Genomic DNA, 72,089 nt, shown 5'->3' with positions numbered 1-72,089 from the left:
TACCGCAAAAAAAAAAAAAAAAAAAAAAAAAAAGTCTACAAATAATAAACGCTGGAGAGGGTGTGGAGAAAAAGGAATCCTCCTACACTGTTGGTGGGAATGTAAATTGGTGCAGCCACTGTGGAGAACAATATGGAGGTTCCTTAAAAAGCTAAAAATAGAGTTGCCATATGATCCAGCAATCCCACTCCTGGTCATGCATCTGGAGAAAACTCTAATTCGAAACACACCCCACTGTGCATAGCAGCACTATTTACAACAGTCAAGATGTGGAAGCAACGTAAGTGTCCATCAACATAAGAATGGATAAAGAAGATGTGATATATATATACAATGGAATACTACTCACTTACATATATTATGCAATACTAGTCAGCCATAAAAAAAATGAAATGATGCATTTGCATTATTTCCACATGAATGGACCTAGAGATTATCATACTAAGTGAAGTAAGCCAAATATATGATATCACATTATGTGGAATCTAAAATGTAAATGATACAAATGAACTTATTTACAAAACAGAGACAGACTCATAGACATAGAAAACAAATGTATGGTTACCAAAGGGGAAAGGGGGTGGGGGAAGGAACAAAATAGGAGTTTGGGATAACAGATACACACTACTATATATAAAATAAATAACAACAAGGTCCTACTGTGTAGCACAGGGAACTATATTCAATACCTTGTAATAACCTATAATGGCAAAGAATCCGAAAAAGAATATAAACATATATATATAACTGAATCACTTTGCTGTACACCAGAAACTAGCACAACATTGTAAATCAACTACTATACTTCAGTTTAAAAAAATGTGTCCTTGGGACTTCCCTGGTGGTCCAGTGGTTAAGACCCCATGCTTCCACTGCAGGGGGTGCGGGTTCAATCCCTGGTCAGGGAACTAAGATCTCGTATGCTCCCGTGTGGCGTGGCAAAAAAAAAAAAATAAATAAATTTAAAAATTTAAAAATGAGTCCTTAAAGACGAGGGGAGGAAGCATTTGTAGAGGGGAAAAGTAATTAACAGGACAAATGCTGCTGGTCGATCAGAGAGGACTGAAAATTGACCATGATATTTACCACAAGGAAGTCATTGATTACCTTGATTCAGGCAATCTCAGTGAAGTGATGAAGTGGAAGTCTGACTTTAATGGTTTGAATAGAGAACGGGAGAAGAGAAAAGGAACACAGAACACACATAACTCTTTTAAGGAATTTTTCTGTAAAAGGGAACAGAGAAATAGAACAGTAGATGGAAGGAGATGTGTTTTTAAACCAACTCCATGGAGGCATATTTTATATACAATATAATATAAAATAAAATGCTTACATTTTAAGTATACTCTTCTATGAGTTTTGACAAATATACACAAACTAGTTATCTCCACTACAATGAACATATCGGATATTTGCGTCACCTCAGAAAGTTCCTTCACACTTCCTGCTGTCAGCACTTCCTCATCCTCAAACCCAGGCAACCACTGATCAGATTTTTATCACCATTGATTTTGCGTCCATTCTAGACTTAATATCCTGGAATCATACAATATGCAATCTTTTGTGTTTGGCTTCTTTCTCTTCTTTCTCCATTGTGTTTATCAGCAAATCATTCTTTTTTTTATTGCTGACTTGTATTCTATTGATGGACATAACACGATTCGGTTATCTATTTACTTGCTGATGGGATATTGGAGTTGTTTATAAATTATATAAAAATATATACTTATAATGTATATATGAGTATAGTATATACAGAAGCAAAAAAAATTGTAACTATGTGTGGTGATGGATGTTAACTAGACTTATTGTGGTGGTCATTTTGCAATACATACAAATATAGAATCATTGTTATACACTTGGATGTTAATTTCTTCACATTTTTATAATACAAAGACATTTTATTGAATTCTGCACATGTGCAGAAATTGTAAACATGTAAACATTTATATATAATATGTATACTTTTATAAAAATAATATATATCATTTATGTGTATATAATTCATTGTATCATTTATACATAAATAATTTTTACATACTTGTATTTATATATATTATACACTTAATCTTGTCTGGATTAAATCAGCTTCTTTATGTGAGAAAAACCTTTTCTAACCAACAATTAGATGTCAATGAATATAATGTTAGCATACACAAAATAATTAATATTTATTTATAATCTGTTAGATCCTATGATGACAACAAAATAAAATCTGATAGCATACAAGAGATTTTTTCCTTTGCTCCCATCCAAATACATCAGGTTATCTTTTCTTTTTTCTACAAAGGCTCATATTGACTGAGCAAGCCAAAGTAGAAAAACTGCTGTAATGAGAGGAAAACGAAGTGCATTGAATCTAAGGATTATATAGGGATGGAAAGAGTATGAGAATTTTAAGTGAGAAAAGCTAGGTTGAGTTCTTGACCCACCACTTCTTAACTATGCGTCCTTGGGCAAGATACTCAACCACTCCCCCAAATCCCAGTTTCTCATCTGTAAAATAAAAGCAATAACAGAAATAACATTCAGGGAGCACATGTTAGGTGCCAAGCTAGCGCTTCATGTGCATTACTCCATTTACTCTTCACATCAACCCTTTCAGGTGGGTACTGTTATATTCTCAATCTGCAAATGAGGAAGCTGAGGCTTGAGAAGTTAAATAATTTGTCCAAGATCTCACAGCGAGTAAGCGATGAGGCAGAGATTCAAAGTTTGATTCCAGAGCCCACAATCTTAACTATTACACTATACTACCTTACCATAATAATATAATGTGATAATCAAACTAGTTAATGTATGTTAAAACGCTTAAGTTACTTGGCACGTGTTATTTTCACCTCATTAGAGGGGGTATCATTAATCAATAGAGAGCATCAAGATATAAAGAAATGAGCACTGAGATTGTTAATCAGGGGCCCTGGGATTGTCCGTAAATCAGAGCCGTGGTTGTGGCAACACCGCTTAACACTTCCAGCCTCAGTTTGATTAATCTGTAAAAATGATTATGTAACATTTAGCTCTTTCTAGCTAGAAAATTATGTCACTTTGTCATTTTATGACTTTCTGGACCTAGCTTTCTCTCATCTGATGGTTCTAAGTTTTCTTCTCAGAGACTTTGTTGCGTTTTCCTCCCTTGTTCACACCTCCTGAATGCCTTGAGTTCATATACAAGACTTTCAAAACGTATAACATGCTTAGAAATATTTGTGAACAATGGAATGACAAATCTTTTTTTTTCCTTTGGAAAGTTTTGCTTATTTTGTTTTGTTTTGAGAAGGTAATGCATTTTCACTGTCCAAAAGTCAAAACCCTATCACAAGTCATACACTGAGGAGTTTTGCTCCCCACCCTGACCCTGTCTACCCTTTTTCCCCTGCCTCCATTTCTTACTTTCTGATTCATCGTTCCAGTGATTATCTATCTATGGAAGTTCAAGCAATATGAGTATAAATATTCCTATTTTCTCCCCCTTTTACACAAAAAATGATACATTATATTGAGTGTTCCACACTTTGCCTTTTTCTCTTAACAATGTACCTTGGAAGCTACCTTACATCAGTACACACAAAGATCTTCCTTTACTTTATTAATTTTTTTAGTTGTGTATTATTCAATTGTGGGACAATACCATCATTTATTTAGCTAATCTCCTAATGAAGGACACTTGAAGGGCATTTCTAATATTTGCTATTACAGACTATGCTGCAAATGAATAAAACTGTACACATATCATTTCATATTATACACAGCTGTATCTGTAGGACAAATTCCCAGAAGTGGAATTCCTGGGTTTTAGAGTAAATGAGTTTGTAACTTTTATAAATATTATCATATTGCCCTGCATAGAAGTCAGACCATTTTACGCACCAGCTAGGAATATATCAGGGTGTCTACTTCCCCACAGATTTGCCAACATCGTGCTGTCAAACATTGGATTTTTAAGAAATCTGACAGGGAAAATGGTATGCAGAGTGAGTTTAATTTGCATGAAGATGTAGCTTTTAAAAAAGAGTTGGAACCATGGTGGGGTGGGGATGGTGGTGTGATTGGGCAATTGGGATTGACGTGTATACGCTGATATGTATAAAATTGATGACTAATAAGAACCTGCAGTATAAAAAAACAAACAAACAAACAACTAATACTAAACTTCCTTTGGGTTATTTGTATGGAAATATGTTAATATAAATGTTTCAGACATCACATGAAATTTCTGGTATAATGTTATAAGTCATAATTCTAGTTATTACTTTAAAATGTATACCTCAGAAATAACTAAATTTCCTTGTCAATTGCTATGAACTTTCATAAAATCTTTAACCGTGGTCATTTTTAAGTCTTTTGTCATTTACAGACAGTTCTGGGTGTACTCTGATGCTTTTGCAAATATGTTCCTATAAAAGTGTTTCATCTTCAAGGAATTCATGGAAAAGACTCTGACAAGTACAGGTTTCAGGTAACTGACTATACTGCTGAACTGAATGGATAAGCATTTTCAGAACTCTAATGGAAAACTGATGAACTCATAAAAGTGCTAACAAAAGATCAAATTGAAAAAAAAATAATTACATGGGACTGAGTGAACTGATGAGGATGATTATAATTTTTGTGACTTTCTGTTTGAATAAAAAAAAAGATAAGTACTAGAGATGTAATGTACAACATGATAAATATAATTAACAGTTCTGTATGTTATATATGAAAGTTAAGAGAGTAAACCCTAAGAGTTCTTATCACAAAAAAAAGAGATAAATACTAGAGATGTAATGTACAACATGATAAATATAATTAACAGTTCTGTATGTTATATATGAAAGTTAAGAGAGTAAACCCTAAGAGTTCTTATCACAAAAAAAAAAAAAAAAGAGTTGGGAAGTTGAAATGCTGGCCAAAATTCAAGGTAAATTTTGGTAGAAAGGGATTCTTCAAAGCAGACCCTAAGTCTAAAGCTTTGCAGCAGACTAATACGTAAAACTGACTTTGGAACAAAACAAAAATATTTTTCAGTAACTCAAAGATTTATGTCAAGGAAGTTCATAGAAATTTGGCAACTGCTCTGTAGTTACTCAATCTTAATCCAGAAAGATCAAATGCTGCATTCCTGCAGACTGGCCTTGAGCTCTCCCGCAGCCCTGTTAACTGAATTTTATTTATTGTTGGGTTCTAGTATGGCCTGCATATTAGTAACTCCAAATTAATAACTGCATATTAATAAACTCCAAAGGCAAAATAATACACATATAATGTCTTGAACAGATATCATAGAGCAAAAATGGCACAAATGATGAAAAATAGAACTGGAGGAAATCCCTTTTGTTATTGAGTCATTCTCTCCCTCTCCTTCCCCCTTCCTCTCTCTTTCTCTCTCTCTCTCTCTCTCTCTCTCTCTCTCACACACACACACACACACACACACACACACACACACAATCCCAGCAGAAGCATTTCTTTCAGAATCAAAGAAACAGAAATGTGTAGATTCTGTTCTACTTTTCCCCTTGACTCCAAGGGAGGAAAGGAATAAATCCATTTTGGGGGGTAGAATGTAATGTAAAATATGTAGTGTTTCTGCTATGTTTGTATGTTATAGAAACTACTGTACTGAAGGTCATCTAGTATCATTTCTTTTGGTAACACTTCACACCTCATTTAATTTAACTACAAATTATGCCTCATATTATTCATCAAAATAAAATGGTAATAATGCTGATAGCCACCTCATAGGATTTTTGGTGAAGATTTAAAAAGTCTAACATGTAAAGTGAGTGCTTGGCACAGAGTTAAGCATTCAGTAAATATTAGCTGTTATCATATTTACTTTTTGTTAGTAAGAAATTTCATGTGACCGTAGAATCTCTGGACATGGTATCCATGGAAGGCATAATATGCATTGCTTTTATATATTTAGGAAAGTCTTGAAAACTTAATGCACAGTGGTCAAAATCGACACAGAAAGTGAGAGTGATGATGGAAAGAGTCCTGCAATGGTTAGTGTTAATGCTAAACTTGTTTGATTTTTAAACTCACGTGTGAGAGGCAAAATAATGGCCCACACAGATGTTCATGCCCTAATACTTGGAACCCATGAAAATGTTCACTTATATGTCAAAAGAGTTTTTGCAGATGTTATTTTGGATAGGACCCTTGAAAATGATTATCCTGTATCATCCAGATGGGCCCAAACTAATCATGAGTCCTTAAAAGAGAGAACCTGCTGTGGTCAGAGGGAGAGATACGATGATGGAAAAAGGGTCAGAGAGAAGTGATGTGAGATCTCACCCAGCAGACCAGCTGTTGTTGGCTCTAAAAAATAGAAGTGAGCTAATGGAACACAGGAGGCCCCTAAAACTGGGAAAGGCAAGGAAGCAGACTCTCTCCTTGAGCATCCAGAAAGGAACAAGGCCCTGCCCACACCTTGATTTTAGCCCAGTGAGTCCCAGTTTGGCTCCATCCTATAGAACTGTGAGATAGTCAATTTGTTACAGCAGCAAAAGAGAACTAATAAACTGTCTACTGAAAAAACTGCACAACATGAGAGCTGTGAGTTTCAGTTTTATTTGGGGGCTTACTGAGGACTATAGCCCAGGAGACGCCTCTCAGATAGCTCTGAGGAACTGCTCCAGAGAGGCTGGGGGTGGGGAGGTCAGTAGATAGATACGGGGATTTGGAGAAGGGGTATGTGCAATCAAGCACACATCTTGGTAGAAGGTTACTGTTAGTCATGAGGAACAGGTCTCTCAGTTAATGATTTTAGTGTTTTTCTAAGTATGGGAAGATGCAAGAATCTGGGTTCCTGGAATTTTCTCCTGAAAGTATCTAACTATCTGAGGGCCTGTTCTGCCAGTTTTCCCAGAGCACAGAGGGCCTCATCGCTGATCTTCACCCTGAGTTCTTTCCAGGGTGTGCGGCAAGTCAGTGAGTGCAGAGGCTAATGACTCAATTCTTGTAGAAATGGGTGGCGAGTGACATCCCTTAGTTGGCAACACCAAGGTAGCAATCTTTTGCAAGGACATAGAACTTAGGTACATTTATTACATGTTTTGTACTAAAAAAAGTTTAAATGAAACATGCCATGAATAAGTAAACAGCACCAAAACTATATATTCCGCTGGCTTGAACTGTAGATGAATTAGGTACACAATATGCCAGTTTGCTATTCTACAACATTTGAGATGGCTTAGCCCAGGCCTGAGGCTGAAGACTTTTGAGGTGTTGGCAATAAAGTCGAATCACTGGTATTTCAGGGCAATGTTGAATCCATCTCTGTTGAGACATTCAGACATACATTTATAAACACACTGGGTGGTTTTATCATGCTTGGTGAAATTACATCTTTTGGAAACTCTTTTGGCAAGAAATAGTTTGGCCCACATTTCAGAAATTTAAAATATGGCATACCCTACATTTCTAAAATTGTAGAATTGAAGGACTTTCAGATCATTTTGTGTGACAAAACTTAATGAAAATAAGTTAACATTGTGCAGTTCACCTTTTACAATAACAATAGTGTGAATGAAGACTACTGATGTTTGTTACTGACTTGCAGTGCAATATGGTCTTGAAAAAAAATATTGAAATATCAGAATTTTATAAATATCTCCAGGGTAACTTACAAATAAATCCATTTGGAAAGTTTCTATCTTCTGATGTACTTACACTGTAGAACAAAAATATGTAAAAGACACATTCTAACATTTCAACTATATTGTGTTCTCTATATCATTTTTTTGAAACTTACTGACACTTTATTACCTAGTACATTGTCAAGTTTATAAGTGCTCTCTCTGAACTTATCAGAAAATTGGATTACTTAAGTACAGGTCACTACATGTCTGAAATTTATTATATTCTTTTTTTTTTTTTTTGCGGTACGTGGGCCTCTCACTGTTGGGGCCTCCCCCGTTGCCAAGCACAGGCTCCGGACGTGCAGGTCCAGCAGCCATGGCTCACGGGCGCAGCTGCTCCGCGGCATGTGGGATCTTCCCGGACCGGGGCACGAACCCGTGTCCCCTACATTGGCAGGTGGACTCTCAACCACTGCGCCACCAGGAAAGCCCCTGAAATTTATTATATTCTTATTGATAGTTTGATCTATTACTGAAAGAGGTATGTTAAAAGAGTCTCCAATATGATTGCATATTTTTCCATTTCCATGAAATTCTGTTTTATAAATAATATGTATATATATATATATATATATATATATATATATATATATATATATATACACACATCACATATACATAGGCTATGTTATGTTTGGAGTCACAAGATATTTCAGGTTAATTTAAATGTTTAGCATTAGATAGTGGTCCCATTTATATTTTATAATGCAATTATCCCCTGAAAGTCCACTTAATCAAACAGCAATACAGCAAATTAACTTTCTTTGAATTATTTTTACCTAGTATTTGTTTTTCTATTCTTTTGTCTTCAACCTTTTTGTTTTCATGATTTTGATGAGTCTCTTCTAAATGTGGTAGAGTCAGAATTTTTGCTTCCTAAATGAAAGTCTGCCTTTTATATTGGTGTATTTAATCCTTTTGATATATTGGACTTTATTTTCAAGATTTCATTTTACTCTTTTAAAACACGTGCCTTTTAAATGCTTTCCCCCTCCTTTTATTCATTCTTTTGGAGCTTAAATGATGTACTTGTCAGGATAGAGGCCAAAGTGCAAGGATAACAAAAAGACTTTAAAATAAGTACCTTAAAGAGCGTAAATGTTGACTTCTCTCTCATGGAACATTTCAGAAGTGGGCCAGGATGGGGGTAGGGGTGGGGGAGGCGCTGCCACATCAACATAGGTAGGCAACTCTACTACCTGAGGTCCTTCAGGTATTCAGGCTGGTAGGTTGGTTCTGTCACTCTGCTATCTTTAATGCTTAATTTCAATTTTTTTTGCATCTCATGTGATCACTCTGGTTGTTGCCATTTTCTAGCCTGTGGAAAAGGAAAATAGAGAAGGCTTCCTTATAAAAACTTTATCTGTTTTCACACATCACTTCCACTTGCAAACAACTAGCAAAAACTGTAATAGGGACACAACTAGCTGACAATGAAGCTGAGAAATGTGGCCTCTGGCTGGTAACTCATGTGCTCAGCTAAGATTCAGGGTACTCTGTTCCTAAAAGGAACAAAGGGAAAAAGGATTCTGCCAATAACACTTTGGCTCATTACTCCTTTCCTGCTTTATATGATATATTCATCCAGTAATAGAAATAGTTCTATCTTGCTTTTATTTTTATCCTTTGATGAGATCATAGTTACTGTTACAATCAAGTGTTATTTAGATTTACCCATACGGTTGCTAATTTTTTTGCTTATCATTTCTCCTTGCCCCTTAGTCCTTCCTTTTGGGTTCAATTTTTCTATTCTTGAAGAACATTGTATTGTCTATTGCTGCATAACAAATTGCTCTAATATGTAATGGATTGAAACACCTATTATCTCACAGTTTCTGGATGCCAGAATCTGGTGCGGCTTTGCTGTGACCTCTGCTTCAGGGTCTCTCCCAGGCTGCAATCAACGTGTCAATGGGGGATATGGTCATCTGAAGGCTCAACTGAGGAGGTATCTGTTTCTATCTTACTCAATTGTTTGTTGACAGGATTCAGTTCTTCGAGGGTGGGCAATTGGACTAAGGTCTTGGTTCCTTGCTGGCTGTTTGCCAGAGGCCACCCTCTGTTCTTTGCCCTGTGAGCCTCTCCAACGTGGCAGCTTCTTCATCATGTCATATAAGCATAAGGGCAATAGAGGAAGAAAGCCGCCAGCAAGACAGAAGTCACAGTCTTTTATAACCTAATACCGGAAGTGACTTCCCATCACTTTTGCTGTATTTATTTGTTAGAAGCAAATCACTCAGTCCAGCCCACGCTCAAGAGGAGTGGATTTTACCTAGGCATGAATCCCAACAGGTGGGGATCAGTGGGAGCCAGGTCAGAAGCTGCCTGCTACAAACATCTTCTTTATGAGTTCTTTTAGTAAGAGTCTTAGGGCAATAGCTCTATCAATTGTTGTTGACTTAAAAATGTCTTTATTTCAGCCTCATCTATTTCTTCTGGGACTTCAAATAGAAGTATGTCAGACCCCTTGATATTGTAACACAGGCCAATGCTGCCATGTTCTTTTTTTTCTCCCCCAGTCTTTTTTATCTTTGGATGTCATTTTGGGAGTTTACATTGCTGTGTTTTCAGGCTCACTGATCTTTGCTTGTGCAATGTTATTGATTTCTAACCTTTGTACATTTAGACATTTCAAAACACACTTCCAGATGGCTCACCATCAAAGGATAAACAGAGTAGAAATTTGAAAATATTTAAACTAAACAATAAAGAAAGTATTTTGTTTCAAACTCTGTATGCAGCCAAACATAGAACTTAGGAAATTTTAAATAGAGGACTTTAAATACTTCTTTAAAAAACAAAATTGAAAATTAGTGAGATTGTATCTAGATCAGGAAGTTAGGAAAAGAACAAACAAGTAAATCTAAGGAACTTAGAATGAAGGAAATTATAAATATAAATGAATAAATAAAATTAGAAAACAAAGATACAGGTGAGATCAATGCCAAAATTGTTATTTGAAAAGCCTAATAAAATCAACTTTTGGCAGAATTATTCAAAAAATATAGGGAGATGACCCAGAAAATAATACGTGAAATATAAAAAACAGTATACCTATAGATATATCAGAGGTTTTTTTTAAAGATAAGTAAATAATAGGAAAATTTTATGCTAATAAGTATTGCAAATTAGGTAAAATACACCATTTGCTAGAGATTTATAACTTTCTAAACCAGCTTTTGAATAAATAGAAAACACGAATAAACCTGTAAGTATGACAGATAAATAAAGGGAGGCAATCAAGCATTTATTCCGCTTTTCCTATACAGGCTCTATTTCAGGATATCTGAATAGAAGATGAGGGCAAGTCTGTCTTTGCAGAAGTGGCCTAGGTAATCAATGAAGAAGGATTGGTAGAATTAGAACACCAGCATTTTGCATGCCCAAGTGAACTGTTCATCAGGAGTGGCTAAGATCACAAAAAGAGACAACCAACTATTAACATTTGAGGGGCATGTTTAAAAGTTTAGAAGTACCTAAAAAGTAAATTTAACAAAGAAATGGGACCTAAAACTGAGCAAGCCACTTGGTTCAAGTTCTTATTTGCATATAATGATTTAATTGTAACCAATGACAGAGGGATTTAATGATTTAATTATAAGCAATGACAGAGGGATTTATAGTGTTGTAAGGTTCACAAAAGTTGTGTTATGTCAGAGAATGGTTCTTGCAAGAGCTGAACTGAGTCCTGGAGGCTGGTTACACTTTAGCCAGGTGCAGGCAGAGGAGTACATAACATAATGCAGGGGAGAAAGGCATGAGGCAGGACGAATGGGTGGTGGAAAGAGCTTGAGGGACATGTGGGTCCAGCTGAGCAGTTTCTTTTATTTTACTAATAAATGGTCATTTCAATGGCGATGGAATATCACATAATGATGATAGAATGTCATTCAAGGATTTCATCCAGAAAGTGAAAATAAAGGAAACCTTATTTGAAATGGAGTTGGGAATCCCTGAAGGGGGAGCTCTCACACACCACCATTCATTGCCCTTTGCAGACTCCATCAGGAAGGAGCATACCTTTCACTCCCTAACAGGAAGTAGCTTACTTTACACACCTCAGCAGGAGAAAAGATGATTTTTCTCCTTGCCCAGCCAATGGGAAACCACTACACTTCAGCCAATGAAAAGCTGCCACCACCCTGAATTCTCATTGGCCTCCAATGAACTTTTGTTCAAAACAGCCCCTCCCAACTTCCTCCTCTCCTCTATAAAAGCAAGCCCCTTTTCTCTATTCTCTGACCTTGCCTGTAGTATGCCATAGCTTGCACGTCCTGAGTTGCAATTCCTCTTCTATTCCTGAATAAACTCATTTTGCTAGTTGAATAACTGGCTATTTTATTTTAAGGCTGACAAAAGTAACTTGATCATATCAATATTTTAATAGGATTGGCCTACTGGCAATATGAAGCATACTTTAGAGCAAGATAAGATTGGAGGAAGGAAGGTCAATTAAAACAAAGATAGCAATTTATTTAAATATCAGTGATTTAATTTAAGTTAGAAAACCCACCAATATCATCAGCCATATTAATAAATCACCTGGGAGTGGAATGAGTAATTTCTTAGAGTGAATATATGTATATATATATATAATTAAATATAATAAAAATAATAAAATGGTCATTTCTTGTGCTTATGTTCTGGACTTGGGACCAGGAAGACCTAGACTTAAATTTTGAATTCACAATTTAATAGCAGTATAATTCTAAGAAAGTCACAACCACTGTGCACCTCAGTAGGTTCATCTTTAAAATAAGATGGCAGGGATTGTTTTGTTCACTGCTGTGTCTCCAGCACTAGCATAGTGATTTAAACACTGCTAATGTCAATAAATATTTACTGATTAAAGGCATGTCTACTCTACAGAGTTGCTGTGCTAATGAAATGAGATAAAAATTGTGAAAGTTTCTAGAACAAATAACTCTAAAATTTATATGGAATCACAAAAGTCCCAGAATTGTCAAAGCAATCCTGAGGAAAAAAGAACAAAACTGGAGGCATAACCCTTCCAGACCTCACACTATACTACAAAGCTACAGTAATCAAAACATCATGGTATTGGCTCAAAACAGACATATAGATCAATGGAAGAGAATAGACACCTGGAAATAAACCCACATACCTTTGGTCAATTAATCTATGACAAAGGAAGCAAGAATATACAATGCAGAAAAGACAATCTTTTCAATAAGTGTTGGGAAAGTGGGACAGCTACATGTAAATCAATGAAATTAAAACACTTGGTCACACCATACACAAAAATAAACTCAAAATGGATTAAAGACCTAAATGTAAGGCCAGACACTATCAAACTCTTAGAGGAAAACATAGGCAGAACACTCTATGACATAAATCACAGCAAGATCCTTTTTGACCCACCTCCTAGAGAAATGGAAATAAAAACAAAAATAAACAAATGGGACCTAATGAAACTCAAAAGCTTTTGCACAGCAAAGGAAACCATAAACAAGACCAAAAGACAACCCTAAGAATGGGAGAAAATATTTGCAAATGAAGCAACTGACAAAGGATTAATCTCCAAAATTTACAAGCAGCTCATGCAGCTCAATATCAAGAAAACAAATAACCCAATCCAAAAATGGGCAGAAGACCTAAATAGACATTTCTCCAAAGAAGATATACAGATTGCCAACAAACACATGAAAGAATACTCAACATCATTAATCATAAGAGAAATGCAAATCAAAAGTACAATGAGATATCATCTCCCACCGGTCAGAATGGCCATCATCAAAAAATCTAGAAACAATAAATGCTGGAGAGGGTGTGGAGAAAAGGGAACCCTTCTACACTGTTGGTGGGAATGTAAATTGGTGCAGCCAGTATGGAAAACAGTATGGAGGTTCCTTAAAAAACTAAAAATAGAGCTACCATATGACCCAGCAATCCGCTCCTGAGTGTATATCCAGAAAAGATGAAAACTCGAATTCAAAAATATACATGTACCCCAATGTTCATAGCAGCACTATTTACAACAGCCAAGACACAGTAACAACCAAAGTGCCCATCAACAGACAACTGGTTTAAGAAGATGTGGTTATCATATATACAATAGAATATTACTCAGCCATAAAAAAGAATGAAATATTGCCATCTGTGGCAACATGGATGGACCTAGAGATTATTATACTCAGTGAAGTAAGTCAGACAGAGAAAGACAAGTATTACATGATATCACTTATATGTGGAATTTAAAAAGTAATACCAATTAATCTATATACAAAACAGAAACAGACTCACAGACATAGAAAAAAACTTATGGTTACCAAAGGGGAAAGGGAGGGTGGGAGGGATAAATTAGGAGTATGGAATTAACAGATACAAACTACTATACATAAAATCGATAAGCAAAAAGGATTTACTGTGTAGCAAAAGGAACTATATTCAATATCTTGTAATAACATATAATGGAAAATAATCTGAAAATATATATATAACTGAATCACTTTGCTGTATACCTGAAACAATCACAATTTTGTAAATCAAATATACTTTAATTTTAAAAAATTGTGAAAGTTCCTAACACAGTTCTTAACAAAGATACTATTAAATGGCTGCTTTGTGCCAGGAACTATGCCAGCTGCTGGGGATACGAAGATGAATAAGACAGCCTTCCTACTCTTGGGAGCTTCAGTCTAAAGGAGCTACACAAAGTATTTGTGATGGAGCACAAGGTACTGCGAAGCTCAGAGTAGGTGCTCTATAAACATGGAACCTAAATTTTATAACAGTTTACAAAGCACTTTCATGAACACTATCCTATTTGAAACAATGGGTACCATAAATTTTACAAGAATAAACAAAGGTCTTAGGCATTCAGCAGAGGGAGGGATGATCTTTTGTGATGAGTAAGCATGACTTCATGGGAAAGATGGAATTTTAGTTGAGTTTCATAATACAGATGGATTTTGACAGGAGTGAAAGATGGAAGGGTGGGAGTTTCATAAGACAGAGAAATACGCAAGCAAAAGCTTGTCCTCCGTAATTCCATATCACCTTTTTATCTGTGTTCACAAACCATATGTTTATAAATTCCCTCTGGAATACTGCCGAATCTTGATATCTGTAATTTTTGGAATCTACCCTTACTGGTCTTTGAAAATCTGGAAAACCTTTTTTTATTCATCTTTAATTTTCATGCACGTGATTCATGAATTCTGGTGATTACTAATGGAAATTACATGACAGTATTCACTTATTCACAAATACTTATTGAAACCTTGATAAGCTCAAGGCCTTGTCCCTGGCAGTGCGGGGCCTACTAAGATGAACTATGTATACAAGCAACTACCCCACAAAGCAGAGAGCTGTAAGTGCCCTAACGGAGCTGAAGCTGGATTTACACTAAGAGGGCTGAGAGGAGAGGGATCATCTGCAGCGGGTTTTTTTGGTTTGTTTTTTTTATCCAGTTCTCCTCCTACAAGTCATTCATCTGACTTTGGAGATTTGACCTTATAAAAAAAAGATTAACTGTTCTTTTACAACCTCCTCTTCTGGCTTACTTGCAGGGTTTGCTGTGACCGGTTCAACTCGAACGTCTTTCTCTTTACCAGAAGACTGAGGCAATTTAGGAGCCGAATGACTGCCGACTCTCTGCCCTCAGGTTCAGAACTCACCATACATTGTCTCGAGGGACTTTACTCAGGCCTGTACTTTCTTGTTCTGAATATTCTTTAAAGTATCTTTTATTGTGTTTAGCATATTTGCAATATCCAGCTGACTTTAGCCTTTGAAGAGTAGCCTTAGGCAGGAAGGCCCAGGAAAAGTTACGGCTCTTTGTGACGCACTATCCCATCCTGCCTGTCAGTTTTTCTAACCCTCAGGATGGCCCTGAAGGATGGAACATCTTATCCATGTAAAACTGTTATGGAGGTTCTGACCCTCTAAAAGAAAAATTTATCCAAGGTCTCAGAGCTCAGAAGTGGTAGACCTTGGATTTGAACATCGCTATTTCTGACCTTAAAGCCCATGCTTTTCCCACCACAACCTATTAACTGTGATAAAGTGTATTTTAAAATTAATCTTCCAGGTTTTTAAAAATTCTTTAAAAAAATCTCAGTTCACCAGTTTCCTGTTCAGGCTCATGGATTTCAGGTGCTCAACGAGCATCTATTTGCCATTCAAAGCCTAGGATCATTATCTGCCTTCTTCGGTATCCTCGTTTATTCATTACCGTGATCATTTGTAACTTTATAGTCATAGTTATTCTCCTGGGTGTCTGCCTATTGGCTTTCTGAAATTTCCCACTGTCCTTGTTGACAATGGCTAGAATTCCCTTTTATCATAGTTTTTGAACTCCAAGATGACAATCTCCCATTTTTTTTTTTTTCTTAATGGGCAGGAGGAGGAGGGAAGCGCAGGACAAAAGAAAGTGGTTTAGTTAACTGGGGATTGTTTTACTGTATCTTTCCGTCAGACGTTCAGCTATCTTGTAAAATTTATTGTTCCTGCTTGGCAACTCCAGAAGGTAACAAAGCAGCAAGGTCATCAATACAAAACCTGGTCAGTAGGTGAACAACAAGGCGCGTAGCCCCGCCTCTATAACCACGCCCGGGAGGCGGGGCCGCCCTCGCGGCCCGCGGGACTTATAGGTCAGCCGGAAGGGGCGTGAGGCCTTGGCGGTGCACTGAACAGGCGCTGGCCGGGACCCCGGGCGTCAGGCAGGCGCAGCGTCAGCCCGCCCCCAGTCTTGGAGCCTCCCTCTCGTGGCGGCTGCAGTGCGGCCTGCGTCGTCTCCCGTAGTTATCCGACCGGCTATGGCCGCTCGTCTCCTGCGTGTCGCCTCCGCCGCCCTCGGCGACACAGCCGGCCGGTGGCTGCTCCTCGCCGGACCCCGCGCGGGAGCCGGCGGTCTCCAGGGGAGCCGGGGGCAGGGCGGGAGCGCCAGGCCGGGCCTGGGCGGCGGCGCAGCTGCGGCGACGCGGACGCTGAGCGTGTCGGCGCGCGCGCGGAGCAGGTGAGGCGCAGGGGGCGCGTGGGCGTTGGGTCCCTGGCAGAACTGCCGCGCTCCTTCCGCCCGCTTTCCGGTTCCGTCTGCTTCCCCCGGCGACGGCGTGCGGGCCACACGCCCGGCCCCGCCCGCCTCTTGCTCCGCCTTCTCCGTGTCACCGGCAGGTCGCTTGGTGTGGTCACGGCCTCCTTTACTTACCGCTGCCAAGTTGCCTTTCAGATCCACTGACGCCTGGCGGGGAATGGAGGCCCGGGACCCCCGATCTCCTTGTCCCAGTGCCTCCTGTGCCCTCAGGAAAACCGGGCACTTTGCTGCCGCTGGTTCTCCGTGCGGTTTGGCGAGGATCTAACCTTTGCTATGCTCGAAACCGCGGTGACCTTCGTAAGATGCGCCCCGTTCGTGTCCTGGCCTGCAGTTTCTTATCGTGCCTTCCTCCTGCTAGGTCAGGACGTTCTGTCTCCAAGTCCGTGTCCATTTAGGATACACCCGCTCTGTCCCCGAGCTTCCCTGTTTGCTCTCTTGTGGTTGCTGTTGGGGTAAAAGCCCCAGCGTTGGACTGGCAAGGCAGGGTTTTAAACTGGGCTTTGACACTTATTGTCCAGTTTGTCTAACGTCAGTGGAGGATAATAATCGTGTCGGCTTCACAGGATTATTTGCAGAACAAATGAGAGCATACAGGTAATGCAGGGAGTCTTGTGTCTGGCCAGTATTGAGGACTCAGTAGATCCCACCTGTTAGCATCAGCTGCCTCCTAGGCTCACAGCGTTGTGTTTTGTATTAAGTGTCGAAAGAGGTGAGAGAAAATTTGCCCAAAATATGTTGCAGTCTTATATTCTTGGGCAGATTCGTTTCTCAAAGACAGAATCCCCTTAGATATAATAGAACATTTCCTCATAATTTCAGAGTATAGCACTGTGTTGGCGCCTTATATAATGCAGGTCTCGGAACAGCTCTTTGACTCCCTTGCTGTTGTGTAGTAGCAAGAAGGAGCTGCAGGGAGAAAGGGCTGGATTTGTATTCCTCTCTAGTTTCTTTTTCATGAGGTTCCTGAGAATAGGGTGGAGGAGTTACTCATCTTTTCTCCTGTAATCCCATAATATAGTGGGTGCTCAATACATTTTTGTTGCATGAACTGTGAGGGAGATAATTGGGAAGGCAAGCAGGGGTTATTTGTCCCTGTTTCCGTTACACTTTCCTGTCTTTGACCTTTCTCTGCCTGGATGCCTTGTTTTCTGCATTGTATGCTTTCTTGAAAATTTGTGTATAAATTGGGACATATGTTGAACATATTTGTGTAACTAGTATTTAAAGGAACATGATTGCTTTTGTAAATGGGAATTATATCCCCCAAACTTACTGTTTGAATTGGTACATCAAGTTGTCTTAAAGGGAAGCACATCTGTCTGCTCCCTTATAAACCTGCTTTCCCCCTCATTGGCACAGTTTCCATTGGTGCCCTGTGCTTCCTATCACAGACTTTGGAGCTACAACTAGGTTTTCTGACTCTTATTATCTAAGACTTATGCTATCCAATATGGTCACTACTAACCACATGTAGTCATTTAAGATAATTAAAGTTAAATAAAATTAAAGAATCATTTTCCCAGTTCCACTGGCCACATTTCAAGTACTGGATAAACACACATGGCTAGAAGCTACTGTCTGGGACATCACAGCTATAGAATATATCTGTTATTTTACAAAGTTTGGACAGAACAGTCTAGAAGCTGTAGTTCTGACTTTGAAGTTTGACATTTAGATAAGCTTTCAGTAATTGAGAGTCGAAAAACTCCTTTTACTCCAAAATACCCTGATATAGTACTTTATATTTTGTAGTGATTTATGTTGTAAAGGGCTTTCACATGTATTATTTCCCTTGACTCTTAAGAAAATCCTGAGATAGGTGAGGTAGATAAACGAGAATAAAAATTTATATTAAGTAGCATGCAAAACTAGGACTAGAACTCACATAGTGTTTGTTTGTTTCTTGAGCACCATTAGAGTTGATAATTCTTTAGCCCATAGGGTCATTTGGAAGAGTTAAGGTGGCTATGGAAGTGGGGAGCCCTAGACGGGGCCCTTTTCTTGGACCAACTACCCCAGGCTACCCCACATAGTGAAAGGGTGGGCATCAGCAGCCATAACTCCTCTCCCTATTAGAAGTCTGTTAAGAGCTTTACCACAGCAGCCCCTGGAGAGCTTTGTCAAAATATCTGCTGTGGTTGAGCAGAATAAATGGCGGTGCATAAAGGGTAAACAAGTGAAGAAAATAGTTGTTTGTGGTGCTGGCTAACTCACGGATGATAGAGGATTTAGAAGGATCCTAATTATTTCCTAGTGCATGAAATCTTATCCTTTTTGGAAACAGCTAGAAGCTTTTTGCTAGTTCTTAGAATTGGAGAAGAAAACTATAGAAAACCCACAAATACCACTTGTTAATAGTGAATGGATAAAGTTACCTGGATAAAGTACATGTGTATAATGCTTTAAGGAACAAAATATTTCCACAAACTTTCTCTCCTTTAATTCTCTCAGCAGCTGGGTGAAGTCACTGTTATTGCCATTTTACCCATGGTCACCTAATGAGTATACGTATGTCAGAACCAGGGCTAGAATCTACGTTTTCTGACTCTTACATCTTATATTCCATACTTTCTCAGCTGCAAAATTACTTTTTATCTCTCATTTCTGCTTCCTCTCCTGTTCTTTGATAAACCTGTTATTACTCTTACTCTGCAGTTTTTTTCTGGGGCTGTACACCTTTTTTAATATGTAGTAGCAGTTCAGGCTCCTTAACAACAAAAGGACTTTTAAATAAAAGTTATCAATCAGTGTTTGTTGAGCCCTACAGTATGTTAGGAATTTTGCATATGTTGTCAAAACTATGAGATAAATGTTACCCTGATTTTACAGAAGAGGAGTCTGACGTTAGAGTTGCAATTACTTGGCTGTAGCTCATCTCTAGAGTGCTGCAGAAGAGCAGCAGTGCCCAAACCTCCGGCCTTCAGTAGTGTGTATAAATGATGGAATTCTTTCTGCTGCACTTCTTGTACCTTAGGCTACCAGGCATTTTTTGATGTCAAATCTCTAGGCTTCTGCACGGCTCAGACCCATATTTCCATCAGGCTTCTGGACATTTGCATCTGTTTATTATTAAATCAAACAGGTCTAAAGTTGAACTCATTTCCAATCTTCCCCAAAGCTCCTTCTCCTCCTAAGTTAAACTTAAGTCAAACTGTACTCCCTCATTGTCCGAGCTAGAAATTTCAACATTATTTCTTCCCTCTCCAAAAGTTTTAAATTCTGCCTCCTGAATATCTCTCAGTATCTCTCAAATCAGTGTCTCCTACGTCCCTGCTTTGTTTATGACCTCCAGTGTGGTCTCCCTGCCTCCAGAGTATCTTCATTCCTAGTCATTTTTCTTCGAAAAAATAGCAGTTGCCTAGCTGAAAATCACGAATGTTTGGGAATACTTGCTTTAAAGCATTTTTTGCTACAAAAAGAAGTCAGAGAGCACATGCCCATTTAAGGGACATTCTCTCTCTCTTTCTCACACACACACACACACACACACACACACACACACACACTTCTGATCAAAATTTTTAATTACTAGGATCCTCATTTTTCAGCATTGAGTTATCAAGGATGACATTATCTGATAAGGCCTCAGCTGCCTTGTTTGGGAAATGAGATGATGGACTTGGTAACTTGCAAGATATTTTTAGCTCTGAAATTATGTAATTCTAGGTTTTACTTAAACTAAACAACGTTTTCTTTGATGGACTATTACCATCTATTGGCAGTAGTGAAAATTACAACTAATTCGTTTAAGCTGAAGTACATCTTTTCAATTGTGAGGTAAAAATTTAAATGACCAGTAGTGGAGGATAAGTATCTAGTTGATAATATGATTTCTTTTTTTTTTTTTTGCGGTACACGGGCCTCTCACTGTTGTGGCCTCTCCCGTTGCGGAGCACAGGTTCCAGATGCACAGGCTCAGCGGCCATGGCTCAAGGGCCCAGCCGCTCCGCAGCATGTGGGATCTTCCCAGACCCGGGCACGAACCCGTGTCCCCTGCATCGGCAGGCGGGCTCTCAACCACTACGCCACCAGGGAAGCCCAATAATAATATGATTTCTTTTCCCAAAGTTTGGACTGATGTTTGTGAGAAGGGTAAGAAATTTTAGTTAGCTAACTGATAACTAGCTGATAGCTATCCTATAGTAATGAAACATGTAAGGAGATATTATATTTATTTTCTGACATATTCAAGCAAAGAAAACCCTTTTTCTAGTCCCTTTGTTTTTCGAGTACACTATATGGACCAAAATGAGATGTTCAAATACTCAGAAAACTATCAAACTGCTGGCTCTCAGTGACCATACTTATCAGACACTTGCATAACAATTGCCTTATCAATAGCAGAATGATTTGTTTTTAAAGCTCTCCACAACCGTCACCTAGTCTTTTAGGGACACATTCATAGAGACATTGTTTTTTAGAGAGCTATGTGAGAGCAAAGCAAACTTCACGAGTGATAATGATTGCTAAGCATTTCATGTAACTGTGACCTGAGAGTGACCACTGGGGAGACACATACTACAGGTGGCCTTGATAGTGATGTACTTGCTATTTCCTTTAAGGTGGCAGAGCTTCCCTCCTGGTAGGTGGGTAGATAGATATGCCTGTGATTTGTGGTGTCTCCTTCCCAAATGAACTTGGGAAAGAAAAGAAAATACCGTAAAGGAGGATATTTGCATGCACATAGGCACACACACAGCCTATTTTTTGACGTTACAGGTTCTTAGAACAATTATTTTAAAGTATCTTTTGAAATTATTAAAAATAATAAAGGACTGCTTCCTTTTCCAGCTCAGAAGATAAAATAACAGTCCACTTTATAAACCGTGACGGTGAAACATTAACAAGCAAAGGAAAAGTTGGTGACACTCTACTAGATATTGTGGTTGAAAATAATCTTGATATTGATGGTTTTGGTGAGTATGGAACATTCTTTAAAATTTATAAGTGAAACTATTGAATAGGTTTCAGCTTTGTTTTTTTGAAGAATTTTAACTAGAGTATGCTAAGTGAAATATTAAAATTCAGGATGTGTTAGTGTTATATTCTCACCTATAAAGAATAAGTGACACTGTGTTTCTCTTCTTTGAACATTAATTAGCTATATGCCCCAAAGTCTGTTGCTTCATTACCTTATTGATTATGTGTGCAATGCAAAGCTGGGAGTAGGAAGTGGAATTGAAAGATACCAGGTTGAGATAATAAATGTCATATCAGGGGGTAGTTAAATCATTTTAACTTAGTCTTTTTTTAAACTTTTTAGTTTGAAATAATCTTTGACTTATAGAAAAGTTGCAAAAATAGTACAGAGTTTCTGTATAATCTTCACTCAGCTTCCCCTACTGTTAACAATTTATATAACCATAATACAATAATCAAAACACAGAAATTAACATTGGTTCAATAACTAAAAAACTACAGATTTATAGAATTTTGCTAGCTTTTCCACTAATGTCTCTGTTTTGGGATTCAATCCAGGATCCCACATTGCATTTAGTTATCATATCTCCTTAGTCTCCTTCAGTCTGACATTTCCTCAGTCTTGTTTTTCATGACCTTGATACTTTTGAAAAGTACTGGTAAGTATTTTGTAAAATGTTCCTTAATTTGGGTTTGACTGGTGCTTTCTTTTTCTTTTTAATTTAATTTTTTTTTTAATTATTTTATTTATTTATTTATATATGTCTGCGCCACGTGGCTTATGGGATCTTAGTTCCCAACCGGAGATTGAACCTGGGCTCTTGGCAGTGAAAGCATCGAGTCCTAACCACTGGACTGCCAGGGAATTCCCAGACTGGTGTTTTCTTAATTACATTGAGCTTATGCATTCTTTTTATTTTAAGTGAGTTTTATTTTACTTACTACTTTCTTATTTTATTTTATTTTTATTGAGATATAATTGATATGTTAGTTCCAGGTATACAACATAATGGTTTGATATTTGTATACACTGTGAAGTGATCACCTGAACAGTAAGTCTAGTTAGCATTCATCACCATACGTAGTCTTGAACGTCATCTCACCTTCCTAGAAAGGGTACTTAATCTACCTCTTACTAGAGAAGGAAGTGTTTTGTTTAGAAAGTTTTCATTTCTAGGCTTTTGACCATGTTCCTTAACCACTCACACAAAGCCCATGTCCTGGAAGCTGACATCTTAGAGCTCAGGGATACCCTGTATATCACTTGTCAGTTTTGCTCGAGCATTCTCTCTATCTAGAATGGTGGTTCTTTAAGAGGGTTCCATCAGTGTCACTTGGGAAATGCACATTCTCAGGCCCCACTCCAGATCTACTGATTCAGAAAGTCTGGGGTGTGGCCCAGAAATGTGTGTTTTAACAAGCCCTCCATGTGATTTGGTTGCATGTTTAAGTTTGAGAACCATTGGTCTGCAATCAGGTCCAGGGAGCATACGTGACTATTCTTCTTTCAAGGCACTGTTCACATTTTTTTTTTTTTTTTTTTTTTTTTTGCGGTTCGCGGGCCTCTCACTGCTGTGGCCTCTCCTGTTGCGGAGCACAGGCTCTGGACGACTCAGCGGCCATGGCTCACGGGCCCAGCCGCTCTGTGGCATGTGGGATCTTCCCGGACCGGGGCACGAACCCGCGTCCCCTGCATCGGCAGGCGGAAGCCCCACATTGCACTTTTAAGAACACTTTTCAGATCAGAATTATTTTTCCTCCTCCATTTTCCCATGATATATTAAATATACTTCTCTATGTTAATATTCATCTCAGTTTTCCTTTTTGGAGGGAATATCTCTTTCCTTTATTAGACTTTGTGCTTTTGGAAGACTGTTATCACTCAGGTAACCAGAGTTGGCAGTCAGTAATATTTGCTGAATTTCTCAATCTAATGTCAGTTTCAGGGATAACTGTAACAACTACCATTTGAGTGCATACTACATCCCAGCATATGTTATCTATTATTGTAATAACTCTAAGAGGTAGATTTTTTTTTTAACTTTATAGATGAAGAAACTAAAGTTCAGAGAAATTAATGTTCCCTGGGTCATACAGGTAGCAAGTGAGAAGGCTAAGATTCAAACCTAAGTCTCTCTAACTCCTAAACCTCTGCTTTTTCCTTTATGCCTTTTGCTCTAAGAAATATCTTTCCTTTGTGAACACTTGTTACAGAAATTAGGTGATGAAATAGTTGATATAGTTCCAGTTTTAAGGAATTTTTTACTCTAATGCAGTGGTTCTTGGCTAGGACTGAGTTTCAGAATTCTGCAGAACTTTAAAAAATGTTACATCCTTGATGGTAAGGGAGAAAGGGAAGTTGTGCAGGTATCCTTTTAAAAAGCTCCACGTGGTTCAGATCCATACCATGGTTAAGAACAACTAATTTATGGAAAAGAACCCATTTATAATTTATATATTCTATAAAATGTATAAATAATTGATCTCCCTCATGAGTTCATATTCAGCAACACTTTTGACTAAGCTGGGTTTCTCTGAATTACTCTCTCACAAATGAAAAGTAGTACATTGCACAGTAATTGAGAATAGACTCTGGAATTAGACAAATTGTGGTTCATAAACCAACATTGTCACTTACTAGCCATGAGACCTGGAGCAAGCTACTTTACGTCTGTATGCCTCAGTTTCCTCTTCTGTAAAATAGGATTGTAATAGTTCTAACCTCATAGGGTTGTTAAAGATTAAATAGGGTATTGGAAGTGAAGTGCTTAGCATAGTGGCTACGTTGGTAAGAACAGTAGGATTTGTGGCATTTTAACTTGCCCTATTCACCTTCTCCTCTCCCCAGTTCAACAGTAGCCTTAAAAACCAGCAGCCTTGTGGCCACTGGAGGGGCAAACTGGTTTGAGTTCCTCAGAAGGTCCCATCTCCAGAACGTTGTCACTTGTCTTGCAGCTTCTCAGAAAAGCTCCGTTCCAGGGAGTTGTTATTTGACCTGCCTCAGAGATTGCTCCGTGGGAAGTCTCTGTCCCTAGGATTTCCATCTAAAATAATTACCTGCAGTCGTTGAACACTGTGCTGCCTGAGGCTGTGATGCCACTTGGAGCAAACAAGAGCTTGGCCAAAAATCTAAAAGGAAGATCTGGGGAACGAGATGTCTGTAGTGGGCTTTGAAATGCTTCAGGGATCTAGAAGGTCACACACAAATGCAGGACTGTGTTTGTGCCCAGGAAAGACCCGACAGGGCCCCAGTCTCTCATCTCTGGCTGACTTTGAGGTCCCATGCAGGTGAAGGCCAAGACGGACATGTAGACTGCTTGAACGCTGAAGGTGCGCCTAATCACGCACTGAGCTCCTCAGCAAAGGGTAGAAGCCATATTGGTTCAGAGCACTGAAGGAAACCTCCATCCAGTCATCTAGCTGACCACTAAGCTCACTGAGTGGAGACATTGGTGGTCACGTGCTACAGGGAATACAGACCTCAGAGTTAGTCTGGGAAAGTCACTAGAGAAACAAATAGCAGCAACAACAAAAACCAAAAAGCCAGCCACAACAACAAACCCAGGGGAGACAGTGGTGATCTGACTTCCAGAGTTACCATATTATATTACTTAGAATGTCCACTTGGCAATAAAAAAATTCAAGACACCCAAAGAAACAGGAAAGTATGGTCCATACTCAGGAAAAAAAAAAGCAGTCAATAGAGACTGTCCCCAAGGAGGCCCAGGTATTAGACTTACTAGACAAAGATGTTAAATCAGCTGTTATAAAAGTTCAGAGAGCTTAAGGAAAGTATGTGGAGATATTCTTGGGCCTTTGCACATCTGTGTATGTGGACCCTGTTACCACTCTGTATAAGGGTATGTAAAATAAATAGTGAACTTTGTTCCTGCCCTTGAGAAAGCTGATCTCTTGTGCTCTGGGAAGGCTAATGTGGAGGCTGTGAACCGGTAAATCTCTTTCTGTAAATTTCTCCACAGATTCCATCTCAGCTTTAGGAAAGGACATGTATACTAGGCTGTTTACTGCAAAGATGTTTGTAACAGCAAAAGATTTGAAAGAAGCAAATGCCCATCAATAGAGGACTGATCTATATAGTCCTACAAGGGGATACTATATGGCTGTGTTTAAAAAAGAAAAAAAAATCTCTGAAAGGAGTCTTAAAAACAAATATCAGTGATTACCTGTTGATAGGAGGGAGGCAGAGGGGAGACTTTAAGTGCCATGGTGTATTTAATCCATCTCTTTCTTTGGACATTTAGGTGGCTTCCAATTTTCAACTATTGTAAATAACCTTAAGGTGAACATCCCCAGAAATACCTTTCTGTGTTTATGTTCTATAATTTTCTTGCATTAAATTCCTGGGGATGGAATTACTTAGTAAAGCTTGTTTTATAAATTGTTTGCTCAAACTGTTTGCCTGTTTTTCAGATGAGGTATTATTTTCAGCCGTTAGGAAAGCCTCTTTAAATGTGCAAAAAAAAAGGAAAATTAATTTTAAACATTTATTTGAAAGGCTTTTAACTTCTTTTTTACATGAAGCTACATTCAGTAGCTACATAAAGTATTTTACATTACTTTATTTATAGTAGATAGTTTTCATAAGTTGCTTTCCATTACTTTGAAATAAAAGTATAAGTATTTTGACGTTAATACTTGAAAGTATCTTTAAAATTTTTTAAAAGTATTTTTCTTTAATTTTTAAAAGGTATATATTGTAGTACACTGTTTTTCAAACTGCAGGTTGCAACCATTTGTGGGTCATGTAATCAACTTAATAGCTTTCAACTAGAATTTAAAGTAATTAAAAAGAACATGTAAAAACACACCGTCTTTTGTATTATTCCATGAAATGCTTGTTTAGCTATTTTACAAAGTATATGTATACTAGGTTGTGATGTAAAATAGAACTCAAAATTAAAACATTCTTTTTGGAAGCCATTGGTTAGAATGATTAAGAATGGAGTCTTCGGCCTTGATTTGTTCCCCAGCTCTGTCACTTTGCCAGCTTTGTGACCTTGGGTTAGGTCTCTAACCCCTTCATACCTCGTCTCCTTTAGGGTAAAATGGGAATAATGTTAGTATCTACCTCGTAAGGTTCCTGTAAAGGTCCAGTGAGTTTATCTAAGCAAGGCTAAATAGATGTTAGCTAATTTTGTTAATATAGTTATTACTACAGGCTCATTGTTCATTATAACAAATTTAAGAAGAACATTAAAAAAATCAGAACTTCCTATAATTTTTACTTTTCTTTTGGGGGGGGAGATTTTTTTTTCTTGAATTTTAGAATTTTATTTTATTTATCTTTTTATACAGCAGGTTTTTATTAGTTATCCATTTTATACATAATAGTGTATATATGCCAATCCCAGTCTCCCAATTCATCACACCACCACACCCTTCCCCCGCCGCTTTCCCCCTTTGGTGTTCATACGTTTGTTCTCTACATCTGTGTCTCAATTTCTGCCCTGCAAACCGGTTCATCTGTACCATTTTTCTAGGTTACAAATATAGGCGTTAATATACAATATTTTTCTCTTTCTGACTTCACTCTGTATGACAGTGTCTAGATTCATCCACGTCTCTACAAATGACCCAATTTCCTTCCTTTTTATGGCTGAGTAATATTCCATTGTATATATGTAACACATCTTCTTTATCCATTCGTCTCTCGATGGGCATTTAGGTTGCTTCCATGACCTGGCTATTGTAAATAGTGCTGCAGTGAACATTGGGGTGCATGTGTCTTTTTGAATTATGGTTTTCTCTGTGTATATGCCCAGTAGTGGGATTGCTGGGTCATATGGTAATTCTATTTTTAGTTTTTTAAGGAACCTCCATACTGTTCTCCATAGTGGCTGTATCAATTTACATTCCCACCAACAGTGCAAGAGGGTTCCCATTTCTCCACACCCTCTCCAGCATTTGTTGTTTGTAGATTTTCTGATGATGCCCATTCTAACTGGTGTGAGGTGATACCTCTTTGTAGTTTTGACTTGCATTTCTCTAATAATTTGTGATGTTGAGCAGCTATTCATGTGCTTCTTGGTGATCTGTATGTCTTCTTTGGAGAAATGTCTGTTTAGGTCTTCTGCCCATTTTTTGATTGGGTTGTTTGTTTTTTTAATATTGAGCTGCATGAGCTGTTTATATATTTTGGATATGAATCCTTTGTCTGTTGAAACATTTGCAAATACTTTCGCTCATTCTGAGGGTTGTCTTTTCCTCTTGTTCGTAGTTTCCTTTGCTTTGCAAAACTTTTAAGTTTCATTAGGTCCATTTTTGTTTATTTTTGTTTTTATTTCCATTACTCTAGGAAAAAAGATCTTGCTGTGATTTATGTCAAAGAGTGTTCTTCCTATGTTTTCCTCTAAGAGTTTGATAGTTTCTGGCCTTACATTTAGGTCTTTAATCCATTTTGAGCTTATTTTTGTGTATGGTGTTAGGGAGTGATCTAATCTCATACTTTTACATGTACCTGTCCCGTTTTCCCAGCACCACTTATTGAAGAGGCTGTCCTTTCTCCACTGTACATTCGTGCCTCCTTTATCAAAGATAAGGTGACCATATGTACGTGGGTTTGTCTCTGGGCTTTCCGTCCTGTTCCATTGATCTGTATTTCTGTTTTCCTGCCAGTACCATATTGTCTTGATTACTGTAGCTTTGTAGTATAGTCTGAAGTCAGGGAGTCTGATTCCTCCAGCTCCGATTTTTTCCCTCAAGACTGCTTTGGCTACTTGGGTCTTTTGTGTCTCCATACAGATTTTAAGGTTTTTTGTTCTAGTTCTGTAAAAAATACCATTGGTAATTTGATAGGGGTTGCATTGAATCTGTAGATTGCTTTGGGTAGTGTAGTCATTTTCACAGTACTGATTCTTCCAATCCAAGAATATGGTATATCTCTCCATCTGTTTGTATCATCTTTAATTTCTTTCATCAGTGTCTTATAGTTTTCTGTATACAGGTCTTTTGTCTCCCTAGGTAGGTTTATTCCTAGGTATTTTATTCTTTTTGTTGCAATGGTAAATGGGAGTGTCTCCTTAATTTCTCTTTCAGATTTTTCATCATTAGTGTATAGAAATGCAAGAGATTTCTGTGCATTAATTTTGTATCCTGCAACTTTACCAAATTCATTGATTAGCTCTAGTAGTTTTCTGGTGGCATCTTTAAGATTCTCTATGTATAGTATCATGTCATCTGCAAACAGTGACAGTTTTACTTCTTCTTTTCCAATTTGTATTCCTTTTATTTCTTTTTCTTCTCTGATTGCCATGGCTAGGACTTCCAAAATTAAGTTGAATAATAGTGGTGAGAGTGGATATCCTTGTCTTGTTCCTGATCTTAGAGGAAATGCTTTCAGTTTTTCACCACTGAGAATGATGTTGGCTGTGTGTTTGTCATATATGGCCTTTATTATTTTGAGGTAGGTTCCCTCTATACCCACTTTCTGGAGAGTTTTTATCATAATGGGTGTTGAATTTTGTCAAAAGCTTTTTCTGCATCTATTGAGATGATCATATGGTTTTTCTTCTTAAATTTGTTAATATGGTGTATCACATTGATTGATTTGCATATATTAAAGAATCCTTGCATCCCTGGGATAAATCCCTCTTGATCATGGTGTATGATCCTTTTGATGTGTTGCTGGAATCGGTTTGCTACTATTTTGAGGATTTTTGCATCTATATTCATCAGTGATATTGGTCTGTAATTTTCTTTTTTTGTAGTATCTTTGTCTGGTTTTGGGATCGGGGGATGGTGGCCTCATAGAATGAGTTTGGGAGTGTTCCTTCCTCTGCAATTCTTTGGAAGAGTTTGAGAAGGATGGGTGTTAGCTCGTCTCTAAATGTTTGATAGAAATCACCTGTGAAGCCATCTGGCTCTGGGCTTTTGTTTCTTGGAAGATTTTTAATCACAGTTTCAATTTCATTCCTTGTGATTGGTCTATTCATATTTTCTATTTCTTCCTGGTTCAGTCATGGAAGGATATACCTTTCTAAGAATTTGTCCATTTCTTCCAGGTTGTCCGTTTAATTGGCATAGAGTTGCTTGTAGTAGTCTCTTAGGATGCTTTGTATTTCTGCAGTGTGTGTTGTAACTTCTCCTTTTTCATTTCTAATTTTATTGATTTGAGTCCTCTCTTTTTCTTGATGAGTCTGGCTAATGGTTTATCAAATTTTGTTTATCTTCTCAAAGAATCAGCTTTTAGTTTTATTGATCTTTGCTATTGTTTTCTTTGTTTCTATTTCACTTATTTCTGCTGTGATCTTTATGATTTCTTTCCTTCTGCTAACTTTGGGTTTTGTTTGTTCTTTCTCTAGTTCCTTTAGGTGTAAGGGTAGATTGTTTATTTGAGATTTTTCTTGTTTCTTGAGGTAGGCTTGTATTGCTATGAACTTCCCTCTTAGAACTGCTTTTTCTGCATCCCATAGGTTTTGAATAGTCATGTTTTCATTGTCATTTTTCTCTAGGTATTTTTTGATTTTTCTTTGATTTCTTCAGTGATCTCTTGGTTATTTAGTAACGTATTTTTTAGCCTCCATGTGTTTGTGTTTTTTACATTTTTTCCCTTGAATTCATTTCTAATCTTATATAGAGTTGTGGTCAGAAAAGATGCTTGATATTATTTCAGTTTCCTTAAATTTACTGAGGCTAGATTTGTGACCCAAGATGTGATCTATCCTGGAGAATGTTTCATGCGCACTTGAGAAGAAAGTGTAATCTGCTGTTTTTGGATGGAACGTCCCATAAATATCAATTAAATCTATCTGATCTATTTTATCATTTAAAGTTTGTGTTCCCTTATTAATTTTCTGTAATTTTCTGTTTGGATGATCTGTCCATTGGTATAAGTGAGGTGTTAAAGTCCCCCACTATTACTGTGTTACTGTCGATTTCCTTTTTTATAGCTGTTAGCAGTTGCCTTATGTATTGAGGTGCTCCTATGTTGGGTGCATATATATTTATAATTGTTACATCTTCTTCTTGGATTGATCCCTTGATCATTATGTAGTGTCCTTCCTTGTCTCTTTGTAGCATTCTTTATTTTAAAGTCTGTTTTATCTGATATGAGTATTACTGCTCCAGCTTTCTTTTGATTTCCATTTGCATGGAATATATTTTCCATCCCCTCACTTTCAGTCTGTATGTGTCCCTAGGTCTGAAGTGGGTCTCTTGTAGACAGCATATATGTGGGTCTTGTTTTTGTATCCATTCAACGAGCCTGTGTCTTTTGGTTGGAGCATTTAATCAATGCACGTTTAAGGTAGTTATTGATATGTATGTTCCTATTACCATTTTCGTAATTGTTTTGGGTTTATTTTTGTAGGTCCTTCTCTTGTGTTTCCCACTTAGAGAAGTTCCTTTAGCATATGTTGTAGAGCTGGTTTGGTGGTGCTGAATTCTCTTAGCTTTTGCCTGTCTGTAAAGCTTTTGATTTCTCCATCAAATCTGAATGAGATCCTTGACAGGTAGTTTAATCTCGGTAGTAGGTTCTTCCCTTTCATCACTTTAAGTATATCATGCCACTCCCTTCTGGCTTGTAGAATTTCTGCTGAGACATCAGCTGTTAACCTTATGGGAGTTCCCTTGTATGTTGTTTGTCATTTTTCCCTTGCTGCTTTCAATAATTTTTCTTTGTCTTTAATTTTTGCCAGTTGGATTATTGTGTGTCTCGGCATGTTTCTCCTTGCATTTATCCTGTATGGGACTCTCTGCCTTTCCTGGAGTTGGGTGGCTATTTCCTTTCACATGTTAGGGGAGTTTTCAATTATAATCTCTTCAAATATATTCTCATGTCCTTTCTCTCTTTCTTCTCCTTCTGGGACCCCTATAATGCGAACATTGTTGCATTTCATGTTGTCCCAGTGGTCTCTTAGGCTGTCTTCATTGCTTTTCATTCTTTTCTCTTTATTCTGTTCCGCAGCAGTGAATTCCACCATTCTGTCTTCCAGGTCACTTATCTGTTCTTCTGCCTCAGTTATTCTGCTATTGATTCCTTCTAGTGTAGTTTTCATTTCATTTATTGTATTGTTCATCTCTGTTTGTTTGTTCTTTTATTCTTCTAGGTCTTTGTTTAACGCTTCTTGCATCTTCTTGATCTTTGCCTCCATTCTTTTTCCGAGTTCCTGGATCATCTTCACTCTCATTATTCTGAATTCTTTTTCTGGAAGGTTGCCTATCCACTTCAGTTAGTTGTTTTTCTGGGGTTTTATCTTCTTCCTTCATCTGGTACATAGCTGTCTGCCTTTTCATGTTGTCTATCTTTCTGTGAATGTGGTTTTTGTTCCACAGGTTGCAGGATTGTAGTTCTTCTTGCTTGTCCCTATAGTCTTATCACACAGAGATAACCACTTACAGAATCTTTTTTCCCTGATGCCCCAGAAATACAGAAAATTTAATGCCAATACAGTCTTCAGTAGTTTGATAAGATTTCTGCATTCATTTATACAGACTTAGAAGAGAAACTTTAAAGATCAAGGATCCTAATGTGTCCAGAAATTTTGGCATGTACATACACATTTGAGATAAGATAAACTAGGTTCGCAAAAGATAGCCACTTTCTAGAGCAAAGATGACAGAAATGCAGTCAAGAAGTCTGAAATATTATGTTTATAAAGAAGAGGTTGTGATAACAACATTATAGGGGCAACTATTTAATTCATTTCTAAAGTTGAATACTGGATACCCTTTACATATTGCCTTTGTTATAGTCATGCTCATAGGTGAACACCATATGCAGACGAGGGTGGCCAAGTACAGAGTGTCTGTACAGTTTCTCCCTGGATGATCTTATCCCTTCTGTGACCTTAAATCCCATCCAGATGCTCATAGACTCTTTTTTTTACTTTATTTACTTTTATTTACTTTATTTAACATCTGTTTTGGCATATAATTGCCTTACATTGGTGTGTTAGTTTCTGCTTTATAACAAAGTGAATCAGTTATACATATATATATGTCCCCATATCTCTTCCCTCTTGCATCTCCCTCCCTCCCACCCTCCCTATCCCACCCCTCTAGGTGGTCACAAACCACCGGGCTGATCTCCCTGTGCTATGCAGCTGCTTCCCACTAGCTATCTATGTTATGTTTGGTAGTGTATATACGTCCATGCCTCTCTCTCACTTTGCCCCATCTTACTCTTCCCCCTCCCCATATCCTCAAGTCCATTCTCTAGTAGGTCTGTGTCTTTATTTCCATCTTACCCCTAGGTTCTTCATGACCCTTTTTTTTTTTTTTTAGATTCCATATATATGTTAGCATATGGTATTTGTTTTTCTCTTTCTGACTTACTTCACTCTGTTCGACAGTCTCTAGGTCCATCCACCTCACTACGAATACTTCAGTTTCGTTTCTTTTTATGACTGAGTAATATTCCATTCTATATATGTGCCACATCTTTATTCATTCATCTGTTGATGGACACTTAGGTAGCTTCCATATCCTGGCTATTGTAAATAGAGCTGCAACGAACATTTTGGTACATGACTCTTTTTGAATTGAATTATGGTTTTCTCAGGGTATATGCCCAGTAGTGGGATTGCTTGGTCGTATGGTAGTTCTCTTTTTAGTTTTTTAAGGAACGTCCATACTGTTCTCTGTAGTGGCTTTTTATCAATTTACCTTCCCACCAACAGTGCAAGAGGGTTCCCTTTTCTCCACACCCTCTCCAGCATTTATTGTTTGTAGTATTTTTGATGATGACCATTCTGACTGGTGTGCAGATGCTCATAGACTCTTACGTTTACATTGTTAGCTCACAGCATTCCTCTGAGCCCTGGACTTATAGATTCAACTTCCTACTTTATGTCTTTTCTTGGAAATTGCACAGACATTTAAACAAGTCAACATATTTAAACAGATTTTGATTCTTTCCCCCCCACTGAAACTTATCTTTCTGAGAATCTTTTCTGCCAGTAGCGAGCATCACTCAGGTGCTCCAGCCTGAAACTGGAGAACGTCTTTTATTCTTCCTTCTTCCCTATCCTCTACCTACAGTCCATCAGCAGCTCCTGTCAGATGTGCTCCCTGTATGTCTCCAATGTGTCCTGTGTTCACCATCCCTGCAGTCACTACTTGGGGCTGGCTAGTTACTATGTTCCAGGAACTGCACTACTCTGCTTCTGCTCTTGAGCCCAGCAACTAGGGTGATTCATCATAATGCACATCAGACAGGTTCCTTGATTTAAATCCATGAATAACTTTTCATTTAGGTTAAAATCCACATTCCTTACCCTAGCCTAAAAGGTTTTGCATTAATGGCCCCATCTGCCTTTCTTCCTCTTCCCCATTTCTCATTGTTCTTTCTCTCAGTTTGGCCACACTGGCCTTTTATCAAGAGCTGAACTCACCCAGAATTTCTAGCTTGGAGACTTTGTACACGCTTTGCATTTTCTTCTGCCTGGAACACTTCCCTGTCACTCCACCCTGAATATCCTGTATGTGTTTGCTTTTTATCCATCTGGTCTCAGTTTATCTTATATTGTAATACTTCCTTAGTGGGTCTTTGCCCAACCACCCAGTCCAAAATGTTCTTTCATTACCCTGAACCTGTTATTCTCCATCGCAGCATCCTGTTCATTTTTTTCATGGCATTTATCACAACCTGTTAATTGTATATTTGTTTACTTGTGCATTTTTCTCCTAAGAGACTGTGATGAAGTATAAAATCATCTTGTTTTATTTATATATGAAGTGAAGTAGTGAATGGATAAGTGAGTAAAAAGGGACAATTGTAAATTTTGGAAGCAATAAATTTATGAACATTCCTTTCCAACTTTTAAGTTAATGTAGATTTTTTAGATGATCTTTAAGTTTTCAGAGTGTATTATATTATTCTGTCACTAGGGGGCAGTTACACCTCTCTGATCAAATTTACCTAGTTTATTATCTCAGACTTTGTTTTTTTCTTAAATATTATGTATTTCCTTCATGTGTCTGTTTGGAGGGAAATTATTCAAATTGGGTAACCCTGATAATGATCATATAAATCTCTATTTGTATTATGTTTATTGACTCCTTATTAACATACTGTATTTCCAGCTCTGGTGGATCATGGTTTACTCTAGAAAATTAGGTTTTATATTTTTATGTAGTTTCATATTTTTAATATATAATATTTCCACATAGCTATCCCTTGGAGTTTTGTTTGGGAAAGGGGTTAGGCAGTCTGTCTTGTCAGCATCATTACAGATCTCCAAATTATCTTAGTATGGTTACACACACACCTGGTGGAAAACTCTCAAATTACATGAAAGGAGCAATAGTCTGCTGATAGCTAATTTTCTCTGGGAATAGTTTTATGGCAGGAATTTCTAAGCTTTTGTGCAAAACCTTAGTATCGGTCTTTTTAAAAAAAAAACACCTCAGTTCAGAGTTTTATTCATCATCAACCTTGAAATTAGCCAGTAACCATGTCTTACTTATTCTTTTTTTTTTTTTTTGCGGTACATGGGCCTCTCACTGTTGTGGCCTCTCCCATTGTGGAGCACAGGCTCCGGATGCACAGGCTCAGCAGTCATGGCTCATGGGCCCAGCCGCTCCGCGGCATGTGGGATCTTCCTGGACCATCGGCAGGCGGACTCTCAACCACTACGCCACCAGGGAAGCCCCATGCCTTACTTATTCTTAATGTAATTTTTAAATTATGCAAATTTGAAATTGTACAGGTTAACAATATTAAGGTTCTTAACTCTAGTAAAATCAGAAATACTGTGAAAACCAAACCTTTTGTCAAGAATCCCATAATTTCAAGCTGGCAGGCTGTGCGAATTATAAATTTTATATTTGCTTCCATGCCTTTTACAATTGTAAACAAATACGTGTCAGCCTTTGTCAGTATCATGTGAACTGTTCTGTTTCCAGACATCTGATGTCTGTGTGATTTTTGTTGACTGTAGTGCTGATATTTTAAACTGTGGTTATAATTTAATATCATTTTAAAGCCTATGACAGTTTCAGCCAAGCATTCATTAAGTGTTAATGCCGAAAAATGTATCCGAAAGCGAGTTATTTTGGGACAGAAGTTAAATGTGACAGAATGCAATGAAGAAAGCCAAAAACCTATCATGATTTGTATTACTGTTAATTTAGGAGACAGAACTGAATCATTAGCCAGAATGCCAGCAATATTAAAACAGCACTAAACCTTTAAGTTCATGACAGTTGTTGTGTAACTAAGCAAGGATGATGGATAAAATGCTGGCATCAGGGGCTAATACGGCTGTAATGTGTCCCTAAGTCAGTTCAGATTATCGTCTATTGTAAGCCATGGAGTATCTTTGATTATTTGAAATGTGGACATAGTAATGGAAAAAGTTTCACTTCAAATGTTTGTTCTAAGTATATTTTGCAGCAAAAATATGATATGAGGATTATAGATTTACGAACTATAAGAACCCACTCCTTACTTTACATTTTGTTTCATTGAGAATATAATTCGAATTATGAGACTTCAACAATTTCAAAATCTTTGAGAATGTATTCCTCATAAAATGTGATCACTTTATGTTTAATATATGTGTATGTATCTCTATATTTACATATGTATATACACACATATGTACACATTTCCCCTATTAATTTACTCTTATGTAACCAACCACTTATAAAGACACTAAAAGCTGACAGCTGTCAGTGCTGCTTTGGGGCTGTATATAAGCATAAGTCACATAACTTTTGCACTTTCAATCCCCAACTCTCCACATGTATTATTATATCGGTGTACCCATATTTTGACCAGCTATCAGTTTTAGATTGAAGGTTCTATAGTTGTTGCTTTTGTATCCTTTTTCCTTTGATAGGTTGCCTCCCACTGTGTGTTTTGTATAGTTGTTCCCTGTGTATGTGATAAGCATAAAAAACAACAAACACTTCCCATTTTAGGGATAGGTTTTGTTTACCAAATCCATTTTCAGGTCAACTAGTTGGCATTTGGAATTTGTTTTCCGATGGAAATACTGTTATACGTGGTGGCTAAATTTTTCGGGCCAACCCACAGAACCTGTTTCTTCACAGCTAACTTAATCACCATTTATAGCCTGGCTTCTATGAGAAAATGCATTGCAACTTCTAACTTTTAATACCAGATCAAGAACTCCTTAACTCCTTGGGCCCACCTACTGCACACACACAATGCACACACCCCACATACACTATGGGGACTCCACTTTGCAGCCTGGCATTGGGAATATATATACTGCTGATTTTCAATGCAGATAATTTCATGTTAGATAGGAGCCTGGGAATTCTGTGATGCTGAAAAGGAGTTAGAAGATTAGGCCCAACAGGAATCTCATCCACTTTGTTCTTGCCTATAGCCTTTGGGTTGTGGCTCTAGTGGAGTTGGGAGCAGCAGGGACGTTCAATAACGATGTGAATTCTGTTCAAATGGGATATAGAATTGGTGGCAGCTCCCGTGTTTTAACTGAAAACAAGTGGGCAGCTGTGGTGCAAAATCAGATGCTGATAAAGGATATCTATGAAAAGCCTACAGCTAACGTCATGCTTAATGCTGAAGAATGAAATGTCTTTCTCCTAAGATTAGGAACAAGGCAAGGATGTCTGTTCTCACCACCCTACTAACATCATGCTGGAAGTCTTTGTGTAATGAAGCAAAAAAAGAAAACAGGGGACTTCCCTGGTGGCACAGTGGTTAAGTATCTGCCTGCCAATGCAGGGGACACAGGTTCGATCCCTGGTCCAGGAAGATCCCACATGCTGTGGAGCAGCTAAGCCCATGCGCCACAACTACTGAGACTGCACTCTAGAGTCCGCAAGCCACAACTAGTGAGCCCGTGCGCCGCAACTGCTGAAGCCCGCGTGCCCTAGAGCCTGCGTGCCACAACTACTGAGCCCACCGCAACTGCTGAAGCCCGTGCGCTTTAGGGCCTGTGTGCCACAGCTGCTGAGCCCGTGTGCTACAACTTCTGAAGCCCGCACACCTAGAGCCCGTGCTCCACAACAAGAGAAGCCACCACAATGAGAAGCCTGTGTGCCTCAGTGAAGAGTAGCTCCTGCTCACTGCAACTAGAGAAAGCCCGTGCGCAGCAATGAAAACCCAATGCAGCCAAAAATAAATAAACTTTTAAAAAATAAGTAAAATAAAATAAAATAATGAAAAAATAAAAAAAATTAAAAGGCATACAGGTTGAAAAGAAAACTGTCTTGTTTTTAGATGATTATTTACATAGAAAATCACAAGGAATCTATTAAAAAAGTCTTAGAACTAAGTGAGTTTAGCAAGGTCCTAGGATACAAGGTCAACACACAAAAGTCAAGTGTATTTCTGTGTACCAGCGATGAACAGTTGGAAACCAAAAAAATTTTTAAAAGAACATTTACAAAAAAAAGGACATTTACAATAGCTCCTCAAAATGAAATTTTTAGGTTTAAATCTAATAAAATATGTATAGCATCAGTATCCTGAAAGTTATATAACTCTGATGAAAGAGAGCAAAGACCTAAGTGGTAGAGAGACATACTGTATTCATGGATTGGAAGACAACATAGTAAAGATGTCAGTTTTTATTGATATATAGATTTAATACATTTCCCATTAAAATCTCAGCAGGATTTTTTCTGGATACAGACAAGCTGATTCTAAACTTTTTACAGAAAAACAAATGAACTAGAATAGCCAAACAATTTTAGAAGAGAAAGATAAAGCTGGAAGACATATGTATAGTACAGATCTTAAAACTTGATGCTACAGTAATCAAGACAGTGTAATTTTAGCAAAAACATAGACATGTAGATGAGTGAAATAGAATTAAGAGTTCAGTGGTAGACCCATTAAAAATATATCTAGTTCTTTTTTTTGGAAGAGCTTTACCGAGATGTAATTCACATACCATACAGTTAACTCATTGAAAGTATACGTTGTTTTTTAGTATATTCAGTGAGTTGTGCAGCCATCACCACGGTTTTGTTTTATTTATTTTCTAGCTTTGTTGAGATATAATTGACAACTAACGTTGTGTAAGTTTAAGGTGTACAACGTGATGGTTTGATACACATCTCAGTTGCAAAATGATTACAATAGGGTTAACCTCACATCATTCCTTTTTTGTGTGTGTGTGGTTAAAACATTTAAGATTACTCTCAGCAAATTTCAAGTGTATAATACAGTATTATATCTGTAGTCACCATGTTTTACAGTAGATCCTCAGACCGTATTCATCTTATAGCTGAAAGTTTACACCCTTTGACCATCCTCCCCATCTCCTTTAGCCCCCACCACTACTCTCTGTTTCTACGAGTTTGACTTTTTTAGATTCCACATATAAGTGATGTCATACACTGTTTGTCTATCTCTGTCTTATTTATTTCACTTAGCATAATCCCCTCAAGGTCTGTTTATGTTTCACAAATGGCAGGATTTTCTTCTATTTTATTGCTGAATAGCATTCCATTGTGTGTGTTTCTGTACACGCACACACACACACACACCCCACATCTTATTCATTCATCCATGGACATACACTTGGGTTGTCTCCATATCTTTGCTATTGTGAATAATGCTGCAGTGAACATGGGAGTGCAGATATTTCTTTGATGTAGTTATTTCATTTCCTTTAAATTTATGCCTAGAAATCGGATTGCTAGGTCATATGGTAGTTCTATTTTTAATTTTTTGAGGAACCTCCATACTGTATTACATTGTGGCTATACTCTTCAGATCTTCTGCCCATTTTTAAATTGGGATGTTTGGTTTTTTTGATGTTGATTTGTATAAGCTGCTTATATATTTTGGAGATTAATCCCTTATTGGTCGTATCATTTGCAGATATTTTCTCCCATTCAGTAGATTGTCTTTTCATTTTGTCAGTGGTTTTCTTTGCTATATGCAAAAGCTTTTAAGTTTAATTAGGTTCCATTTGTTTATTTTTGCTTTTATTTCCTTTGCTTTATGAGACAGATTTAAAAAGTATTGCTGTGGTGTCAAAGAGTGTTCTGTTTTCTTCTGGGAGTTTTATGGTTTCAGGTCTTACAGTTAGGTCTTTAATCCATTTTGAGTTTATTTTTGTATATGGTGTTAGAGAATGTTCTAATTTCATTCTTTTACATGTAGTATCCAGTTTTCTCAGCACCATTTACTGAAGAAACTGTCTTTTCTCCGTTGTATATTCTTCTTTGTCATAGATTAATTGACCATAGGTGTGTGGGTTTGTTTCTGGGCTCTCTATTCTGTTCCATTAATCTATGTGTCTGTTTTTATGCCAGTACCATACTGTTTTGGTTACTATAGCTTTGTAGTGTAGTCTGAGTCAGGGAGATTGATACATCCAGTTCTGTTCTTCTTTCTCAGGTTATTTTGGCTCTTTGGGATCTTTTGTGTTTCCATACAAATTAAAAAAAAATTTTGTTCTAGTTTTGTGAAAAATGCCACTGGTAATTTGATAGGGATTGCATTGAATCTGTAGATTGCCCTTGGGTAGTATGGTCATTTTAACAATATTAATTCTTCGAACTCATGAACACAGTGTATGTTTCTATCTGTTTGTGTTGTCTTTACTTTATTTGATCAGTGTCTTACAGTTTTCTGAGTACAGATCTTTTACCTCCTTAGGTACCCCTAGGTATTTTATTCTTTTTGATGCAATTGTAAATGAAATTGTTTTTCTTAATTTGTCTTTGTGGTTCGTTGTTACTGTATAGAAATGCAGGCTGTGACTCCTGCAACACAGGGGAGTTTCTTTTGGATGACGAACCTATTTTGTATCCTGGTTATGGTAGTGGGTACACAGACTTATACATGTGTTAAGATTCATAGACCTGTATACCAAAAAGGCAAAAGTCAGATGCTTATTAATTGGGGAGCTCCCTCTAATTACCAGACCAGGAAACAAATAAATTAGCAGAAATACCCATCATGAAATCATGAGATGAAAAAAAAACAAAAACGGAGTAACTTTTTCTTAAAGTTTTCTTCTCACAGTTTTAGGCTCACTTTTAAAATCTTTTCTTCCTCCTAATACCTTTTCAGAGACATGTCTTCACTGTTCTCTAATTTTTTTTTCTTTTTTATAGAACATATAGTTTAAATCTAAGGAAAAAACAACCCTCCAAAAAACTGCTCAGATTGTCTTATTATTTTGGAGTTTTGCAGGATTGACTATTTCTTCTTATAAGTACTATCCACAGGGTTTGTAAATCTTTGTTCCATATTTTTTTCTGTAGTGATACTTGTACCACTATATGACCATATGTGTCTCTGGTTCAGTGGTAGCCATCTTATGCATGCTGAGTTGATTCATTCTGAGTTTTAAAGTTTCTATTATATTTGAGTTTCTTCCTAGTACAAAGAATAAGAAAAGCATACCTGTTGACAACTTGTGATAGAAAAAGTTTGAAAGGAACTGTAAAATAAGGAATCCTGAGCATGGTGCGTTTATCTAAAGAATAAATATGGGACTAGAATGTATAATAGGGACTTGAGTGTAGGAACCAAAAGTTAATCTTCTGTATATATTCAACATTTGTCAGATTCTTACTAGAATACTCTCTTCAGCTCTGAACTTGGCAACTTAAGCAAGATGTGGAAATAATTGGCAAGGTTCCTGAGAGGAGCAATGAAAACTATTAGAGAATGAAAATAAAGCCTTTAAGAGAAGGTTAAAAGAATTGACGTTTCCTAGGGAAGAAGTGAAGAGCTGGAACACGGATGGTAACTCTTCATTTTGACTGACCAGGTGGCAAAAAAAAGGAATGTCCTAAATTTTCTGGAGGGATTTATTAGCATATGAACTTTACTCTGCATTCCGAGATGATTGAGACCATATTGTATGCACTCGCTTCTTCCCTGGGCTTTTCTCATGTCACACTTTCTGGTTCTCTCCCTAGCATTTGACACATTTGTATTTTGACTCCTTTTCTTGGAGGGGGTGGGTCTCTCCTTGACTCAGTTTCTTATCTTTCTTTTCCTCTTTTTCCCCCTCCTCCTTGGTGAAATCTCATGACTTTTGCTTCTGTCTTGTTCATGTCAAATCCATCCTTTACACACAGGCACCAGCAAGATCTATCCAAAATAAACATACCATGTCACTTTCCTACTCAGAATCCTTTAGAATCTTCCCGTAACTTCAACAGCAACCACTGTCCTCCAGGGTCTGGATCCAGGAGAGGGGCAGTGAAGTGACAGGTGCTCATAACCCCTGGCCAGAAACATCTCTGTCAACCCACCCACTACGAGCATGCTAGTTTACCCACCATGTCAGGAAACAGGGAGTGCACTTATAGGACAGCTCAAGCTCCTTAGGAGAGCATGAGAGACCTCCATGCTTGGTCCCCTGTCTGCCTCTATAGCCCCTAGCACCGCATCCCACCCTGGACTGTGAGTTTTGTTTTTCTTGCATATTCTGTTACACATGGCTTGCAGTTCTCAGGATTTGTCTTTTTTTAATAATAAAAATATGAAGGGAGTTATAAGCTTTTTAAATTAGGAGAGTTGCTTGGTATATTTTATAAGGAGGTTTTACGTACTTTTTAAGACAAAAGATGCTGGATTTCCTGAATTTTGTCCCATAGTATCTTCAGAGCGATTTGCCATTTTAGTTTTGAGTTTGTCCGGATTGGGTATTGATGAGATAAAAACAGAAAACAAAGTTAGTATATATTTATTGAATACTAGGGAACAAATCCATTAAGAACTGTAATTCTTCTTTGTGGAGTCATAAAATGTTAGAGAGAACAGGCCCTTAGATATCATCTGCTTCAGTCTCTCATGGTACAGATGAAAAGAAAACCGAGGCTCTTGAAAGGCTTGCCCAGGGCATAGCAGACAGTATGGCAGATTCATCTAGAGCCCAGATGGCCTCAGGGTTGTACTACACCACTTCTCCTTTTACTGCAGGGGTTTCCTCCCTCCCTCTCCCTCCCTTCCTTCCTCTCTCTCCCTCCCTCCCTCCTTCCCTCTCTTTCTTTCTTCCTACCTACCTACCTATCTGTATTTTTTTAAGCAGAGGAAGCTTACTTCTTTTTAAGTAAAATATATCCATTTACCTTTTTCTGTGAAATGCCTCATATTTATACAAAAGTAGAAAAGGAAAGTGCTTGTTCAAATAACCAATTGGTGTGGGTATATATTTGTGTATTGCATAAATGTACTGAATATATGTATATATATGTTTATATATTTAATATTCACATAAGGTGAATTAGATTATTGAGTGGCAGGAATTCATAGTTGATTCATTTAACTTCTTGGGTTTAATTCTTACTCTTACGCTTAAAAAAGTTGAATGACTCTTAAGTTTTCTTATAACTTCCAAATCATAATAATTACCAACACTTGAATAGTTCTTATTCTCTACCAGTCAGTTGTGGTTGCAAGTACATATGTTAAGTACACACTTATATGTAATTCTTGCAACTATTATGTGAGGTTGGTACAGTTACTGTTGAGGAAATTAAGGCAGGAGGGTGTAGTGGCCCAAGGTGATGCCATTAGTAAAATGTGGAGCTGGGATTGAAGCCAGGGAATCTGGCTCTACAGTCCATGCTTATGGCTCCTGTACATCACTGTATGGTGTCTCTGTGCTTTATCTTGTTACTGCTTTGAATGAGATTTAATAAAAATGAATGTTTAAGGAAGCCTGTCTCTTCTTTCTTGATGTTTTAAAAAATAAAATATGAGTAACAAATGTTTAACTTATAAAAGAACAACTCTTTTTAAAATGATAAATTCATTCTGAGGAAAATTAAGAAGTTCACTAATTATTGATAGCAGTTCTATTAATATTTTATATAGTGTTTATTGGCCAAAAGAATCTAAATCAAACTGAAGTTACTCCTAGGACTCTATAATCTTTACAGTTGTATAGCGGCTTTAAAAAATATTATTCAGAAACAAACCAGAATAACTTTTTTAGGTAGAATTTAATGAGAACATGATTCTGGATGATTCTGTTTTGTCAGGTCCTCTTCTGGATGCTGTATTTTAAGAAAAGCCCAACCAGACTGAGGGAAGGGATTGAGAACTATGTCATTACGTAAGAAAAATTTGGAGGGCCTGGTTACGCTCAGCGTGGAGAAGAAAGAACATTCTCAAATATATGAACAGTTGTTGTTTAGAAGGATTCACTAACTAAACTCATAGAAACAGAGAATAGAAAAATGGTTTCCAGAGGCTTGGGGGAGGTTGGGAAATAGGGAGTTGAATAGGTAAAAGGGTACAAAATTTCAGCTCTGAGATGATTAAGGACTGAGGATCTAATGTAAATCATGGTGACTGCAGTGATAACACTGTATTGCTGAGAGAGTAGAACTTACATGTTCTCACTAAAAATAAATAAGTAAATATATGAGGTTACAGATGTGTTAACTAAGTGAGAGGAGTCCTTTCACAGTGTATACGTATATCAAATCATCACGATGTATGCTTTAAATATCTTACAATTTTATTTGTCAGTTATACCTCGGTAGAGCCAGAGAGAAAAAACAGATTTGACTTCATGGGATAGAATTGGAGCAGTAGGTGGAAAGTTACAAAGTGACAGACTTTTAGCTCAGTAGAAGCCGAATGTGAAATTGGCTGGCTTAAGCAGTGAGGATTTCTTTGTCAGGAAGTTTTCAAGCAAAAGCTGGGTAACCCCTGGGAAAAGGATTTTGCAGAGCAGATTCATAGTTTAGTTGGACTAGATGACTTTTCAGTTCCCTTTTCACAGCCCTTGGCATGTTAATATGCACTCAATAAATAACTGTTAAATTAGTGACTTTTGAAAACATGGAATGGGAGAAATATTCTTCTCTATTTTAAACCAGTGTGACTCTCTTTTTTTAATGTACAAAGAACTCTTTTAAAATTAATTTTTGGGTGCGTTGGGTCTTAGTTGCTGCACGTGGGCTTTCTCTAGTTGCATCGAGCTGGGGCTACTCTTCATTGCGGTGTGCGGGCTTCTTATTGCGGTGGCTTCTCTTGTTGCAGAGCACTGGCTCTAGGTGCGCGGGCTTCAGTAGTTGTGGCACATGGGCTCAGTAGTTGTGGCTCGCGGGCTCTAGAGCTCAGGCTTAGTAGTTGTGGCACACAGACTTAGTTGCTCCACAGCATGTGGGATCTTCCCGCACCAGGGGTCGAACCCGTGTCCCCTGCATTGGCAGGTGGATTCTTTACCACTGTGCCACCAGGGAAGTCCCAAACCAATGTGACTCTTAAAGTGACTTATTTGATTCTGTCCTGATTATAAGGAGAGATTGAGAGGGAAAAATATTTAACTTTAGATGTCAGTTTGGTTACTTTCTGGTTCCTCTTATATACTGTGAGGCATTATAAATTGTGTTGTGCTCTCCAGGAAACGGTAAGTAACTTGCATAGCTGTTATATAAATCATTACTATATAAGTTTAAAATGCATACATTTTTGTATGTATGCATATCTGAGTTTATTAACTTGTAAGCTCTTTGGTATTAGGATTTGTATTTTTATGTTTCCCCTCACAGCATCTAGTTCATACCTTTTAAAAATAATATTTGAAAGTGATTTCAAACTCTGTGTGTGTGTGTATGCGTGTGTGTGTGTGTGTTGGGTATGGGGGGGTTGTCCCTAATTCTTACTCAGAAATAAAGTCCTATCATTGATGTATGCTAATGCTGATTTTTAAATTTAGAAATTATTTAATTTAATTAATTCAAGTCAATTTTGAATTGTGTTGAATGTAGAGGGGAGCATATTCAATGTTTGTTGCTTTTGTAGGTGCATGTGAGGGAACCTTGGCTTGCTCCACCTGTCACCTCATCTTTGAACAGCACATATTTGAGAAATTAGAAGCAATCAGTGATGAGGAGAATGACATGCTTGATCTGGCATATGGACTGACAGATAGGTAAGATTTTTGGACCACTTCTGTTGTGATAATAATATAGGAGGATAAAAGTTTTATTAGTTCATGTCTGTCTCTGACCAGAGACATGTAATATGCATGCATGTAATAGGGTCTCCCAGTGTAGATAGATAACAGTCACAGACTTTGAATATCAAATATGTGACATTTCTCTTATGTATTCTACAGTTTAACCCTTATGAAACTTTTTTTTTTTTTTTTTTTTTTTTTTTTTGTGGTACGCAGGCCTCTCACTGTTGTGGCCTCTCCCATTGCGGAGCACAGGCTCCGGACGCGCAGGCTCAGCGGCCATGGCTCACGGGCCCAGCCGCTCCACAGCACGTGGGATCTTCCCGGACCGGGGCACGAACCCGGGTCCCCTGCATCGGCAGGCGGACTCTCAACCACTGCGCCACCAGGGAAGCCCCCTTATGAAACTTTTAACAAAAGTAAAAAAAAAAAAAAAAAATTGAAAGTATTAGAAGCATAAGTTCTAGATCCTAATAAATCTTCTTTCATCTATTTTTATTCCAGGAATTAATATTTATCACAGTTTAATGAGTTGGGATTAAATTTAATGCTTTTTATGGTATTCTTGAAGGACAGATTTGATAATTGAAAGAAATTATAATGGAAAATTTTACCTACTTGAGAGAATACAATTTTTAAAAGAACTTAATATATAATAGTAATTATGTTAAAATGAATACTTCTGTTTCTAACTGTACATTAAAGTAAATCAGAGCTTATTCTTGTTATTAATAAGTAGAATTACTCTTAAAAGTGGTAAGATTTATAGTAGCAAGAGATATCAAGTGATACCTTATTTTTTTTTAATTATCTAGTCTTTTGGTTTGAGTTAGGGAAGATAGGTAGTTAATTTACTGTTTCAAGGGACGAGATAACAAGAGTTTATTTAATTAAGGTTGGCTTTGGTGTTTAACTGTAATTTTGTGGCCCTAATGAAAAATAGTTGTAAAAAATAAGAAATAATAGTAATAATAATAGCTTTATTTCATGTGTATCATGTAACCACAATTTTATTAGATCCTTAAGATAAACCCTCTTATCTAATGATCCTCAAAAAGCTTTTAGGTCATTGGTATTTATTGTGGCTGCCATCTGCCTGTCTCCCCTCACATCTTCAGGTGCCACATTCTCTATCAACACCTCCTTTTTATTCCCTGAAGGATAACACACAGAATACACTCAATGTTGTGTTAATTTGGTTCTGAAAATTGTTTCTTTCAATGTGAGGGGTAAATCATAGCTAACTGCTTGCCCTTTTATTCAGGTGAAATTTCTAGGCGCATGTAACAGATAATATTCTGAATGAAAATTTAAAAAAATGAGAGGAAATGGAGAGCTACATTTAGGAGAGGTACATGAGTGTGAGAAGATACAAGAGACCTATTGTAAATGTAGACTAGCCAAGAACTTTGATAATATTCAGAAGTTTTAGAACAAGATAATGGAAAGCAGGAAATAGCTTTTATGGCATTTTATAGCTGATATTCTTAAGTACACAGAATTTTAGTAGAAATGCTTTGTGGGGAAAGAGTATAATGCTTTTCACAGGTAGGATTTAGAAAACACTGACATATTTGGAATGAAAATAATTTTGTTCAAAGATAGTAACTGCGTGTAAACTTCTATTTCTAGGGTTCCATATACTTCCAAACAAACAAACAAGGAAACTCAGTCTTTAGTTCTTAGGTTTATTTTATTTATTTATTTACTTACTTACTTATTTGGCTGCACCAGGTCTTAGTTGAGGCACGTGGGATCTTCATTGCCACATACGGGATCTTCATTGCAGCATGTGGGATCTTTAGTTGTGGCTTGCAAATTCTTAGTTGTGGCATCCATGTGGGATCTAGTTCCCTGACCAGGGATCAAACCCGGGCCCTCTGCATTGGGAGTGTGGAGTCTTAACCACTTGACCACCAGGGCAGTCCCATAGGTTTATTTTTAAAATTAAGTGCTATGTAAATGTCTATAATTTTTAAGATAAAACAGCATCATTTTGATGTTTACTTTAGGGTGTACTTAACCTTGATTAATGATGGCTTGTTGATACATGGGTGCATATGGCACTTATTTTACTGGTTACATGTCTCCTTTTCCCCATTAGAGCAGGGGCCATGTCTTATTTCATCATTGTGTCTCCAGTGCCTGATTCACAAAAGGCGTCACCAACTGTTTTTGGAATTAGTGGTTGGTAGAGAGATTCAGGAATTATCTGTGAATCTATTTTTGATGGTTGTCATTATTCCCTGCTACCAGTTTCCATGGATAATCTACACAGAGGCCTCAGTTTCCATATTTGTAAAATGAGGATAATAATAGTACCTACCTCATAGGGTTGTTGTGTCGTGTCAACTAATAAATGTACGTGAAGCTCCTTGAACAGTGTCTGGTGAAGAAAGCATTCATTAAATGGTTGTTGTTGGCATTCTGACTATAATAATATTAATTCAAATGCCGGAAACTTACTATAATGCCTACAAACTTAACAAAGATTATTTCTAATCTTCAGAGTTAGGCAGTATTATCACCATTTTATAGAACGAAGCTTAGTTCTTGTGGATTTGCTCAAGGCCACACAGCTAGAGAATGACAGAGTCCTGGTTTGAATCAGTTACGTTAGACCCCAAAACCCTTGGTTTTTTACTATTTGAAGCTTCTTCTCTGCATTGAAAACCAAACTTTAGAAGTAAAGTTAACGTAACACCTAGTATATTTCCACTGTCAGGTGTATATGGAGAAAATGTCTTCAAGGTTTGCACAGGTGTGAGATTTTGTAGGATTAATAGTGAAATCAAGGAAGACTTGCTGTCCGTCTCCTTCTGTAGAAGCGTAAGACACTTTCTACACTGGTAGACCCTGGAGCGAGAGACCTTCCAGGAGGAAGTAGGGGAGTGAGAACAGCCATGGTGCCACTGCCTTATCTTCTAGGGTTATAGAACCAGCAAGGGCTTTCGGTGCCACCCCTCCCTGTGTTCCCCCACACAGTTCTTGTTCTTCTGTTACTACACTTACTTTATTCTGCTCTGTATCACTGGTAGCTCTTTCTGTCCTGTTCCCCTTACTAAAAGTTCCTTGAAGGCTAGCATTACCCTACTCATCTTTGTATGGACACCAAGAGTAACCAACAGTCTCTCTAGGGCTCACCACAGTCCTAATGAATTTGTCTAAATTGGCTTGCCTTATTTTTTCTCTTGCAGACAGAGCTTAATGCATAATTGAGTATTGTCAGGGCTGTTTCTATTCAACAAATAGGAATTATTGGTAAAAGGGGATTTTTTTCTATCAGCAATCAATATTTCCCATGGCAGTAGTACTTACTCCTTGCTCAGAAACCTCCCAGTGGTCCCTCATTGCTCACCAGTAAAAACCTGAACCCCTTCACTGGTGTTCAGAGCTGTCCATGGCTTGGCCACCTTTCTAGCCCATCACTCCCCTGTCCTTGTCTGGCCTGCACAGCAGCCAGGCCAAAATCCCATATTGCCTCAAACATGCCTTGAATCCCTATTAGCTTTGCCTCAAATGCCTTTCTCCTCTTAAGTTCTAGCCAGCCTTCAAAGCCCATTAGAAACACCATCTCCCCCATCAGAAGTCAGTGCTTTCTCCTCAGCCCTTTCAGCTTTCTCTCTCTGTGGCATTTGTCACAGTCTCACATGTTAATTATCTGCAAATGTGTCTCAGCTCTTCTATTTGATTGAATACTTAATACTGATATTAGCAACTAATCCTCATGGCAGTCCTGTGAGGAGCCCACTTATTATCCATGTTTAGGATGAGGTTGGGAAACTAATATTTGGCATGGTTAAGAAAGTTGCTTGTGAACACATCATGTTCAGTGCTGGATTCTGTACCACTGGTCTATTTGGCTCTAACCCCTGCATCCCTGGCACCCAGCATGTAAGAGGTGTTCAGTAAGGATTGAAGTGAGTTGCTATTCTTTTACAAACCCACTGACATTTAGTTCTGTGCCTTTTGATGCTCAGCAGGTGCTTGACAAATATGTTGACAAAACCAAGACCTACATACCACATTCCATCAAATTGAAGGCAGTTTGATTATAAGGCTAATATAGTATTTATTTTTATGTGCCATTAAGAAGGAAAAAGCTCTGCTGATTAAAATATGGTGTAAAATGATCTTATCACTTAACGTTTTATGCATATTGAAAGAGCTATTTATACTTAGATTTAGAGCTATTTAGACAGATTTGTACATCACTGTTTTAAAAGGAAAATATAAATAAAATTGGTCACAATACTGAAAAAAATAAAAGAAAAATGGAATTACAGTTATTCTTCCAATGACAAATATTTACTTAATATCAATTTATGCTGGGTCTCTGTATTGTTAATTTTTGTTTTGTAATCTTTTTGGACTTATTTTGAATGGTAATGAAATTCAACACATAATATTAACATACTTCCCATAACTCAATTGAAGAGACACCTCTGATGTGACTGCCACCTCACAGTGTAGCTGTGATTGTAAGATGGCATTGATTTTAAGATGCATTTGGTTTCAGAGATGTTAAAATTGTGGGAAAAATATGCATCTGATAATTGATGACTTACATCTATGTGTTTATTCCAAATTTCTTGTTTTAAAGGCTTTAAAAAGTGTAGCTTTCTTTCATAGACTGTATGGTTTTAATTATCTGGGAATTGATTAGTCATTCTCTTGGCATTGCTAAAACCTCAGTTCTCTCCTCCACTGTTGTGCCTTCTCATCATTTCATTGCTTGTCAGTCCTGTCACCAAAAAAGCAGTAGTTCCAGTGAAACAATTAGTAGAAAGATTAAAATGAAGCTTTGGCGTATCACACTTTTTGTTTTTCATATTTACATTCTGTTATCCTCTAGTTGAAAGGGTTGGATGTATCTTTTTCTACTTAATGGAAATTTAAAAGGTAAATAAATCCCTATGCTTTGGGTAAGAAAAGGTCCTGGTAACTGCATTGCTTTGTGAATAATATATGCTTAATACTAAATCATACCTCCCCCCTTTTTTATACAGATCGCGGTTGGGCTGCCAAATCTGTTTGACAAAGGCTATGGACAATATGACTGTTCGAGTACCTGATGCTGTGTCTGATGCCAGAGAGTCCATTGATATGGGCATGAACTCCTCTAAGCGAGAATAAATAGGAATATTTTCACAACATTTTACCTATTTTTATAATTATTATTTCTTAATGTAATTAAATGAGAACATGGATGAATGCATTTATTATTATGACTAGATTTATTACTTTAATTCACCTTGTGTAACTGCTGAATTTTGTAGTTCTGAAAGAATGTCATCTTTATTTTGATTAAATTATAAAAACAAATCAAATATTAGAAAGTAGTTAATATGATAAAACCTTATATATTTTACCTGTGTTTGATTAGCCACATTAGCAAAATGTTTTCACATAAATCTTATGCCTACTTACCTATAAAATAGGTTAAAAAAAGGTATCATTATCTCTGTTAGACGTGGTGGAGGCAGAGATGTAAAATGGCTTGTCTAGGGCCATACAACAAATTAGAAGGTCAGTACTAGAACTGTATCTTGTTATTACAAGTTATGTGTTGAGATCGAAAGTGGAGAAATTAGGAATATCATAGCTGTAGTTAAATGTGAATGTGTATGGATGTGTATTTAATTGCTCAGTAAGCTGATTAATTTCAAAGATAGGTATGACCTTATAAATCATTATTCCAAAATTTTGATTCAGTGAAAGCACAGGTAATGTATGCTGAGCAATGATTGAGCACAGGTAATGGAGTGCTGTCAAAGATGTTTGGTGTCAGTTCTGACTGGACTGGAGAAATAAACTAAAAATTACATGTCTTTATTTTTTTATCCTAATCAGAATGGCCTGTCTTTGTAATCTTTTAAAAATAATGCCTGTGACAGAATGGACATCTTATGGATTAGGTTTTCTCTGTCCTGAGCTGCAGAAGGAAGCGAGTGGGCTGCCATCCCCTCGGCGAGGACAGAGCCTCACAGTGTGCACTGAGCACGATGGGCACGGTCCTGGAGGGGGGTGGGCTCGAACACCTCAGATCATTGTCTGTGCATGGCAGACCTTTGTACTTTATCTTTACTGTGAATACACGGTAAATGATAATAAAGGGGTACAAAGTGTGCTCTTGGAAGTATAATAAAACATTAGTTTGGACTAATGGTGGGAAAGGGCAGAAAAAACGAGTTAAAAGTGAATTATAAAGTTGAGTTAGCTTCAGGTACATCTGTGCACTTTGAGCATTTGCACAAATATTTGTCAAGTATGGTGTTGGACCTACAATGTTGTGTTATGTCCATTGGGTACAGAGATGAACGCGATCAGGAATGCCCTCAGGGAGCTCACCATTTTTTTTTTTTTTTTTGTGGTACACGGGCCTCTCACTGTTATGGCCTCTCCCGTTGCGGAGCACAGGCTCTGGACCCCAGGCTCAGCGGCCATGGCTCAAGGGCCTAGCCGCTCCACGGCATGTGGGATCTTCCCGGACCGGGGCACGACCCCGTGTCCCCTGCATCGGCAGGCGGACTCTCTACCACTGCGCCACCAGGGAAGCCCCGGGAGCTCACCTTTTATTAAGAAAAGATAAAATATATGTATGCACAAATCATTTGCTTCAACTAAACTGACCAATTTGCCAAATAAGAATACTTTTAAACTAATTAACATGTATAAAGTGATTAAGGAAGAACTCAGGGCTTCTAATGTTCATTTGACACTTGATAACCATTGAGTGCCTTCTTTGTGGAGAGTGTTCCACTGTTAGAGTACTTCAAAACAATCTGACCTCTTAGTTAGCTTCCATATTCTCCTCGTATTCTTGCATGGATTCCCTAAATTCTCCTTTCCAGTGCACTTTAATGATGACATCCAGCTTAAGACTAAACTTTAGTCTAATTGTCTCAGATTTCAAATTAAGAGAGCTTCTTATTAATGAAGCTTAATTGTGTTACTTAAATAAAACCTAAACTTACTAAGTGGAGCATATATCCTATAATTGTTTTGTATAAAAGTTATTTTTTCAGTTTCAAAAAAAAATCCATGTTTGATGTGTGTGCGTTCTAGGTAATGTTATTCAGTTATCTATTGCTGCAATTTTATTGTCTCTGTTTTTATGGGTCAGGAATTCAGAGAGTGCAGAGCAGGGGTGGCTCATCTCTGCTTCACGATGTCTGTGGCCTAAGCTAGAGGACTTCAGGGCCAGGTGCTGGAATCATATGAAGGCTTATGATTTCCTCGTGTGACTAGCAAGTTGATGCTGGTATCAGCTGGGGGTCTAGCAGGGGCTGTTGACTGAAACACCCGTGTATGGCCCCTGCACGTGGCCTGGGCTTCCTCACAACATGGTGTCTGGCTTCTGAGTGCCAGTGCCCTAAGAGAGCGTACAAGCATTGCTAGGCAGAAGCTGACTGTCACACAGTATCACTTCTGCCCGTGTTTTTCATTAGAAGTGAGGCATCAAGTCTGACCCATCATTTGAATTGAGGGGTGTCAAAGAATTTGCAGACATGTTTTAAAGCCATCACAGTAACCATTATTTTCAGATTAATTTACTGGCACATCATTGCCTGTGAAAACGGGCCTTTTACTAACAGTGTTCTAAACTTTTGAAGAGGGGTAGGATTTTATTCTTGTATTGTGTTTCAGAAGATTCTTCTTTGTTATGATGGTTCATTTGTTTTATTCTCTGACTCCTTGCAGTTTTCTTGACACTTGATTTAAATCAGAGGGAACAGTGGTGGGTTTCCCTTTCAATGCTGTATAATTTTAGTTTACATCTCTCTGTCATTTTTGTCATCAAGAAAGGCATCTTCCTTTGGTATAGTACTCCATATAATTGTTGGTTACATGCTAATACTTAATGCTGTATTTGATTTTCACAGATAAAACCAGCCTGTAATTATATAAGTAATTCAGAATTGCTGAATTTGTTTTTCTTTTTAAGTGAACCATTCTAAAAATTTCCGAAACCTTTTGCTTAACTTTCAGTGTGAAAATACTGTCTAATTTTTGTCTTAAAGGACTGCTTTCCTGTTTTTAAATTTAAGTATCATATGGTGATCCATGTGATTTTTTATAATGGTCATTCAGCAGTAGAATAATTACGTTTCACTTGGAAAAATGTTTTCTAAGGGAAATTTAGATTCAGTATATGTTTTCCCATCTTTTCTTTTTCTTCCTTTTTACAACTCTTTTAATTGCTTTCCTTTTTTTAAACTACTTGAAATTTTGTGGTAAACCACATTTTGGGATCAGAATTTCTTAAATGGCTTTCTTATTTATAGGATAATATCACTCTAAATGAAAAGACAAATAATTGTATTACATTTCTAAAAATAGCCTGTGAAACTTTATTCTAAGTGTAAACCATTCAGAGATGTTCAAACATTACACATAAACTTTGTTTCCTATTGGAGAAACATTTAAGAATAGAAGTATGATCTTGGTTAAGCAACAACAGGATTCCTTTAATATGTCAACACATCACATGGTATAAAGTTATTTTTATCAGATTTTCTTCTGTTTAAGTTTCTAGAAGCTGAAAAATTAGAAAACCAGCTGGCAGGAGGAAGGCATGATCACTTGCAGACAGAAATAAATGTGGCTATAACAACAGAAATAGGAAGTTAAAAGATAATTTAAGTCTACCAGAAGCAACTTAAGAGAGAAGTTGGTGGGAAAGATCTTTACAGTGAGAGGCATTACCTCTCCAAAAACTGTTAGTAATAACCTAATCAATGTCTTATTCCTCTTTCCTTTTGACTCCCATTTGCTTATCTTATTATCTGGATGTATTATTTGTCATTTAATTTTTAGACTTGATTTGGTAATAATTTATAAAATTAAGCAGAGCCATTGTGCCTTTCTGGCTTCCTTTGTGTGCTAATCATTTCTGAAGCCATTAACACTCATTTTGATTTACCCCAGTGAGTTTCACTGCTCCCTCATCTTTCCCAGTCCTCTGTCTCAGACTGTCCTTTTTAGTATTTGTTACATGTGGCACTTCCTACATTTTTCTCCTGATAGGTTAAGCTTTTTAAGAGTAAAGATTAGGTTTTGTTCAACTTTGTAACTGCAGTTTCTTTTGTGGTATTTAGCCCACAGTAGGTATATAATACATAGTTGAATTAATCAAAACCTGGTCTTATGCTTCTAGCATTTTGCTCTTTGGCAGTCACCTGATATTGATGAGATTACATTCAGCCTGTGCCTGAATCTTAACTCTTAACAGGAGTCCGGATACATACGAGTGTTTTCTTGAGAGGTCAGGTAGTCTGCACTATATATATATATATATATATATATATATATTTTTTTTTTTTTTTTTTTTTTTTTTTTTTGCGGTACGCGGGCCTCTCACTGTTGTGGCCTCTCCCGCTGCGGAGCACAGGCTCCGGACGTGCAGGCTCAGCGGCCATGGCTCACGGGCCCAGACGCTCCACGGCATGTGGGATCTTCCCGGACCAGGGCACAAACCCGCGTCCCCTGCATCGGCAGGCGGACTCTCAACCACTGCGCCACCAGGGAAGCCCTGTCTCCACTGTATTTAAAAGGACAGTGTTCAACTTGCCATCTTTTTAATTTTTTTTTTACTGAAGTATAGTTCATGTACAATATAATGTAAGTTACAGGTGTACGATGTAGTGATTCACAATTTTAAAGCTTATAGTCCATTTATAGTTATAATAAAATACTGGCTATATTCCCTGTGTTGTATAATATATCCTTGTAGCTTTTACATAATAGTTTGTACCACTTAATCCACTACCCTTATCTTGCCTCTCCCCACTTCCCTCTCTCCACTGGTAACCACTAGTTTGTTTTCTGTATCTGTGAGCTTGTTTCTTTTTTTGTTATATTCACTAGTTTGTTGTATTTTTTGGATTTCACATATAAGTGATACCGTACAGTATTTGTCTGTCTGACTGACTTCACTTAGCATGGGATCCTCCAAGTCCGTCCATGTTGTTGTTGTAAATGGCAAAATTTGACTTAAGTCATTGCAAAACTTTTTGGATCCATCTCCTAAAGCAAAAGAAATAAAAGGAAAAATAAATGGGGGCTTCCCTGGTGACGCAGTGGTTGAGAGTCCACCTGCCGATGCAGGGGACGTGGGTTCGTGCCCTGGTCCGGGAAGATGCCACATGCCGCGGAGCGGCTGGGCCCATGAGCCATGGCCTCTGAGCCTGCGCATCCGGAGCCTGTGCTCCGCAACGGGAGAGGCCACAACAGTGAGAGGCCCGCGTACCGCAAAAACAAAAACAAATGGGACCTAATTAAACTTAAAAGCTTTTGCACAGCAAAGGAAACCATCGACAAAATGAAAAGACACCCTACTGAATGGGAGAAAATATTTGCAAATGATATGACTGCTAAGGGGTTAATATCCAAAACATATGAACACCCTCTACACATCAACATCAAAAAAACAATTCAATTAAAAAATGGGCAGAAGACATGAATAGCCATTTTTCCAAAGAGGACTTGCACATGGCCAACAGGCACACGAAAAGATGCTCAACATTGCTAATCAGGGAAATTCAAATCAAAACCACAATGAGATATCACCTCACACCTGTCAGAATGGCTATCAGCAAAAAGAACACCAACAAATGTCAGCAAGGATGTGGAGAAAAGGGAACCCTTATACAGTGTTGGTGGTGCAGCCACTGTGGAAAACAGTGTGGAGGTTTCTCAAAAAAGTAAAAATAGAACTACCATATGATCCAGCAATCCCACTCCTGGGCATATAACCAGAAAAGATGAAAACTCTAAATTCAAAAAGATACGTGTACCCCTGTGTTCCTAGCAGCATTATTTATAATAGCCAAGGTATGGAAGCAACCAAAATGCCCATCAATAGATGAATGGATAAGGAAGATGTAGGGTATATATACAATGGAATGCTACTCAGCCATAGAAAGAATGAAATTTTGTCTTTTTCTTTTAACATCTTGGCTGAAACAGTTTTTGAATGGGCTGAATGCAGGTCCATCTACCGGGTCTTACATCTTGTAGGTTGCTGGTTCCTGAAGTCTGAGTGCTGAGGTCCTACAGGTGGTACATGGACTCCATCCCTTTGAATCATGTGACACTGTTACGACCACGCCTGCAAATCAGTGCTTCTTCATCTTGGAAGTGTCTGGAATCCTGTATTTCTGATAGCGCTCAGCAAGTTCTCATTGGCATTATGTTTCCTGTTGGTCCTGATGGGCATTCTTCAGGGCTGGGGCAAAGGGGTAGGGAGTCACAGAACCTTACCAAACCAAGCAAGTTGAAGACATGTTGAAAAACACTCAGTAATTTTGTTTGAATGTTCTTTAATAGAGCCTTACTTTGTTTTGTAACAGAAGTCCGAAGTCTGAATGAGCCTTAGAGGGCAAAGTAAGCTCTCTTATGTAGTGCGGGAAAAGCACTACAAAAGTTATCATTTGAAAACCTGGTTTTAAAAAAATTATCTAAAACTTGGAAATAAAGCAAAAAAATTACTGCAGGTCTCTTCAAAGTTGTACTTAGAAGATTGCCTAACTGAGCCACCTAAGGATCATCTGATGTTCTGGGGCAGGGGAGTTGACAAACTATCCTGTGGGTCAAATCAAGCCCATCACCTGTTTTATGTAAATAATGGCTTATGGCGACATAGCCATTCTCATGCATTATTTATTGCCTATTGCTGCTTTGATGCTACAACAACAGAGTTGAGTAGTTGCGACAGGGACTAAATGGCCCAAAACGCCTTAAGTATTTGTTCTCTGGCCATATACAGTAAAAGTTTGCTGACTTCTGCTCCAGAGGAGATAACTTTAACTTGGTACTTACTATTGACTAGGACCCGGTCCCTCTGAAGTTAGATGTTAAGTAACTTAGAGAAGCTTGATAAGTTGCAAAGGATTTGTTTGCTAAAAACGGTAACTCCAAGAGTTATGGTTTTCTTGCCTTGTAAGGCATTATCCAGTTTTGTATCTATCTCTGCAGTCTTACTACAGCATTCTTTTTCTCCTCTGTGCATGCGTGTGTGTGTGTGTGTGTGTGTATCAGTTTCTTATGTCTTTGAACCAGCCTTGTCATTCTGCTGATCCTCTTGCTAATGAGTTAAATCTTTGACATGTGATCACTATATATTTGTATGAGAGTTCTTTATAATTTATAGAAAATTGTACAGTGACCGCTTGAGGCCTGGCTATGCCTCCTCATGAATGTTCCATCTTGAGATAGTCACTTAACCCTACTGAGTCTCTGGTTACATATCTGTTAAGTAGAGATGATGATACCCATACTTCAGCCAAACTACTCTCTCATCCGGATAGTAATATCCACTGGACGAAGTTTAGTAATTATTTAAATTCAAAAATGATGCGTGTAAACACCTTTGTCAACTGGAAAGCACTGTGTGGTTTTTGGTTGTTGCTTCTTGATAAAATTTAACCCTTAGGTATTAAAACATAGAATTCCTATTATGTATGAATTGCAAACTGAGACTTGATTATTTGACTTTTATATTCAGAATAGTTATTTTTAAAAAGCAGATGTATAAAGGGATTAATTTTAAACTTAACTACCCATCTCATAAATGCACTAAATATGGAAGTGCTTTATTATATTTTATGTTAGAGACATATTCCATTGATAACCACATATATTAAATTCTCAAGAAGTAGTTATGAGTTGAAAATTTCTAGGCTGTAATAACTACAAAAGGAAGCAAATAAGAATACAGCTGTGTACGTGGTCTGGAAATAACTCTGCCTTTTTCTTGATAGAAAAAGCAAGGAGCAACTTCCAATAAAAGTGAAAGAAGGGAAGGACGTGTTGTTGAAAGTGGAAGTATAAATTGTTTGGTTTTTTAAATCGTTCTGAAGAACCTAGGGGAAGGACAGGAATAAAGACGCAGCTGTAGAGAATGGACTTGACACGGGGAGGGGGAAGGGTAAGCTGGGACCAAGTGAGAGAGTGGCATTGACATATATACACTACCAAATGTAAAATAGATAGCCAGTGGGAAGCAGCCGCATAGCACAGGGAGATCAGCTCGGTGCTCTGTGACCACCTAGAGGGGTGGGATAGGGAGGGTGGGAGAGAGACGCAAGAGGGAGGGGATGTGGGGATATATGTATATGTATAGCTGATTCGCTTTGTTATACAGCAGCAACTAACACACCATTGTAAAGCAATTATACTCCAATAAAGTTGTTAAAAAATTTGTTTGGTTTTTAGAGCAACATCAATTCTTTCAAACCACATAGTTCCTCATAATACTGAAATACAAATTGCTGTATGGAAACCTGTTTAAAAGGGGTAACAGCACTACCGTGTTCAGCTTACTCCCCACCCACTAAATTGGGATATACGTAAGAGTTTTAATATAGTTTCTAAATCAAGCTCAAAAAAATTTTTTTACATATTTCTTGACAGCCCAATCTAATTTTTAAAAGTATGATCATTGGATATATCTTGCATGATAGGTAAACCATTCTTCAAACAAAAGCTAAAACACTTTGGGGAAATTTTTGTAATTCTGTTTGTTATAGGGAGTACCATGCTCTGGCTGCTCAGTTTTGAGCTGGGTCCTGGCAACCAAGTGAACTTGCCAGTCAGATTCTCACGTATATAGTAATTTCAGGTGATGAGATCTACTTAAGATCAGATTTCAAGACCATGGCTCCATAGCTCCCGTGGTGTTTTTTTAAAAAATTCAGGCTCTTTTATTCATTGTTACATTCCAAATGGCTTGAGGGGAGTAGCTGATGCATAACAGGTGGTCAATCAATATTGGTTGAGTTTATTGAATGAAGCTCCTCTGAAAGGACCTACTTCCTTTGCCCACCCCTGTGCCCTGAAAGCTTTCTGGGGTAAAAATAGGAGGGGCTTGAGAGGAAAAAATCTCGGGTTAGAGTTTTGGACTAAATAAATGGGATTATGTTAAATGAGTTCGCTAAACCAAACAGAAAAGCAAAAAGGTTATATACCATCAACAGCTTTTGAGGTTAAAGTCTTGGGTTATAGCTCTTACCAGGATGATGAGGAGACAAACTCTCAAGTGTTTTTTTTTAGTCTTTATTACTTTTGCCAGACAGTTGAACTCTTCAGGAGGACAAAATGATTATTTGTTTTCAGGATGCTGCCAGAATTAAAAAACTGAAAATAAAGTGTTCATATACCCAGCAGGGGAGTGGACATACTTTGACCTGGCAACCAGCTCTACTAGCTTCTACTGTGTGTCCTGGGGTGCCCTGCCTGGCGATCACACCTTTAGGGTATGGAGGCTTCTTTTATAGTAGAGGACGAAGAGAGGGCAGTAGGAAGCTGACTTCCCCGGCTTTTCCTTTCGCCACCAGGGACTAAAACGTTTGTCTAACAATTGCAGCAGCTCTCAGCCAGCCGGCTGGTTACCTTTGTGTAGTCATCATGCGCAGTCTTGGAGCTCTTCCATAGCCCCAGTGAAACCCCATCCCCTGCAGGTGAGAGCCTCATCTTGATGTGGTTAATATGCACACCTCAAAACATCCATCCTCAAGCTCAGAATTCATGCCAAGCAGCAGGATAACAGAATTTATCACAACGCATTAGATTGTGAAACCACCTTTTGGCACTCATGTGTCTCCATTATTACACAACATTTTTTTTTTTTTTTTTTTTTTTTTTTTGGCTGCACCTTGCAGCACGTGGGATCTTAGTTCCCCAACTAGGGATTGAACCTGTGCCCCGTGCTTTGGGAGCACAGAGTCTTAATCACTGGACCGCCAGGGAAGTGCCACACAGGTATATATATATATATATATATATATATACTGCCTTGGGTCTTCGTTTCTGCACGTGGACTTTCTCTAGTTGCGGCGAGAAGGGGCTACTCTTCTTTGCGGTGCGCGGGCTTCTCATTGGGGTGGCTTCTCTTGTTGTGGAGCACGGGCTCTAGGCACGTGGGCTTCCGTAGTTGTGGGGTGTGGGCTCAGTAGTTGTGGCGCACGGGCTTAGTTGCTCTGCAGCATGTGGGATCTTCCAGGACCAGGGCTCGAACCCGTGTCCCCTGCATTGGCAGGCGGATTCTTAACCACTGCGCCACCAGGGAAGTCCCCACACAAGTTTTTATGCCACAAGTCCAATTTTGTGGACTGACTACAGCCTTCCAAACTAAAAGTTGTTTGGGAAGAGAGCAAAGGAAAAACTGAACAGGAAATAAGAAAGTCAGCAGTCATCAACTAATGCAACTGCACAGAAAAGTTGAAAAATATTTTACATGTTTTCAAAATGTTTGTAGATATTAAAGAGCCAAACCATCTGGGTGAAACATTCCATTGCTCTCATTTTTTGTAGGGGCATTAATTTTGAACTGGAAAAATCTCACCCCTGCCCAAGTTAACATACTTTGTACTTATCACCTCATCCCAAACTCCCAAGCATGTTAAATTCTAATTCATAATAAAACTTAGAAGTACATGGCTATTAATGCTTTTCTTTTAAACATTTGACCATGAGGTTTGAGAAGGAGGGGAATCCCTCCCCATCCCACTCCCACCTCCTGCCAAGATATTAATTCCACACTAGCTCCTTCTCTCCAGCCCATCCTGCCCCTCCCCACGTCATGTCTTTTTTTTTTTTTTTTAAATCAGCTCCTTAAAGCCCTCTGATCTGATTCTTTGGGGGTGCTCTGCCTACCCTGACTCCTACCTGACCCTACCTTGTCTCTTTCCTCCTGTTTGTTAGTGCCCATTATGTTCTCCTTTACTAAGGTAACTTCCATGTCTAACCCAATATTAGCACTGAGTACTTGGCTGGAGAGAGCTTATTGGTAGGACTCATTAGTCTTGAAAGAATTTTTCAATTTGATCACCTGATAAACCCAGACTGCAGATGAGGGGCTATGATTTTGACTAAGGTGGAGACATTTAAGAATGTTTAGGGTCAGTTTCTGAAGTCTCAGAAGTTACCTGTAGGCTCCCCTACACATGAGGGCACATGAGGTCATGGCCTGTCTAGGGAGGATGAGGACAGGAGGGCGGTGGCAGCTGCTATTTCACTCCAGCCAGTTGTTGCCCCGTCGGAAGGCAGGCCAGTATTTTCAGATTTCTTTTCTCCAAGAGAAGCTGGGACCCATATTTTCACGTGAATTCTCCTGACTGTGACATGTTTGCAAGGATTTTAAGTTGTTTTAGCCTTTGTTTTTAATATTATATGGGATAAATAAAACAGCAATGAGCAGATAAAGTGGGCTGCCACCTTGCAACCTCTGGTCTAAGAATCCCTGGGAAGTGAGTCAGTTGGGTCCTAACTATTAGTACTTACATTATACTCAAAAAGGTCTGAAATGTCAACGTGGGTCTCTTTTAGTGAATCTGATTTTCGAGGAGCCTCAAAGTTGATTCACTTGCTAAGGGATCTCCAGTGTTAGGAGACTTGCCAGACCTGGGGTGAGCCTGCAGACTGACCATGGGCTGGAGTGGATCACTCAACCTCTCTAGGTATTCTGCCTGATTCTAAGAAGGCCTCCAGGCTACGGGGGCTTCTGAAGGGTCTGTATCCTCTCCTGTCATCATATGGAAAGGGCTAGGTGTGTCATCCAAGATCTCACCAAGTCTTGCTTTCATAGACCTAAGAAACCTTCCACAAGCCTGGATTAAAACTATCCTCCATTAGGATGATCAGTCTGCAAGCAAATCGGATCGTTTCATGTTCCACGGGTGAAGTCCGTGCCCCTGCATATAGCATGTAAGAGACTCTGAGCCTCATAGATTATGCTCTAGTAGCACAAACTCCCTGGTAGTTCCCTGAATACATCATGCAGTATCAAAACTACATTTAGACTGATCCCTGGAGCACCCTCCTGCCCCTTCCTGTCCTGGCTAATTCTTGATCCTCTTGTAGATGTCTCTGGGAAGTCTTCTCTGGATTCCCAGCTGGGGTTAAATTCCCCCTTTCTGGGCCCCCCCAGGGTATTTGCCATATTAGAATGTGCTGAGGCTGGCTGTTGGTGTTTGTCTGCCACTAAGCCCCATCCTGTGTATCATAGTGCCCAGAACATGGTGCCTGACACACACTCATCAGTCAGTAGATACTTTTTCTGAAGTGTTGGAAGGCAGGGAGTGGGTGCCTTCATGCTAGGGGGGTAAGCCATGTGAACACTAAAGACAAAACCAAAAAGCCATAAAGTCCTAAACATCCCAAACTCAGCAAGGAGTTATAGTATGAATAAAGAAGCCCTGGTAACATGTCTTGTTCCTGGTTTGGACATGTTCTTTGTCTTGCAGCCCTTTAAACGTGTTTCGTAGTTACTTATGGTTAAGTTTTGTTCTTGTCTTTTTCATGTTTTGGAAGGGCAGAGACTTTTGATCTAACAAGGTGTGTGACCTTGAAAGAGAAAGGAAGGGAAGGAGAAAGGAAGATAATATCCATTTATTCATTTAGCAAATATTTATTGAGCATCTACTAGGTGCTGGGGATTCATCAAGGACAAAAACCAAGCAAACGAAAAAAAACCAAATTCCTGTCCTCACAGCTTACTTTCTAGGGCAGAGGTAGGATAGAAAATAAGTGAAAATATAGGATATTTTAGATGGCAGTAAGTGCTTTGGGGAACAGCAAAGCAGAGGAGAGATAAAGGCATTGAGGTGGGGAGAATGAAGAGCTGAATTTTAAGTGAAGTGGTCCTTGAGGTGGAGAGCATGCCAGCGAGGTGGACGGGCCCGAGAGCGGCAGGGGCCGGGGAGGACCAGGACAGGTTAAAATGTCAGTGAGTGAAGGTGCCTTTCCAGAGGGAGCAGGCCCTGGAGGCTGGCGTGGACTGGGCTTTATTGCTGTGGGATGGAAGCCGCAGGAGTGTTTTGAGAAAAGAAGTGTGATGTTCTGACTCATCATATGCCCAGCCTTCTGTGCTAGGTGTTCACATAAACGACCCCATTTAATCTTGTAAAGCACCCTGCAAGGTACATGGTAGTGTCATCGTTTTGTAGGCGAGAGCTAGTAGGACCTTTTTCAAAGTCAAACATGCAGTAAGTGGGCGAGTCAGGGAGACCTGACCTCTGTGTAAGCCCTGGATTCATCTTCTGCAAATTAGGAATGATTTCTGTAAACCCTATGCAGTTATTGTGAAAATCAAATGCTAATGTATATAAAGGGCCTAGCAAAGTTCTTGAGGAACACAATGAATGCTAATTTCCTTCTTTGTCCCAAGGTCACACTCAAAATTAAGAACAAAGTCATGCTAGATAAAAGGCCTCCACATTCAGAGAGCCTGAAGCGGGCACATGCATGCACTTCATAGATCTTAGTTTCCTTCTCTCTCCTTTTCCCCTCCTGTCTATGGGTTCAGTTTGCATATCTATCTATGACGCCTGTTGGACTGCTCTCTAAGGCATTTCCAGTTAGAAAGTTCTTTACTGGTTCTACATTGTCTGAGAGGATTATTACACCCCCTCAGCAACCAGTGGAGGCGTGTGCACCCTGTGGGAGCTCCATCCGTCTCCATGGGTGATTGGAGATGGGTGATGATGGGATGGGCAGGCTAAATGCCAATGTTGCCCTCAAGGTTGATTGGGTCAGTGGTCTTCCCAGCGGGGCATGTCTGAGTGCCCCAAGGAAGATCTTAGAGTTTCTGAAAATGAATGCAAAATACAAAATGTCACTGCTTCCCAAACGATGCTGGGGTGATTCTACCTCTCGTATGTCATCCTTATTACTTTATAATTACCTTCTGCCCTTTACTGACTCTGACAGTTGTGAGTCTTTAAAAAAGATTCAAGAATATTACCGTTATGCAGTTGCTTAGAAACAGGGCCTAAAATACTTCTGGCTTTAATAGAAGAGCTAAAATGAGTTTTCATTTTTTGGCATTGTCTCTCTTTTCTCTGTTCTCTCCTTCCCCCACCCTTATTTGGTATCAACCATGAATTGCAGTAGAATTTCTCACTAATCCTTTCTGAACTGTCTGAAGCCAAGATATTTAACATCGAGAGCATTTTTCCATCATGGGAAGCTTTAGCAACACTAACTTGGTATTAGGAAACCTAATCCCGAACCCACTTACGCACAGCATGTATAAAATCTGTATTGTCAAATCTCTCACCACTCTCTCTCTGAGGAAGCTTTTGCCAGCACTCCTTGAGAATGCTAGAAGGAGGAGGTATTTGTCTCTTCATCAAGGCATGTTCTATTACAGTTTGCCAGATGGCTACAAACATAGTTTTCTGACCCATAGAAATTTCTATTCACCCCTCCAACCCTTCTTCCAGGATTCATCCTCTCTCCCTTCTACTCCTTTTATGATTGCAATATTCAGTCAGGCTATAGCTAGTGCACATTGCAAACACAAACCCTAATAAAAAGAAAAGAAAAAAACAACAGTGAAAACAAGGAACAATATATTCTATTGCTTCTATGTCTGCTGTTTGATTTCTGCCTGTGGGAATATACTGCTCTGCAGTGATGCTGCTGGTGGCAAAGGTCACACACAGCCTCATCAGGTCATGAGGTCTAGAAGTCTGCAGACAGGGTCAGTGTACCAACCCCTGCTTGCCCTGCAGATACTTAGGAAGATTCAAGGGTGTGCACTTCTGCAAGGGGGAGGGGCGGAGGTAGGGAGATGAGGATTCATTTCCTTAAGAACTGGTCTAGAATTAGCTCTCATTGACCAATATCACCTCCAGGCTGTTTCCAAATTTGTTTGGTCATAAGAACCACCTGAGGGCTTGTTAGAAGGCCTCAGTCAGAGCCTCTCCTAAGACTCTGATGCAGCAGACCTGTTGTAGAACTTGAAAGGCAGCTTTTAACAAGCACCTGGGTGATTCTTATCGGCACATTTAGAAAACACAGGGTCCAACAAGGTAGAGTCCAGGCACCCTTGACCTGCAGACAAGGCTTTCTGTGGCCTGGCTGCAGATTCCACCGTTTCTCGCACACCCTTTTGACTCCAGCCATACCATCCACGTGTGCCACCCTGTGGCACGACTCCACACCTTTTCTTGTGGCTCTGAACGCTGCCCTGGGGACCGCACACCTTCTTCACCAAGCCTCCCAGCATTAGGACTCCTTGCAGGTATCACTTCCTTGTGTTTCTGGAGCATCCAGCTCTCGCTTCTAACACAGGAACAGCACCTGCCAACGTTTATTACAGTTGGTGGTTTTCCTGCCACTACCCCATGTCCTGCTTGCTTTAGTTCACCTCTACCTCAGGCTCCTCATTTTGAACACAAGGGACTCAGCATGTTTTATGTTCCCGTGTGCTCCATCCCACGCATCTGCAAGAGGGCCTGGCATATGGTAGACGCTCGATAACTCTGTCCATTAACTTCTGTCTGCAGCTCTAGACTGTGAGCTCCCTGAGAGCTGGGCCTTTATCTCTGTTACACCAGCACCTCGTGCAGTGCCAGTCGCTCAAATGTGAGTTGAATGAATCATTGAGAAATTTGACTTTACAACCAGGCTTTGTCCACTCAGGACTCTGAGTGGAGGGGGGTTTAAGCAACTGTAACTTTGAAAGGGAAGAAAGGAGCCAAACAATGGGAAACCACAGAAACCTGGAGAAGGGTAGAGGAAAGAGACACAGAGGAGAGCGCCTAAGAGCCCAGGCTTTCGGATGCAATAGGTGTGGTTTAGAGAACTCGCTCCACTGCCTCCCAGATTTGTGACCTCAGGCAAATTACTTAATTTCTCTGAGCCTCACATCTTCATGTATAAAGTGGGGATAATAGTTACTATTTATTGAGCATTTACTATATGCTGAGCACTTTGCATCCATTAACTTGTACGAGCCAAACAACCATACTATAAGAATACTACCCCCATATACCCATCACCCAGTTTCAACAAGTATCAGCTCTCAGTGATGACTGTTCCATCTATAACCTCACCCCCTCAAACCCCCACCCTCCACGCCCCTGTCAACTGAAATAAAAATGCATAATGTGAGAGCCGTGAGTTTCAGTTTTATTTGGGGCTTACTGAGGACTATAGCCCAGGAGACGCCTCTCAGATAGCTCTGAGGAACTGCTCCAGAGAGGCTGGGGGTGGGGAGGTCAGTAGATAGATACGGGGTTTTGGAGAAGGGGTATGTGCAATCAAGCACGCATCTTGGTAGAAGGTTACTGTTAGTCATGAGGAACAGGTCTCTCAGTTAATGATTTTAGTGTTTTTCTAAGTATGGGAAGATGCAAGAATCTGCGTTCCTGGAATTTTCTCCTGAAAATATCTATCTGAGGGCCTGTTCTGCCAGTTTTCCCAGAGCACAGAGGGCCTCATCGCTGATCTTCACTCTGAATTCTTTCCAGGGTGTGTTGTAGGTCAGTGGGTGCAGTGGCTAATGACTCGATTCTTGTAGAACTGGGTGGTGAGTGACATTCCTTAATTGACACCCCTACCCCCCGTCCCACCCCCTAGTTAGTTTCAAGCAGACCCCAGATATAGAATATTGATATGTTTTATAATGTTTTGATAGCTTCACCACATCTGAAGTTATTCTAATCTAAGTAAACAAACTGGGTTCTGGATAAGAAACACAGTCAAACACCTTTCCTGTTGTTGTCGCCATTCTTGTCTTTCAACTTCTGAACCATCCTTCTCAGCCTGCTGATGAGCTGATACCAGTCAGGCTGCAGGTGGCCCTGGAGTTAGAGAAAGAATAAGGCTTAGCACCGCTGCTCACCAAGTGAGAAGGCCGGCTGATGGAGAGCATAATGGAAAACCATCTCTTTTGCCTTGGCCTTGTGCAGATTAGTTGGATAGGATGGCTGAGATGACTGGTCCAGGCCACAGCTAAGCCAGACTCTCCCTCTATAAACCTGCCTCCAGACCTAAAACTCTGTCCACATGGCACACTGCCATGATTGTCTCGAAGAAACCAGGGTGCTCGCCTGGGGATGGTTTGGAGGCCACTGAGACCTCATGAGAACTGGTCTCCTTTAGGTAGCAGCAATGAGCTGTAGCAGCTCTATAGGCCGACAGCAAAAAGAAAATCTCATTTTGACTAAATTGTCCCTTGGTCCTGTCACATCAGCCTATCATTTTGGCTAATTTTTCAAAGGCCTTCGTCCCCAAATCTGAAAGAATTCTAAAGTACCTGAGCTCTATGGTGAGCAGAAAACTGTCTTGAGTATTTTTTCTTCTTTTAGACGTGGATGTCTTTGCCATTTTGAGACTAATGTGCTGTTTAAAAGTTCCCTTTCTTCTTTTCTCCCAGAGCTCACTTTGCTACTTAAGCAATTAGCTCTAAATAGACTGGTTCACCACCGCTACAAAAAAAAAAAAAAAAAAGCAATCATTATATAAAGGACACTACGATCAAGCTGCCACTTCCTAATTCTCTCTGTAGATTAATACCAGTTCCCCTTGAATGAGACTCTAACCCCGATGGAATCTCTTAATGTATTCTTTGTGATCACTATAAGGTAAATCTAAGGTAAGCTTGGAGCCAGAGAGAGAACTTTATTTACTTATTTTTGGTAGTGCTGCCAATATTCCTATTACAATTTAATTTCTGAGGGAGACAGCATTATGTAACCACTGCATCAGATAAAAACCACCCCCAGTCCTTCCAGTGAGGGAGGACTTCTCTTTCCTCTTAATAATGAGCTGGAGATTGTCAGTGGTGAGGAGTCAAGTACCACACTACTTTCCTTTTTTTTTTTTTTACATCTTTATTAGAGTATAACTGCTTTACAATGGTGTGTTAGTTTCTGCTTTATAACAAAGTGAATCAGTTATACATATACATATATCGCCATATCTCTTCCCTCTTGTGTCTCCCTCCCTCCCACCCTCCCTATCCCACCCCTCTAGGTTGTCACACACCACCAGGCTGATCTCCCTGTGCTATGCAGCTGCTTCCCACTAGCTATCTATGTTACGTTTGGTAGTGTATATATGTCCATGACTCTCTCTCACTTTGTCCCATCTTACCCTTCCCCCTCCCCATATTCTCAAGTCCATTCTCTAGTAGGTCTGTGTCTTTATTTCCATCTTACCCCTAGGTTCTTCATGACCCTTTTTCTTTTTCTTCTTAGATTCCATATATATGTGTTAGCATACGGTATTTGTTTTTCTCTTTCTGACGTACTTCACTCTGTATGACAGACTCTAGGTCCATCCACCTCACTACAAATAACTCAATTTCTTTTCTTTTTGTTGCAAGAAAGTTTTGACGTCAGCCCTTGGCATGAATGAGAAACCAGAGGGTCTCTGGAAGGAAGGCCTGCTTATCTGGGTTCTGCCTAAGGGCTAGCAGAGGTTTCTGCACCTCCATGCCTGCAATTCAAAGCACAGTAAACAGTAGGTGATGAAGTTCTCATCTAGGGATTACTGAAATTCCTGTTTCAAGACATCATTAAATATATCCACCAAAAGGCTGCTTCCACCACCTTTGGTCATAGTTCTCTGAACGGTGTCTCTGAGTTAACTTACCCTGCTAGTTCAGAAATCTCTAAGGCAAAAAGGTGGCTCTAGTGACTCTCTCCATTTTAGCTAATAGCACCTGATACCTGAAAGCTCTACTCATCCTGATTCAGTATTAGGCCAAGAGACTGTTTCTCAACCACATTAATAAGTTTGGCTATATTCACTGACATAATAACAGTAGCTGCCCTAACAGACAAAACGGCAAACCTCAGTGATTTATACAGAAAGGTTTATTTCTCATTTACACAGGTCCAGTGTGGGTCTGGCTGCCTCCCTCTATCTTGAGGCAGGGCCATCTGGAGCACAGGTACCCCAGGGTCTCTGCTGCAGGGGAAGGAAAAGATGGAGGAGGTGCCTGACTCATAGCCCATTGGCCAGAATTAGTCACATGACCCCATCCTACCTTCAAGGGAGGCTGGGAAACATGAAATATCTGGTGAGCACTGATTTTCTGTATTACGTTCACTATCATGATTCCATAATTTTCTGTGTTTTCCAGCAAGTCACTGACAAAAATGTCAAATAAATTAAAGTCAGGACAAGAGCCCTGAACGCACCATGAAGTGCTCTCCCTCATGTGTTTTGGTTCAGAGAGAGCCACTCTTCGCACTCCAAATATCCAGCTGCATTGTGGGGTTCAGGATAGGTTCTGGGTCCTGGCAGGAGGACTTTCAGGGAATACCAGGGCCCTAGTCCTGAAGGAATGTTCTTCTGCACAAGGCTCAAGGCAAGAAGAATGTTGTTCTTTTGTAAGAAACAAAAGTCATTCCTAGAAAAAAGGAGCTATGAAAATAACACAGTTCTTTGTTTGGTGGCTGAAGTTTATATGCTCATTTAGCTCCTCTGTTGAGGTAGGATTCCAACTCGTACCAGCTGGAGGATGCATTTTATCATCTTGTTGCTCAGTTCCTAATGAACACAAAGAAAGTAGTAGCTACAGAAAGTGTTTCCGGTAGCAAAGACACTACTGAAAAATAAAATAGAATCCCTGTCCTATCAGCAATTCCAAACTGTACCCTGGCAGATCCAGAGACTGTGAGATTGACACTGGCCACATAAAAAAGTACAGATAGGGAAAAATTTAGCACCGGTTAGAAGTCAAAAGTCTTCTACAGTTGGGGAAGCAAGTAGAGATAGGTGAACTTTCCACTTGGTGCATCAACTTCTTGTGAATGATAAATGAGAAGTTAAGTGAGAGGAATGCACCCTCCAAGGGCATATTAGAATCTTGGAGGGAGAATGGTTAGGGACATGTAAGACTTTTTATTTATTAATTTATCAAAAGAGAACTTAAATTTAAGAAGAAGGAAAGAAAAATGAGGGGAGAAAGAAAGGAAAGAAGGAAGAGAGAGAAAGAAAGAGAGACTTCTTTAACTTCTAGTTAGCAACTTTCCAAACCTGAGTAGGATTATAAGGTGGTTGAGTGCACATATATAATTACAGTGCTATAGAGCCTCATGTCATATGGAGTAGAGGTGAACAGATTTTCTGAAGTACTATGGTTGGACTTTCTCTTTTGTTACCCTGGAAAGAGGAGTTGGATCTGAGGTGGCATGATGAGGGGTGTTTCTTTCTTTTGCAAGGGGTTTTCAGTCTATGACCCAGATGTCACCAGAAGCACTCTGGCTCCTAAGATCTAGGTAATATCTTTCCATAACATGTTAACATAACATAATCACATCAGTTTTACTGCCTGTGGAGGTCCACTGCCAAATTTCTATCAGTTCTTAGGGACTCACCCTCCTATAGTGCTATGCTCTTGGCTCCACACATGCTGCTTTGGCCCCTACTGTGTTAACAACACATGAAACTTAGCTCTTTCAACAGTTTTCAAGCACACACGTGCACCCCACAAAATATTTATGAGCATATATTTATAACTTTATGACTTTACTGAAGTCAACAGATAACATTTAAAAAATACATTTTATGGAGAGATATTCCACTTTTGTGAATTGGAAGACTCAATACTATTAAAATGCCAATTCTCCCTAAGTTGATCTATAGATTCAACACACTCCCAGTCAAAATTCCAAGAGGCTTTTATATAGAAATTGACAAGCTGATTCTAACATGCATATGGAAATACAGAGGACCTAGAATAGCCAAAATAATTTGAAGAAGAATAAAGTTTGAGGACTTACATTACCTTAGTTTAAGATGTATTATAAACCTACAGTAATTAAGATAATATGATATTAGTGTAAAGATAGATATATATGGATCAATGGAACAGAATAGAGAGTTCAGAGATAGATTCATACATAAATGGTCAATTGATTTTGACAAAGGAACAAAGGCAATTCAGTGGAAGAAGTATAGTTCTTCAATAAATGGTGCTGGAATAATTAATGTCCATATGCAAAATATGACCTGTGATCCGTAATTGCTCCATGTCAAAAAATGAACTCAAAATGGATCATGGATCTAAATGTAAAACCTAGAAGTATAAAACTTGTAGAAGAAAAGATAAGAGGATATCTTTGTGACCTTGAGTTAGGCAAAGATTTTTTAGCTATCACACCAAAAGCATGATCCAGGAAAGAAAAAAAATGAATTAATTGGACTTCATTAAAATTGGGAACTTCTGCTTCAAAAGACACTGTTAATAGAATGAAAAGTCAAGACACAGACTGGAAAAAAATATTTGCAAACTACATATCTGATAAAGAACTTGTATCCAAAAATATAAATAACTCTCAAAACTCAATAAAACAGGCCTTCCCTGGTGGCGCAGTGGTTGAGAGTCTGCCTGTCAATGCAGGGGACACGGGTTCGTGCCCTGGTCTGGGAAGATCCCACATGCCGTGGAGCGGCTGGGCCCGTGAGCCATGGCTGCTAAGCCTGCGCGTCTGGAGCCTGTGCTCTGCAACGGGAGAGGCCACAACGGTGAGAGGCCCGCTTACCGCAAAAATAAATAAATAAATAAATAAATAAATAAATAAAACAATAAAACAACTCAATAAGAAAAATGGGGAAATATTTTCATGGACATTTAATAAAGGAAGATACATGGATGGTAAGTAAACACATGAAATGATGCTCAACATCATTTGTCATTAGAGAAATGCAAATTAAAATCACAATGAGATCCTACTAGATGAGATACACATCTTTAGAATGTTTAAAATTAAAAAGACTAATGATACCAAGTTTCCTCAAGAATGTGGAGGAATTGGAATTCTCATACACTGCTGGTATAACTACTTTGGAAAACAATTTCTTAAAAAATTAAACATAAACCTAAAA

At 38.6% G+C, this 72,089-nt stretch overlaps 1 protein-coding gene across 1 annotated transcript; it reads left to right on the top strand.

Annotated features, from left to right (window-relative positions):
* Positions 1-16,325: 16,325 nt before the first annotated feature.
* FDX1 (ferredoxin 1) lies at positions 16,326-51,061 on the top strand. Its single transcript, XM_065882734.1, has 4 exons — positions 16,326-16,611; positions 21,481-21,605; positions 45,302-45,431; positions 50,468-51,061. The coding sequence occupies exons 1-4, from the start codon at positions 16,412-16,414 to the stop codon at positions 50,592-50,594; spliced, it is 582 nt and encodes a 193-aa protein (XP_065738806.1). The 5' UTR covers positions 16,326-16,411; the 3' UTR covers positions 50,595-51,061.
* Positions 51,062-72,089: the final 21,028 nt, after the last annotated feature.

This window comes from Phocoena phocoena, chromosome 8 (assembly GCF_963924675.1).
Source record: "Phocoena phocoena chromosome 8, mPhoPho1.1, whole genome shotgun sequence".
NCBI classification, from domain to species: domain Eukaryota; kingdom Metazoa; phylum Chordata; class Mammalia; order Artiodactyla; family Phocoenidae; genus Phocoena; species Phocoena phocoena.
This window is presented reverse-complemented; position numbering and strand designations above follow the sequence as displayed.

Excerpts from the sequence above, each read along its gene's own strand:
- FDX1 (XM_065882734.1), top strand. The coding sequence starts at position 16,412 with ATGGCCGCTCGTCTCCTGCGTGTCGCCTCCGCCGCCCTCGGCGACACA. Across the intron at positions 16,612-21,480 it reads TCGGCGCGCGCGCGGAGCAG|CTCAGAAGATAAAATAACAG; the intron begins GTGAGGCGCAGG and ends TTCCTTTTCCAG. Across the intron at positions 45,432-50,467 it reads GCATATGGACTGACAGATAG|ATCGCGGTTGGGCTGCCAAA; the intron begins GTAAGATTTTTG and ends TTTTTTATACAG.